General features: G+C 43.6%; 2 protein-coding genes, 1 non-coding gene and 1 pseudogene across 5 annotated transcripts; 2 read left to right on the forward strand and 2 right to left on the reverse strand.

The window, feature by feature from the left end:
* The first annotated feature begins 22,807 nt into the window (after positions 1 to 22,807).
* On the forward strand, positions 22,808 to 26,246 carry LOC136490084 (uncharacterized). Of its 2 annotated transcripts, none has more exons than XM_066486573.1 (9): positions 22,808 to 23,136; positions 23,270 to 23,329; positions 23,436 to 23,504; positions 23,603 to 23,695; positions 24,028 to 24,132; positions 24,234 to 24,311; positions 24,915 to 25,040; positions 25,639 to 25,732; positions 25,802 to 26,246. In XM_066486573.1, the coding sequence occupies exons 1-9, from the start codon at positions 22,957 to 22,959 to the stop codon at positions 26,005 to 26,007; spliced, it is 1,011 nt and encodes a 336-aa protein (XP_066342670.1). In that variant the 5' UTR covers positions 22,808 to 22,956; the 3' UTR covers positions 26,008 to 26,246. The 2 variants fall into 2 exon arrangements, with proteins under 2 accessions (XP_066342670.1, XP_066342671.1); XM_066486574.1 differs by having other exon boundaries at positions 25,817 to 26,246.
* A 513-nt stretch (positions 26,247 to 26,759) lies between these two features.
* Positions 26,760 to 38,273, reverse strand: LOC136488476 (uncharacterized; annotated as a pseudogene).
* Positions 38,274 to 38,418: 145 nt separating this feature from the next.
* On the forward strand, positions 38,419 to 43,542 carry LOC136486535 (uncharacterized). Of its 2 annotated transcripts, none has more exons than XM_066483449.1 (5): positions 38,419 to 38,804; positions 38,921 to 39,321; positions 39,632 to 39,736; positions 39,839 to 39,916; positions 43,473 to 43,542. In XM_066483449.1, exons 2-5 carry the CDS (start codon positions 39,292 to 39,294, stop codon positions 43,518 to 43,520), a joined length of 261 nt encoding a protein of 86 aa, XP_066339546.1. In that variant the 5' UTR covers positions 38,419 to 38,804; positions 38,921 to 39,291; the 3' UTR covers positions 43,521 to 43,542. The 2 variants fall into 2 exon arrangements, with proteins under 2 accessions (XP_066339546.1, XP_066339545.1); XM_066483448.1 differs by lacking the exon at positions 43,473 to 43,542 and adding an exon at positions 42,432 to 42,904.
* A 2,116-nt stretch (positions 43,543 to 45,658) lies between these two features.
* LOC136490323 (small nucleolar RNA R71) lies at positions 45,659 to 45,765 on the reverse strand. The gene has a single exon (XR_010767612.1). It is a non-coding gene; the product is annotated as a small nucleolar RNA R71 (small nucleolar RNA).
* Between the last annotated feature and the right edge of the window lie 26,324 nt (positions 45,766 to 72,089).

Genomic DNA, 72,089 nt, shown 5'->3' on the forward strand with positions numbered 1-72,089 from the left:
CACCATGGTTAGCTCGATACCACTTGGAAATGAAATCACTAGATAACCTATGCATGCTAGTTTTTCATTTCATCATTCAAACCTACAACTAGCATACACCACACAAGCATGGATATTAAAATTTAAAACATGTGTCATGCAAGCAAACATATGAGATGCACATTCAAATGCACAAACAAGTTCATGGGCTTGCTCCCCCTACTTGTGTGCTCAAAATTTGATTGATCCCTTTCCTTTGTCATATCTCTCTCCCTATGTCAAATTCTCCCCCTTGTTGTCGTTTCACTATCTTAGTACACTATTTCTTTGTTTTTCTCCCCATAGTACTAATATCTTTGTTTTTCTTCCCTTTTGTCATCAATGACCACAAAGGTTCAAAATGTAGATAGGTTGAGATTATCAATGTCAATCAATGGGGTGAGGACCATTTTCCTAAATTTGGTTCAATCTAGAATACATTCCAAAGACATTTAACTCGGTTTGATCCAAGGACAAGCTTCTTCACACCTCCAAATAAGGGTTATCTTGTACCATATTGAGTTAAACACTTGGAGCTTATTTTCTAGATCAAACATTAGGTTTACAAGCCCACAAACATGTCATATGCTACCACTAGACCAAATTAAGCATACAAGTAATAGTGGTACCATACAATCATCAAATTCATTTGATTTCCATGAATGAGCCTATTTAATGTGAAAGATGTCTAGATGCACTAAACATGTCCTTAGCAAGGATGTATGCCATGCCAATCAACTTTTACCTTGGATTGCTCGAAGGAGAGGCATGTCATATGAGTGGGGGGGGGGGTGCATAAACACATGTTTGAGAAATCCAATATGTTCAACTCATTCCTTAGCATGCAAAATCTTTTCTCATCCAATGGCTTGGTGAATATATCAGCAAGTTGATATTCGGTGCCCACACTCTCAATGCAAATGTCCCCTTTTTGTTCATGATCTCTTATGAAATGGTGGCGGACATCAATGTGCTTTGTTCTTGCATGTTGAACCGGATTGTTGGTCAACTTGATTGCACTCTCATTGTCACATAGCAATGGCACTTTCTTAAACTTGATTCCAAAGTCATTCAAGGTGGCCTTCATCCAAAGAATTTGTGCACAACAACTACCGGTGGATATGTATTCAGCTTCGGCAGTTGATAATGCAACACTATTTTGCTTCTTTGATGACCATGAAACAAGTGATCTTCCCAACAATTGACATGTGCCCGAGGTGCTCTTCCTTTCAACCTTGCATCCCGCATAATCCGAGTCAGAGTAACCAACTAGCTCAAACTTTGCTCCTTTGGGATACCACAAACCAACATTTTGTGTATGCTTCAAGTACCTCAATATTCTCTTTGTAGCCTTCAAATGACATTCTCTTAGTAAGGCTTGAAATCTTGCACACATGCATACACTAAACATAACATCCGGCCTTAATGTGGTCACATAGAGTAGGCTTCCAATCATAGACTAATATAATTTTTGATCCACCATATTTCCACTTGCATCACTATCCAAGTTACCATTTGTTCCCATTGGTGTACTAATGGCTTTGCTATCACTCATGCCAAACTTCTTGATCACATCCTTGATATACTTTCCTTGACTCACAATTGTACCATTCTTCAATTGCTTGATTTTAAGACCAAGGAAGTAACTTAACTCTCCAATCATGGACATCTCAAACTCATTAGCCATCATCTTTCCAAATTCTTCATAAAAATCTTGATTGGTTGAGCCAAATATGATGTCATCAACATAGATTTGCAACACAAATAAATCTTTTCCAATCTTCTTGATGAAAAGAGTGGTGTCAACCTTGCCCATCATGAACCCTTTAGAGAGTAGGAAGTCCCTTAATCTCTCATACCATGCTCTAGTTGCTTGTTTCAAGCCATACAATGCCTTCTTTAACTTGTACACATGGTCGGGCTACTCATCATCTTCAAAACCAGGAGGTTGCTCAACATATACTTCTTCATTGATGTAACCATTGAGAAATGCACTCTTTACGTCCATTTGATAGAGTTTGATGTTGTGGGCACAAGCATAAGCTAGCAAGATTCAAATTGCTTCCAATCTAGCAACTGGGGCATATGTTTCTCCAAAGTTAAGACCTTCAACTTGTGTATAGCCTTGTGCTACCAATCTTGCTTTGTTCCTTACTACTATCCCATCTTGATCTTGCTTGTTTCTAAAGACCCATTTGGTTCCAATTACATCATGTCACTTTGGTCTCTCTACTAATTCCCATACTTGATTTCTTGTGAAACTATTCAATTCTTCAAGCATAGCATTCACCCAATCAACATCCTTCAATGCTTTATCTATCTTCTTTGGTTCAATGGATGACACAAATAAGAAGTGCTCACAAAATGAAGCCAATCTTCATCTAGTTTACACACCTCTTGAAATATCACCAATAATAGTGTCCAATGGATGATCCCTTGCAACATTGGTTGGTTGCAGGATTAAAACTTGATTGCTTGCACTTGCTTGATCATTAGGTTGAGATGATGTACTAGCCACTTGATCTTGTTCATTATTATGAGAGCCACTTGTACTAACTTGATTTGTATCATCTTGCACATTTGAGTTAGAGAGCACTTGTACTTGATCATCTTCATCATCATTCACTTGCCTAGGCCTCAATTCATCAACATCCATGTTCTTCATGGCATTTGAAAGTTGAATGCCTCTAACATCTTCCAAGTTCTCATTATCTACTTGTGAACCCTTGGTTTCATCAAATTCAACATCATGAACTTCCTCAAGAGTACCACTATCCAAATTCCAAACTCTATATGCTTTGCTTGTAAGGGAATAACCAAGTAGGAATCCTTCATCACATTTCTTGTCAAACTTGCCCAATCTAGTGCCTTTCTTCAAGATATAGCATTTGCAGCCAAAGACCCAAAAATATGCAATGTTGGGCTTTCTACCATTCAAGAGCTCATATGGTGTCTTCTCTTTCAATGGGTGACAATAGAGGCGGTTGCTACAATAGCAAGCCGTGTTGATAGCTTCGGCCCAAAAAGATTGACTCACATTGTACTCACTAAGCATAGACCTTGCCATATCAATGAGTGTTCTATTCTTCCTCTCAATAAGACCATTTGATTATGGAGTGTACTTGGCCAAGAATTGATGTCTAATTCCAAATTCATCACACAACTCATCAATTCTAGTGTTTTTGAACTCACTACCATTGTCACTTCTAACTCTATTGATGGTTGTTTCAAACTCATTGTGAATGCCCTTGACAAATGATTTGAATATTGCAAACACATCACTTTTGTCCACTAGAAAGAATACCTATGTGTATCTAGTGTAATCATCTACTATCACAAAGCCATATTTGTTACCACCAATGCTAGTGTATTGAGTTGGCCCAAACAAATCCATGTGCAATAACTCAAAAGCTTTACTAGTGCTCATCGTCCTTTTCTTAGGATGGGTGTTTCCAACTTATTTTCTGGCTTGACAAGAGCTACAAAGCTTATCCTTCTCAAACACAACATCTTTCAAGCCTCTAACCAAGTCATGCTTAACCAATCTATTCAATTGTTTCATTCCAACATGACCAAGCCTTCTATGCCAAAACCAACCCATGCTAGACTTTGTGAACAAACATGTAGATAATTTAGCTTCACTAGCATTGAAATCAACCAAGTATAGATTCTCATATCTAAAGCCTTTGAAGATCAAGTTAGAGCCATCTACACTTATGATCTCTACATCATCTACCCCAAATATGCATTTGAATCCAAGATCACACAATTGAGCCATGGATAACAAATTGAAGTTCAAGTTCTCTACTAGCAACACATTGGATATGCTCATGTCATTGGATATTGCAATCTTACCAAGCCCTTTGACCTTGCCTTTGCCATTGTCACCAAATGTGATACTATCATAACCATCATTGACATTCATGTTGATTGAGTTGAACATTCTTGCATCACTGGTCATGTGTTGAGTGCACCCACTATCAAGAACCCAATGCCTTCCTCCGGCTTTGTAATTAACCTACAAAAGAAGATCAATTCTTTTTAGGTACCCAAACTTGCTTGGGTCCTTGAAGGTTAGTTACTAAGCTCTTTGGAACCCAAATGGCTTTCTTCTTTGAGCCCATCCATGGTTTACCAATGAACTTAGCCTTCACACCATTTGTACCCTTAGTAAGCATATAGCATGAATCAAGCTTAATGGAGGATACATTAGCATTTTTGCTCTTGTTTTTGCATTCTTGCTCTTTGTGACCCACTTGCTTGCAACTAGTGCAAAACCGACCATTGTTCTTCACAAAACTAGTCTTGTGAGGAGCAAAGGCCGCCTTGCTTTTCTTGGGGGTATAGCCCAATCCCTCTTTGTAGAGAGAAGCTCTTTGGCTACCCAAGCACATAAGCAAGCGGTCCTCACCACCATAAGCCTTAGCTAAGGTGTGAGTGAGCTTAGTGACCTCCTTCTTGAGGTTCTCATTCTCAACCACTAGTGAGGCATCACAAGTGAGACCATCACTACTAGGTAAGGTAGAAGTGGAAGTGCTACAAGAAGGGTTAGTAGGAGCAACAATGATAGGCATAGATAGTGATTCATCAATTATTTCACAAGTTAAACCTACATTGCAAGTTTCAACATGCTTATTTTTATTTTGCTCATCAAGCAAAGAGGAATGAGCCTTTTCAACCTTTTTGTGAGCTTTGCCAAGCTTCTCATTGGCTTCCTCTAGCCTCTCATGAGATGCATTGAGCTCATCAAAGGCTTGCTTAAGGTCTTTTAGTTCCTTACGCAAGCTTTTGCATTCCCTTCTCTTGATGTCAAAGTGTTCTCTAGCATCTTCTAGCATGTCAAATAATTCATCTTTAGTGGGTTCATCATTATCACTGTCACTATCATTTTCATTTTCATGTTCATTTTCATCATCATGTTCTTCATCACTTTCATCATCACAAGATTGTACCTTAGTTGTAACACCTCGGTGTTACATTGTAATGTTTTGCTTAAACATTTCATAAGCATCTGAATTATGTGCATAGGTGTATGACATAATGTATAACTCAATGTTCGGCACTTGAAACATTCATACGAAACATGAGTCCATGGTTACGTTTCATATAATACTATGTAATCGAATTGTTCGGGAAACGAAAAGGCTAAAGAACGTTTGGCTAACAGCAATAAAATAGGTGTGGTCAGACAAGGATAGCTGGTTAGTACCTCGCGTAGGCTGGGTTTGGATTCCGGCGCGGAATCGTTTGTTTCAACGTCGTTCGCGTAAGTTTCGGAAGTGGCCGACGATGCCACTTTTGGCAAGCTCTGTGGAACGATCGGCTTAAGCAGTAGGACGATATCTTGGCTCCGTTAGACAGCTTAATGTACCCTATTGTGCATCAAATAGTTAGTTCGGCTTTTGGAGTGTCGTGTACAAGTTTTCTGCTTGCTTTAAAAAGCGTGCGTGTCACTGGAAATGACACTAGGCGCGGTCACCGTTGGCCCAGCACGCTGCTGGCATTGCCAGCACTCTGCCGTGTCGGCCGTGTTCGTGCGCGCACCACATCCACCATCCCACTAGCCACGCACGCGGCTTTGGCATCGCACGCCAAGGCTGCCTGCCACCACGCTGTCCGTGACCCCAGTCACTGCTGGTCACGGCCACACTGCTGCCCTCCGACCAAACTGCCGCGCCATGCCTCGCTCTGCAATGTCTTGGCTGGGAGCGCACCAGGTCATTCACTACACGTCGCCAGCGGCTAGGCCAGCTCTGCTCTATTGACTCCTTGGCTGTGCGCTCGAAGGACGTCCGCCTGCCCCGCCATACCCTCCGCGTCGCATCGCTCTGCGTCGGTTGTCTGGCGCTGCCCGTAGCAATGGTGCCATACCGCGCCCGTCGCTTTGCTGCTGTGGCCGTGTAGGCAGCCATCTAGGGGTATGTCCCTCCTGTCCTGTTGTCCATAGTGGTGATGTTGGCCTAAGCATTAACGCCGCAGACGAGCCAAGCCATGACCTCCCCTGTCTCCGCTGTCTCCTTGGCCGCCAAGGCGATTCTCCTCAATTCGCCTTAACCATAGCAGTAGACTCCAATTCGTCTTAGGCTTGGCTTCGTTAGGCATCTGGCTACGTCCTATCCCCACTTGCGGTGTATGCCATTGCATAGGGCTGTAATTTCATAATCCCGCGCCATCGGGTCCATAAGACCGCGCTGGCACTCCTTGACGGCAAGCCAGCCACGTAGTGCCTCTTGTAATGATTTAGTACACCCACAGCCTCGCCGTACCCTCCTGAGCACCGCACGCACCGTAGCCATAGCTTCACAGCAGGCCAGCCACCACCGCGGTGGTCATGCCACCGTCGGGCACCACCGCACCGCCATGAGCGCACGTGGCCAGCTCTGCTCAGACCACCTCCGACCGAACCGTCAATGGGAAGGTATCCGTGGGCACTCCCTGGTGCTCGCTGACTCATGTGCTGGCTTTGCCTTTGTTGTTGCTTATGGGAACGCGCCCGCCTTTGCAGGTCAAGGGCCACAGCTAGGGAGGGAGTTCGTGACTGCGCCTCTGCTCGCCGTGTCGCCTCTAGTAGCTTCTACTTGTCGTCAAGGTACCTATCGACCCCTTAGGTACGCAGTAGAGGTTCGGGTGAGGCCGACGTGGTCGCTCAGTGCCCGCGCCGTCATGCCGGTGCACGCCCTCTTGGCCAGGGACTTAGTCACGGTGAAGACATAGAAATGGGAGGGTGCAACTGTAAAACGGTAGACTGAGGAAATAGTGCTCTGGTGCTCATGGGGATTATCTAGGACTTCAGGGGTGCCCGTGCATATTTGCTGATGCGCGCAGGCCTTCCCCTATTGCGGGCCGTTGGCCGTCTGGGTCGTGCCTCCACGTGGGCCGTGCGGTGGCCTGCTGTCGCACACGGGCGAAATGGCGCACTAGGCCGAGCCACGCGTTGTGGGCCGACGAAGGAGAATTCGGTTTTCCTTATTTCCTGGGAATAGAAATGCTTATTTATTTTCTGTTATGAATCCAACTTCGATAAATCATAGTAAATTGCATGGTTGTCCAAAAATAGTGAAACTAAGTTTGTTAGGTTCACAAAAATGCCATCTACCTGTTAGTATAGTTAGTTCACAGTTAACTGTTATGATTATAGGCTCATAAATTCTAATTAGAAGACTTTGTATTATGTAGATTAATGTTTGTAGGAATTCTTGTGGCAAATCGGTAATAGTTTTAGTTTTAGAAATTTTACAGTATGTTCACTAGGGTATTATGTACTTGCTGTAAAATTGGTAGCCGTAGAGCGAGTTGCTTAATAGCGTAGTTATTATTCTTGCTTTACTGTATGTATCGTAAATTGGCATTAGGAGTAGGAATATCCGTAGTCGCCGTAAGAATGTATGTCACGTTCATACTTGTTAGTGGTGCTGGTACATAGCTTAGACTTTAGTGGGTAGATCTCACTTAGTAGTTTAATAGATGTACTTTTGCATTTAGAGAGGTTTTTGCCATAGTGTTAATCATTGCATCATCATTTCATGTAGATCACGAACAGGTAGACTTCGTACCCGTCTGTGAGCCGGAGTACGATGAGGTGATCGAGGAGTACGAGGAGGAGCTCTTCGCACAGGAGGGAGCCTAGGAGCCTATTGGTACTGACCTTGCTGACCCGGCACCTGCCTAAGGCAAGCCCCGATGCATAACCACTATTTTTAAAATGATCACGGAATATATTCATATGATATGCATTTACGTTATAGGCATTTTATGGAAACTACATGCATAAATATATCTACCATGAGTCCTACTAGTACATGTCGAGTAGCTGCTATGCTCAGGATGTCGGTAGCATGAGTAACCTGCTGTTACTCGCAAATAGGTGACTAAACTATGATATCATGATGAAATAATGGAAAGGAAAATGGTGACCGGGCAGGGATGTGGATTTGGTACTGGTGGGTGTGAGGGGTTGTGTCCTACGGCCAACAGGGCATAGCCTGGTTACACTTCTTCCCTGTCTGTGTCGATTAAGGACCGGTCGTTGCATATGACTCTAGGCAAGTCACAGATTATTGTCCTGAGCACATACTTGGGTATGGGCGCAGGGAAGGCTTGCTGCTCTCTTGTCACGGATCCGGCTCTTTCTGGACTAACTGATGGGAAGAGGAGGTGGTGGAGGTCCTTCCGCACTAAGTCCAGGACTCAGAGGCGGGGGCTTGGAGTCCAAGTTTGGATGGGGACCTAGACACCCAGGACAGGAGAGTGGTGGGTTAGTCCTGCTTGTGCCTGGGGTACAAGCGGGGCATGTGTCTTCGGGGCACCCAGCTAGGCACATTGATTTGCGAATCACCGGGTTATCCGGTATAGCTTGTCTATGGTTTAGCACCGTAGTAAGAACTGGAAGTGGAAAAGGAGAAGGAACAATATCGATTGCTCAACTCTTGCTTGAAAGTAGCACATGTGCTTATATAGATTGACTAGATGAAAACTTAATATGGCTCAACTCAGACAGAATCCTCGTTATCTTATCGCTAGATGTTATCTTTTAATATTCCGTTGTTTATCATTCCGCACTCTGTATTTGGTATTGTAATAATGTACCTTTTTAAGAAACTCTAATGTATGAGATGGACTTGTGTTGTAACTCGTTCTCATTATTGGATCCTTGGGAAAAATGTGGATCTTTTGGGTTCTCCCTCGGGGTGTGCCCGACGGACACTGCTCGCTGTAGTTGCTTTTGGGGTGCTTAGTGTCTGGTGGAAGACAAGCGCCTCCGTAAGTACGCTATTTCGGGTGGTTCTGCCACAGTTGGTACCAGAGCCAATAATGGTCACGAGTTCCTCACTCTTTTACAAAACTAAAAGTTTGACCAACAAAAGTTTTGCGAAAAGTAGGATGCGATTAAGTTGAGTTATATAAGTATAAGCCCTAGCTATATGGTATATCTAGGATAGCGGCACTAGTTTTATCTAATCAGTTTTCTACAGGTACACTGGCTTACGTTGCGTAACAAATCGCTTAGTATACGGAAAGTGAGTGTGCGATGTGCCAAAAATTTTACGAATGCCGCTATATTCTGGCTTGAGTGAACGTATAGGTCGAAGCATGCATCATATAATAGCATCTTACTTGAACTAGGAATCCCCCTTCATGTATAATGAAAGTAGTAAATTGGTAGGACTAACTAAATGAATGCTTTAATAAATGTGCTGTCATCTCTTTAATCCCTGGATTCTGATCGGGAAGGTGTCCTAATGGATGGTTCATCTCTCTTACAGATGAATCTGAGGCCCGAACACAGGAGCACCAGTTCAGGAACGGCCAACGAGGGCCATGGTGACAGTGCTCAGGAGGTTCCACCTTTGGTTCCTCATCCTTTCTCGCCGCCGCCACCGCCGCCGCCGATGTCCCCCGCGGAGATCATGGTGGAGTTGTTGGCTACTCGTCGGGAGTCAGCCGCTGCTCGTCAGGAGATAGCTCGTGCCATGGAGATTATGGCACAGGCCGTGCGGGCCTTGCCCGTGGAGGCCCCGAGGGCAATGGTGGGAATGGGGGTGGTGCTCGCCGTCCCGAGGGATAGTCCTCTTACCAGGACTTCCTCAAGACCCACCCACCCACGTTCACACCGTTGGACAATCCTTTGGAGGTAGAGCACTGGCTTCGCATGTTGGAGCAGAAGTTTCGGCTGCTCGGAGTGGCCAATGAGCAGAAGGTGCACTTTGCGTCCTAGCAGCTTTTGGGGTCTGTAGGTGCCTGGTGGGAGACTTTCTAGGCCACGGAGCTGCCGGATCATCCAGCAACGTGGCAGGAGTTCTCCACTGCCTTCTGCGAGTTCTTCATACCTGCTGGTGTTATCCACCAGAAGGTGACTGAGTTCATGGAGCTGCGCCAGGGGAGCAGGACGGTAATGGAGTATGTGACCTAGTTTAACCACTTGGCTTAGTATGCTGATAGTCAGGTGGACACAGATGACAAGAAGAGGGACCGCTTCTTTCGTGGTCTCACTCCCACCCTTCAGGAGAAAATGTACCTGGGGAACTATCAGACCTTTGGGGCTCTGATGAACGCCGCCATTGCTCTTGAGGGTTTTTAGCAGGCATCTTAGGCAGATTGGAAGCGGAAGCGGGTGGCAGCTGGATCCTCCAGCCACCATCATAGTCAGAAGGTGCAAGTTGTTAGGCAGGGGCCCTATCAACCATCCGGCAGGCCTCCGTTTCGGTCACCCTAGCAGACATCACAGACTTCCGCTACTTAGTACAAGGCACCTCCACAGCAGGTGCAACCCCAGCAGACTCAGGGACAGCAGGTCCCACCTCGTTAGGGATTCGGGAACAAGCCTGGTGCTTGTTTCAAGTGTGGCAAGGATGGCCACTATGCTAGGGAGTGTCCTCAGCAGCAGGCAACTCAGTCGTCCCAGCTGTCTGCAAATTCTAGGCTTATTAAGAGGACTATCATCAAGAGGAAGGTGCCCAGCAGATCTGGTCAGGTGCACTTCATGGATGCTCAGCAGGTTGTGCAGTAGGAGACAGTTATGGCTGGTATGTTTACCATCGAATCCCATCCAGCTTTGGTGTTGTTTGATTCTAGTGCATCGCATTCCTTTATGAGCATGGGGTTTGTAGAGAGGCATAACTTATCACTATTGGCTATACCATATGCCTATAAGATCCGTACTGTGGGTTCTCAGATGTTCATCAATACCCACATGGATACAGTAAGTTTGGTATTAGCCACCCACACTTACCATCTATAGTTCATGATAATGCCTAGGCAAGGCATTGATGCTATTCTTGGAATGAACTGGTTGTGGGTGTATGGGGTAGTATTGGATATGAAGAGAAGAAGTGTAGAGTTACGGCTTCCTTCTTCTGAGGATAGGATGTCTCTCATCATACCCTCAGAACTAGCCTTACCTATTGCTGCCCATGCTGAAGCCGTTCCTGATCTTACCTCCATTCCAGTAGTATGTGAGTTCCCAAATATTTTCCCTGAAGATCTTCCTGGATTGCCACCAGACCATGAGGTAGAATTCTCCATTGAGCTTGAGCCTGGTACTGCTCCTATTTCTAGACATCCGTACTGCATGGCTCCGAGAGAACTAGCAGAAATGAAGAAGCAACTAGAAGAGTTAATGGACAAAGGTTTTATCTGCCCAAGTTCTTCACCATGGGGTTGCCCGGCTATTTTCATGAAGAAGAAGGATGGTACTCTATGGATGTGTGTGGATTACCGTCCCCTCAATGCGGTTCAGTTAAGAACAAGTATCCTTTGCCCCGCATAGATACTTTGTTTGATCAGTTAGCTGGTGCCATGGTGTTCTCGAAGATAGATCTCCGATCGGGCTACCATCAGATCAAGATCAGGCCACAGGATATACCAAGGATAGCTTTCTCTACTAGGTATGGGCTGTATGAGTACCTAGTGATGTCTTTCGGTCTCACCAATGCCCTGGCCTTCTTCATGTACCTAATGAACTCAGTTTTCATGCCAGAGTTGGATAAGTTTGTGGTAGTTTTCATTGATGACATCTTGATCTATTCCAAGAATGATGAAGAGCATGCCCGTCACCTCCGGATAGTACTGACTCGACTAAGGGAGCACCAGCTGTATGCTAAATTTAGTAAGTGCGAGTTCTGGTTAGATCGGGTGCAGTTTTTGGGACATGTGTTGACACCTGAGGGCGTTTCTGTAGACCCCAGCAAGGTGCAAGATGTATTAGATTGGAAGTCTCCTAGGTCTGTGCACCAGATCCATTAGTTCCTTGGGCTAGCTGGATACTATCCGCGTTTCATCCCTGATTTCTCCAAGATAGCCCAGCCCATGACTAAGCTGCTCCAGAAAGAAGCTAAGTTTGATTGGAGTCTAGCTTGTGAAGAAGCTTTTCAGTCCCTAAAGACTTTTCTGACCACTGCTCCTATGTTGGCCCAACCAGATATTGAGAGGCCCTTTGATGTTTAATGTGATGCCTCGAAGACAGGATTGGGATGTGTGCTTATGCAAGAGGGGCGTATGATAGCTTATGCTTCGCGCCAACTGAAGAAGCACGAGGTGAACTACCCCACCCATGATTTAGAGCTAGCTGCTATAGTTCACTCTCTGAAGATTTGGAGGCATTATTTGTTGGGCAACAAAGTGCATATCTTCACTGACCACAAGAGCCTTAAGTATATTTTCACTCAGTCTGAGTTGAACATGAGGCAAAGGAGATGGTTAGAGTTGATCAAGGATTATGATTTGGAAGTCCACTATCATCCAGGAAAAGCCAATGTGGTGGCCGATGCTTTGAGTCATAAGTCGCATCAGGTTGAGAAAATACCCTTGTCACTCCACCACACAGAGGTGCTAGCTCAGATTGCATTGACCTCAGAGTTGCTGGAGCAAATTATTCAGGAACAAAAGGAAGACCCCAAAGAGATTCTGCACATCAGGAAGTTGCTGGCTAAAGGGCGTGGACCTCATTTTAGCATTGATGAGCAGGGGGTCGTGAGATACAAGGATAGACTGGTGGTTCCATCCAATGAAGAGTTGAAAAGAAAGATTTTGCAAGAAGCCTATCATTCCAAGCTATCTATCCACCCTGATAGCAACAAGATGTACCATGATCTGCGCCAACAGTACTGGTGGTCCTACATGAAGCAAGATATCACCCAGTTCGTTGCGGAGTGTGACACTTGCGGTAGAGTCAAGGCAGATCATATGCATGCTCCTGGATATCTACAGCCTTTGCCCATTCCTATTTGGAAATGGGAGGATATTTCCCTGTATTTCATTGTGGGTTTACCCCGCACCTCCATGGGTTTTGATTCTATTTGGGTCATTATGGACCGTCTCACCAAGTCTGCCCACTTCCTTCTGGTGGATACTAGATACACTGCCAAGAAGTATGCGGAGTTATACTTTGATCGGATTGTGACCCTACATGGAGTTTCTCTCACCATCATCTCTGATAGAGGGTTAATTTTTGTCTCTTGTTTCTGGGAGAAACTCCAGGAATGTTTGGGTACTCGTCTTCTCAGAAGCTCGGCATACCACCCACAAACTGATGGTCGAACTGAAAGGGTGAACCAGGTGCTCGAGGATATGCTGCGGGCTTGCACCATCTCTTTTCCTGAGAAGTGGGATCATTGTTTGAAGCTGGCTGAATTTTCATATAATAACAGCTACCAAGAGAGTATTCATATGGCACCATTTGAAGCTTTATATGGGCAGAAGTGTAGGATGCCACTAAACTGGGTTGAAGTAGGAGACCATGGGTACTTCAGGCCTGATTTCATAAAGGAGGCTCGAGAAAAAGTAAATATAATTCGTGAGCACTTGAAGGCAGCTCAGAGTCGGCAGAAGGCTTACGCAGACAAGCGGAGAAGACCTTTGGAATTTGTAGCTAGGGATTATGTGTATCTCAAGGTATCTCCTATGAGAGGGGTACATCAGTTTGGTGTCCATGGCAAGTTAGCCCCTCGATATGTGGGTCCATACAAGGTGTTGCAGCAGTGTGGCCCCGTTGCTTATCGTCTCCAACTCCCTAAAATTCTCTCAGTAGTTCACAATGTATTTCACGTCTCGCAATTGAAGAGATGCCTATGAGTTCCTGAAGAATCTGTGGAAATAGAAGGACTTCTGCTCCAACCAGATCTGTCTTATGTGGAGCATCCTATAAAAATCTTGGATGAGAAGGAGAGAGTGACCAGGAACAGGGTGATAAAGTTTTACAAGGTGCAATGGCAAAATCATTTAGAAGACAAAGCCACCTGGGAGCAAGAGAGCTACATATTAAAGAATTACCCCCATCTTCTCTATGGGTCAGATAGTTAGTTATTGCGCCAAATGTACTCCCTACCTCTTTCTCACACTAGGCACATGAAATCTCGGGTCGAGATTTTGTTTTAGGGGAGTAGATTTGTAACACCCCGGTGTTACATTGTAATGTTTTGCTTAAACATTTCATAAGCATCTGAATTATGTGCATAGGTGTATGACATAATGTATAACTCAATGTTCGGCACTTGAAACATTCATATGAAACATGAGTCCATGCTTACGGGAACGCGCCCGCCTTTGCAGGTCAAGGGCCACCGCCGGGGAGGGAGTTCATGACTATGCCTCTGCTCGCCGTGTTGCCTCTAGTAGCTTCTACTTGTCGTCAAGGTACCTATCGACCCCTTAGGTAGGCAGTAGAGGTTCGGGTGAGGCCGGCGTGGTCACTCAGTGCCCGCGCCGTTGCGCCGGTGCACGCCCTAGGGGCTAGGGACTTAGTCGCGGTGAAGATGTAGAAATGGGAGGGTGCAGCTGTAAAACGGTAGACTGAGGAAATAGTGCTCTGGTGCTCGCGGGGATTATCTAGGACTTCGGGGGTGCCCGTGCATATTTGCCGACACGCGCAGGCCTTCCTCCGTCGTGGGCCGTTGGCCATCTAGGCCGTGCCTCCATGTGGGCTGCGCGGTGGCCTGCTGTCGCGTGTGGGCGGAATGGCGCACTGGGCCGAGCCGCGTGTTGTGGGCTGACGAAGGAGAATTCGGTTTTCCTTATTTCCTGGGAATAGAAATGCTTATTTATTTTCTATTATGAATCCAACTTCGATAAATCATAGTAAATTGCATGGTTGTCCAAAAATAGTGAAACTAAGTTTGTTAGGTTCGCAAAAATGCCATCTACCTGTTAGTATAGTTAGTTCACAGTTAACTGTTATGATTATAGGCTCATAAATTCTAATTAGAAGACTTAGTATTATGTAGATTAATGTTTGTAGGAATTCTTGTGGTAAATCGGCAATAGTTTTAGTTTTAGAAATTTTATAGTATGTTCACTAGGGTATTATGTACTTGCTGTAAAATTGGTAGCCGTAGAGCGAGTTGCTTAATAGCGTAGTTATTATCCTTGCTTTACTGTATGTATCGTAAATTGGCATTAGGAGTAGGAATATCCGTAGTCGCCGTAAGAATGTATGTCACGTTCATACTTGTTAGTGATGCTAGTACGTAGCTTAGACTTTAGTGGGTAGATCTCACTTAGTAGTTTAATAGATGTACTTTTGCATTTAGAGAGGCTGTTGCCGTAGTGTTAATCATTGCATCATCATTTCATGTAGATCACGAACAGGTAGACTTCGTACCCGTCTGCGAGCCGGAGTACGACGAGGTGATCAAGGAGTATGAGGAGGAGCTCTTCACATAGGAGGGAGCCCAGGAGCCTGTTGGTACTGACCTTGCTGACCCGGCACCTGCCCAAGGCAAGCCCCGGTGCATAACCCCTATTTTTAAAATGATCACTGAATATATTAATATGATATGCATTTACGTTACAAGCATTTTATGGAAACTACATGCATAAATATATCTACCATGAGTCCTACTAGTACATGTCAAGTAGCTGCTATGCTTAGGATGTTGGTAGCATGAGTAACCTGCTGTTACTCGCAAATAGGTGATTAAACTATGATATCATGATGAAATAATGGAAAGGAAAATGGTGATCGGGCAGGGATGTGGATTTGGTACTGGTGGGTGTGAGGGGTTGTGTCCTGCGGCCAATAGGGCATAGCCCGGTTACACTTCTTCCCTATCTGTGTCGATTAAGGACCGGTCGTTGCATATGACTCTAGGCAAGTCACAGATTATTGTCCCGAGCACATACTTGGGTATGGGCGTAGGGAAGGCTTGCTGCTCTCTTGTCATGGATCCGGCTCTTTTCGGACCGACTGATGGGAAGAGGAGGTGGTGGAGGTCCTTGCACCGCACTGAGTCCGGGACTCAGAGGCGGGGGCTTGGAGTCCAAGTTTTGATGGGGACCTAGACACCCAGGACAGGAGAGTGGTGGGTTAGTCCTGCTTGTGCCTGGGGTACAAGCGGGGCGTGTGTCTTCAGGGCACCCAGCTGGGCACATTGATTCGCGAATCGTTGGGTTATCCGGTACGGCTTGTCTGTGGTTTAGCGCCATAGTAAGAACTAGAAGTGGAAAAGGAGAAGGAACAGTATCGATTGCTCAACTCTTGCTTGAAAGTAGCACAGGTGCTTATATAGATTGACTAGATGAAAACTTAATATGGCTGATGATAATAATGTATCAATAAGGACTCACTATTAGTATTGCTTTTGCTAAAAGAGAACCAGCAACCATAAAGCCTAGCATATTCCTTGGAGTCGAGAAAGTATTCCCACTGATCAGATAAGTCTTACGAGTACATTGTGTACTCAGGGTTTATTTACCCCTGTTGTAGGTGATGCTTGAGGAGCTCCTTGTGTGGAGGATCCATCTGGTGGGCTCAGACAGAATCCTCGTTATCTTATCGCTAGATGTTATCTTTTAATATTCCATGGTTTATCATTCAGCACTCTGTATTTGGTATTGTAATAATGTACCTTTTTAAGAAACTCTAATGTATGAGATGGACTTGTGTTGTAACTCGTTATCATTATTGGATCCTTGGGAAAAATGTGGATCTTTCGAGTTCTCCCTCAGGGTGTGCCTGACGGACACCGCTCGCTGTAGTTGCTTTCGGGGTGCTTAGTGTCTGGTGGAAGACAAGCGCCTCCGTAAGTACGCTATTTCGGGCAGTTCTGCCACATTAGTGGGCTTAGCCATGAAGTATGATGAAGATTCAAAGAGAGAAGGCTTCTCATTGATGGCAATGCTTGCAAGAACCTTCTTCTTGGTGGTCTTGTGATCATCACTATCATCATCACTTGAGGAAGCATCACTATCCTAAGTGACTACATATGAACCACCCTTCTTCTTCTTGAAGGCCATCTTGTCCTTCTTCTCTTTCTTTTCCTTCTTGTCCTTTTTTTTGTTCTTCTTGTTGTCATCATCATTGTCGCTATTGTATAGGCATTGAGCAACAAGATGATCTTTGCTTCCACACTTGAAGCACCTTCTTGACTCTTCTTTGTTCTTGGATGAAGACTTCTTTCTTCTAGCACGGTAGCCCTTCTTTACCATGAACTTGCCAAATCTCTTGACAAATAGAGCTATCTTCTCATCATCATCATCATCCCATGATTCATCTTCTTCACTTGATGTTTCTTGCTTTGCTTTGCCCTTGGATGATGTGGCTTTGAATGTCACACTCTTCTTCTTCTCATCTTTCTTCTCATCTTTCTTCTCCTTCTTTTCTTCCTTGTCATCATCATCTCTATAAGTATCATCGGTCATTATATCTCCCAACACTTGGTTTGGTGTCATGGTGTCCAAACCACTCCTCACTAGAATAGTGACCAATGTACCAAATCTTAAGGGTAAGCATCTCAAGAACTTGTGGGAGAAGTCCTTATCCTTCACTTCTTCTCCAAGTGCTTTGAGATCATTGACAAGCACTTGAAGCCTATAAAACATCTCCGGCACACTCTCATCCTCCTTCATCTTGAAGCTTGCAAACTTCTCCTTGAGAATGTAAGCCTTTGCACCCTTCACGGCTTGAGTGCCCTCAAATGATTCTTTCAACTTCTTCCAAGCCTCATGAGCCATCTCAATATTCTTGATTTGCTCAAATGTTCTCTCATCAATTGCATCATGAATTGCATTTAGAGCAATGTCATTGTTTTGGAGAAGTACTTCTTCGGCCGCGGTGGGATTCTCCGGATCACCAATCTCAATTTTGGTTTCTACCACCTTCCACACCTTTCTATTGATTGACTTGATGTGTGTGGTCATCTTTGACTTCCAATAAGGATAATTTGTGCCATCAAATTAGGATGGCTTCTTGGTGTTGTTGATTTGAGCCATTTTTACACCAAATGTTGTTAAGCCTCAAATCACGGTGACCTCGGCTCTGATACCACTTGAAAGGTCCTAATGGCTAGAGGGGGGGGGGGGGTGAATAGCCTAATAAAAATTTCTACAACAACACTTAATAAAATGGTTAGACAATTATGAGGCGAAGCAAGTGTTGCGCTAGCCTACTCAAAATGCAAGCCACCTACCACAATTCTAGTTTAGATAGTATCTATTCACACAATAGCTATAACACTACCCTATGTTAATGTGCTCTCAAAAGCTAACTAAAGAGCCACACCAACCAAGCAAGCAAGCTCTCACAACTAGCTACACTAAAGAGCTTGACAACTAGTTTGCGGTAATATAAAGAGAGTGATCAAGAAGATTATACCACCATGTAGATGAAGGAACCAATCAATCACAAGGATGAATAACAATAAAGATCAATCACCTCGGAATCAATGATGAACACAATGATTTTTTACCAAGGTTCACTTGCTTACCGGCAAGCTACTCCTCATTGTGGCGATTCACTCACTTGGAGGTTCACGCGTTAATTGGCATCACACGCCAAACCCTCAATAGGGTGCTGCACAACCAACACAAGATGAGGATCACACAAGCCACGAGCAATCCACTAGAGTACCTTTTGGCGCTCCACCAGGGAAAGGTCAAGAACCCCTCACAATCACCATGATCAGAGCCGGAGACAATCACCAACCTCTGCTCAACGATCCTTGCTGCTCCAAGCCATCTAGGTGCACGGCAACCACCAAGAGTAACAAGCGAAACCCGCAGTGAAACACGAACACCAAGTGTCTCTAGATGCAAACACTCAAGCAATGCACTTGGATTCACTCCCAATCTCACTATGATGATGAATCAATGATGGAGATGAGTGGGAGGGCTTTGGCTAAGCTCACAAGGTTGCTATGTCAATGAAAATGGCCAAAGGTATGAGCTTCAACCGGCCATGGGGCTTAAATAGAAGCCCCCACGAAATAGAGCCGTTATACCCCTTCACTGGGCATAATGCGGGGTGACCGGACGCTCCGGCCCAATTGACCGGACGCTGCTCCGCGTCCGGTCGCCCGATGGCGGCCACGTGTCTCCTGCGTTCAACGGTGATCGTTTGATTTCAATGGTCGAAATGTTGACCGAACGCTCCGACAGAGCTGACCGGACGCTGGACCCTCAGCGTCCGGTCGTTTATAGTAAGGTTCCAAAATATGTTTTTGCCGACCGGACGCGTCCGGTCATGCTTGACCGGACCCTGCCAGCGTCTTGTCACACTGTGACTTCTTACTGTGCTGACCGACAACACGACCGGACGTAGCTCCTCAGCGTCCGGTCGCAGAGCGACTTAGCGTCCGGTCATTTGACCGACGCCAGCATCTTTCGCTGCTACACCTGACCGGACGCGCCGGTCCAACCGAGGCCAGCGTCCGGTCACTTCCAGTGACCTCTGTCTTTTCTGTCTAGAGCGCCGGTGGCACCGTCGGACTGTTCGCACTCTACGGGCGGACACTCCGCCTGTGGAGTTACTTACCCTTGCACCTAAACTTCACCACCCTTGATCAAATGTGCCAACCACCAAGTGTATCACCTTGTGCACATGTGTTAGCGTATTTTCACAAACATTTTCAAGAGTGTTAGCACTCCACTAGATCCTAAATGCATATGCAATGAGTTGGAGCATCTAGTGGCACTTTGATAACCGCATTCCGATACAAGTTTCACCCCTCTTAATAGTACGGCTATCAAACCTAAATGTGATCACACTCTCTAAGTGTCTTGATCACCAAAACAAAATAGCTCCTATGGTTTATACCTTTGCCTTGAGCTTTTTGTTTTTCTCTTTCTTCTTTCCAAGTCCAAGCACTTGATCATCATCATGGCATCATCATCATGTTATGATCTTCATTTGCTTCACCACTTGGAATGTGCTACCTATCTCATGATTATTTGATAAACTAGGTTAGCACTTAGGGTTTCATCAATTCACCAAAACCAAACTAGAGCTTTCATATAGCAATGAACACCAATCACTCCTATATGCAAGCTATTATGACAAAATCAGTTTGCATGACCCAAAACTGAAAGCCTGGTCTGCAGGAACATGCATTCAGTCCTAACCTGAAAGCCAAATAATAAGAAAGAAAATTTAATACTGGTATACCAAACTAAAAAATGCAGCCTAAAACCAAACTGAGTTCGAAACTATGAATGGTCTGAGTGCACGGCTGAATTACCTGATCACCGGGATTGGTCTGAGTGAATCAAAAATCACCATGAATTAAAGTCACCTAAGACCAAATGTGGCACAGGAGATGCAGCATGAGACAAAGAAGAGGTGAACCTACACAGAACACAGACATTGAGATAAGAATAATGCTATGGTATGCTATTGAACATTCATAAGAGAATATATATAGCATATTAAAAAAAGAACACTGAAACAACATCTGCTATTGAGCACAACACAACATCTGTAGCTTGAAGGATTCTAGATCTCTTGATTTTCTTGAGAAATAGAGACAGTCATCGAAGTAAAGAGATTTCTTTTTCTTTTGAGAAATAGAGTCATTGAAGTACATATTTTTTTTAGAAACATAGAGGCAGTCATTGTGAAGTACACAAATATATACATTTTTAAAATAGGCGCTTGTCAAGCTGCTATTGTTCAGTCAAAACTTGCTCAGTTTAAACAAAAATGAAAGGTAAGCCTTTGCCGAATAGGAGTAACTGAGTAATTCCAATATCTCTCGAAGCAAAGTTTAAGAACATGGATCAAACATATACTTGGGCCTTACTGTCCTCATCAACCCAAAAAATATATTCTCTCATGATCCTCACCACAACAAGTGCAACTCCTATGACTTTGTTTGCGCAGCCAAAAGGGAATTTGGCAAAAGGGTGGGCGCCCTGATGAAACCAACTCCTGCACAGTTATTCACCTGAATGAGTCATTAGAATTAGTCTTATACCATACAGCAAACATGAAGAAAGAGAGGTCAAGGCAGTTATTGAACTACCTTAGATTTGCATTGCTTCCTTCACAACATATTTTCTGAAATCAAATGTGAATGAATTCTTTCTAGCTAAGTGGAAAATAGAACCTACCTTGAATCCATCTTCATGTGATGGGCATTGAAGAAGAAAATGGTTGCTACATACAGACATGCAGAGGCATATACTTAATCTGTGGAAATGATGGGAACAAAAAGGCCCCTTAACAGCATGTATAGGTACTGTACTACTGAACAAAATGTGACTGAAGGTGTTGGGTGTCAGACTATCACTACTAATGATGTGTGCTACCCATGTTTTTTTTGGTATTTACAGATTTAACAGATGCTAATTTATAATATAGGAACTAAGGAACTCAATGGCGCTTCCTATGGAAAATAATATATTTACAGGGTTTTCATAAAGATATCACAAACTGGTATTCTCTTTCCTCCTAGATCATGTCTAGTACAGCAAGTTCATTCCTCTTTCCTCCTAGGTCATGTCTATATTCTCCAATTATATCCATCTCTACTTGATATGTATTCAGTATTCTTAAACGTAGAGAAATATCCAACTTAGAAAAGTAGAACTTGTTTGTTCTAAACGCCCGCGCTTGTCCCGTCGTGCTGTTCGCCCTGACTGTTGCGCCTCACCTCCTCCTGCGTGCCTGCCCCAGCACCGAGCACCCACCTACGCGCCCTGCTCCCTTAGTCTCGCATGCGCCAGCAGCGCCCTCTCTCTATTGCATGCAACTACGCATCAATTTTTTCTCTGCATGCACGGTTCCCATGCGAAATTTATCTGCTCCACTCATGAACAAATGGAATGACGCCTGCCCTGCATGCAACTGTTGTGCCCGCACGCTCGCCCTCGCATGCCACATGGAACTGCTGCGCCTACACATGTCGTGCATGTATGCATCAGCTGCGCACCACATGCCTGTTGATGCGCATGCAGGTGGGGACCACCCACGCTCGCTTCGCTCCCCGCGCACGTGGGGACAGCCTCTACATGCGCTCGCTTCCTACGCCTGCTAATGTTGCAACATGAACCACTTCTGCAACATACGCCTAAAACAAGTGAAACATTTACAAACATACATTTGCAACATATGTGTATAGTAACTAAAACATCCAGATAAACACACTTGCAACATACGTCTGAAACAGATGAAATATTTTGAATGTACGCTTGCAACATGTCGGAAACATATGCAACATACAGATGAAACACTTGCAACATAGGTCTGAAACAGGTGAAACATTTAGAACATTCACTTGCAATATACATGTATAGCCACTGCAACACAAGCAACATCCAGATAAAACATTTGCAATATACGTTTCAAACTGCTGAAACATACACTTAAAACATACGTGTATAGCCATTGCAACATTTGCAACACTAGATCTACTTTCGCAACAGCCAGGTGAAACAATGCAACATACATCTGAAACATACGGTTGCAACATGTGCTCTTGTACTTGCTACTGCCCAATGGAGGATGGTTGACGCAACGTTGGGAGCGCAGCGCGAGGTGTGGACGGCGCATAGCGTGAGGCACGGGCAAGGTGCGCAGCACGAGGCACGAGGCGAGCACAATGCGAAGCGGGTCGGATGCGACCGGGCGAGGCGCGAGGCACAGGGGTGCACGACACGAGGTGGGGCCATCCCGTCCGGACCGCCCTGATAGAACATTACCGATGCAACATGTGGCAGCGAATTGGGTTATCATTTCACCCGCATTTTATTTTATCTCAAATTTGTACTTCAGCCTTGTGACCATTGTTTTTTTAAGAATGCATATAAAAACTTGTGAAAATATTTTTAAATGAATCTAGTTGCATAATTTTTTAATACTAAAATACTTATAATTCAAATAATTTCTGGTCAAAATTAAACAATTATGAACCTTTCAGAAATGTAATTCTGAATGGAGCGATAAAAATAAGATCAACAATTCAGCATATAATATAATATAATAAATAAAAAACAAAAACAAAAACAAAAATGCTTATCTACCTGGGCCGTTTGTTGCGGGGCGTCCAATGCAGACCGTCGACCCTCTCACCAACGGCCCAGATTCAGCACCACCTTCCCCATCTCCATCCCCCGTTCTGAACCCCCGCCGCCGCGCCGACGGCGGCCGTCTCCCTCCTTGCTCCGGGGACCGCCGCGCCCCCGTCCCCTGGTATAAATTCTCGCCTCTTAGCAACCAGCGCGCGCGCCTAAATGAATGTGGCGGCGGAGGAGGAGAGGGCGGCGGAGCTGGCCGGCCCGCTCCGCGACCTCCTCCCGCCGGTGGACTTCTGCTGCGCGTACGGCTCCACGCTCCTCCACGCGCACCCCGACGGGACGTCCATGGTCGATTACATCCTCGGCGTCGCTGACCCCCTCCAGTGGCACTCCGAGGTGCTAGGAACCTAACCATCTCTCTCGCCTCGCCTCACCTCCCTCTCAGTTTGGTCAACCAATCCCTGTCAAATTGGGGTTCATATTCTTAAATTGATGTTATCCTGACGGAATTGTTTCTTGGTCGGTGCAGAACCTGGAAAGGAACCCCGCGCACTACTCCCGCTGGATGGCAGGCTTCGGTGCAGGCGCCGTAAGCTTCATCATAGGCTCAGAGCAACATCACCACAATCTTTCTGGTTGGCTGTTGGCTAACTGTGTGAATGGTCGGCTGTTTCTTGGTTTTTGTTGGAGCTCAGATCACTCGGCTGGCGGATCGTGTTGGGGTCGGGGTGTACTTCAACCCGTTTGTGGAATGGAGAGACAAGGTACCATGAATGGCTGAGCCTTGTGTTCGATGGCATTGTGTTCCACTGGCTGTGTGAATTGAGTACTTGCTGAAGAAATTTGTCTTTTGGTGGTGCAGAGGATAAAGTATGGGGTGGTGAGGATGAGGGACCTGGCGATGGATGTGTTGACCTGGGACAGGTTCTACCTCAGTGGCCGGCTGCAGAAACCGGTATGAATGCGAAATGCCCTGTTCTTCAAAATGTACAACCACATAATGCTGATTTTGCTAGATTGGGATTGTGTGCTTTATATTTTCTTGTCTCATTTTTAGACCATGGCTCCAATTATCTTTTGTGGCTGTGGTGATACATTTTGCCTGATATGGACCGTATTCGTGTGACTACTTTATTTATTTGTTTTACTGGTTGAGGTTATATTCATTGTCTGTCTAGTATTTTGGGTCGCTCAGTGCACAATTGTAGTGCCTTTTATGCGTATATGGATATCTTGCATTGCGAAGCTGACATTATCTTAGTTGATTTGCTCTCTGTATTTTGGTAGGTTCATGTTCTTGTTGACAACTGGGATATAAGGAAGGTCAACTCAATTAACCTAGAAATGGCAACTTCAGCTTCTCTACTCCTTTTGCCAGAAGAGTTCACCGAGGTTATTGCTAACTTGATGCTTCCTGCCATGAAATTATTTTTTTTTGTTTTGGTTGGGTTGATTCTAAATTTCTGATCTTCCTTTTATCCCTCTTTGTGCAGTACGACCTATACGCTCAAATTTGTAGTCTATCATATATGGGTGATTTGAGAATGCTGTTTGCAGAAGACAAAGATAAGGTATCAACAAAATAAATCATGTTCGTCTTTGCTCTATACTTGTGATCATTTCAATTCAATTTAATATTACATCATTCTTCACAAAGGTGTCCTGTCTGTTTGGCACATCCAAAAGCAACTCATTTATGTACTTCTCTAAATTGAAAATGGCATGTTCTTATTGGCAAACTCAACCACGAACAAATGGATTGTAGCATGGTACACAGTATTTAACTTCAATATTCTTCTGTTCAAATTAGGCCCATTTGACCATATCGCCATATATATTTGTGGTGCCCTAAACTGTGGCAAAATGGAACATACATTTAGGTACTGCATACCAGTTTATTACTGGTTTCACTGTGATGAGCAAAATACACTGGTTGGTAGTTATTTATTTCATGGGAGGGACTGATAAGACAATTGACAATTTAGTCCTTTGAGATCTTAGCCTCTAAATTCTGTTGCTTTTATTGGATCTGCATACTGGGTTCGAAGATTGTATAAATTATTATTGTTTTGTGGTTACTTTTTGTTGTTGTCTGCAAGTTTAGGATAAGATAGTGTGTTAATGGGATTTCTATTTGGTTTATAATTTCATACCCAATTCCTACTATAAATCAGGTGAAGAAGATTGTTGAGGGTAGTTTTCAGTCGTTTCAATTGATGTACAGACCCCTCTTGCAAGAGTATATTGCTGAAGGGCTATTGAAGACATCATCCCATGGACAGTATAAGACTTTCCGGCAGGTTTGTTACCTTCTGCTCATACTCATAGTTTGTTCAAAGAGATAAAACTATAGAAGTGCTTTGCCTCTGGCTTTCACCATTCTTTGTGGACCACACAACATGCAAATGTTCTCTTGCACTTGCCTTGCTGCTTTATTTTTCTTACCTTTGCTATCCCGACTTTTTTTACCACTCTGGAAAATTCGTATGGATTCCCATCCTAGTAGCAATTGTAACTACACCTGATCCCAAATATAAGTCCATTCAACTTTTTCCTAAGTCAAACTATTTTAACTTTGATTAGCAGTAACTAAACAGTTATATAAATTAATAACATGAGATTAATGTTACTAGATTTATCATGAAACATACTTTCATAATATATCACTCTTTCGATTTAATAAAATGATAATATATCACTCTTTTGATTTAATAAAATGATATATTCTTAAAGATATAACTAGTCGGTGCAACACTAGAGATCATGTCAATGTCCTTATGGATTTATATGGAATCGAAGCTGAGTATGAATTTGGAGCCTGTATAAATTGCATCACTTCAGTAAGTGTACTTGTATGCTTGGTTTGAATTTCTAACTATTAGAGTCGCGTGTCTACAGGATTGTGGTCCATCAACAACAAATGAACTGTTCTATGTTCTTCCGTGGACGATCCAAAGGCAAATGCAAGGAAGACACACATTGCATGGAAAAGGTTGGAATGCACGTGATGGTCTCATCAATCTTGTAGCCTTGATCATTCTATAACACATTCTCAGTGCAGACAATTTTTCTGTAGAAATACCACCACGCACCATAGTTTCTTCAAAGGACATGGCAGCAAACTGTGTATGGAGGGCCCTGAGGCGCCGAGTAATGGTTTCAAGCATGCGGCAAGCAATGTCTGGTCTGCTCGCCTCTGGTGGTGCAGTTGCTGCTCAATACCTCGGGAAGAAGATGGCTAAGGCTTGGCAATCTAGAGTAGCTTAAGCCAATGCCTTCTTTTTTCCACATTGGTGTATGCTAGGCTTTTGCTAGTTCGAGTTCAGGGTTTCATGCAGTTTATGACAATCAGTATCGTATATGTTTTTCGCTGCTGAAAGCCTGAGACCGGCTGAAATTTTGTAGGACCAGAAACGTCAATGCTCCAGATTCAACACCACGCATATATATTAACTATTATCTGCTGTGCAGTTTCCAGGCAAATCTGTCTTCACTCAGCGTTCCATTCCACTTTCTTTAGCGTAAGTTTGGTTCCTGGGGCAACAATTTTTTTACCGCCTAACACTTTGAGAATGAACTGTACATGGTCCAACCCAAAAAATAAAAAGTGCCACCTGGACTCGGCCTGTTTGCTTGGAAGAATTTGAATAGTTTGGAGGAATGTTGGAGAAATTTGTGAGAGAAAAAACACGGTTTCGGATGAAAAAAGAAGCGGATCAAGTCGGGTTTAAGGGCAAACGAACGAGGCCAACTCCAACGTACAATTTACAAATTACAACAGAGCAATCACAGTTATGATTTGACTCCTTGACACAACACAACCTCCAATTTACAAGTTGCAAATTGCAACAGAACAATCACAGTTATGATACGTACTTCCAACTTCCCCCACCTTTCTTGTACCCTTAATTCACCACGTCCCTGACTTCTGGGCATCACATATGGAGATGAAATCCTTGACTGATCTCCTGTAACATCTGTCTGAGTTTGTTGACGACCTTCCACTTGGCACCATTTCATTAGGGCAGTGATGGTTTTACTCACCAATAATTACTCTCAGGCGGAGATAGCTGACATTTGTTTTGACATTCAAGAACATAAGGCTGATTGCACCTGAATAGAATTGAACATCTCCAAGACATTAAGAGGCTGTAAGCTAGGATAGGAAGATGTATTTCCAGTTGACTTGAGACATACCAGACTCCATTTTGGGCTGTTTCTCAAGGCCATGTATAGCACATTTTGCATAAGTGAGAAGCCGAACATGGCGTGGTGCCCCAAGGTTGCCTAAAATGGACCTCAATAGTCCGCTGGAATTGAGATCGAATATTTTATAAAAGTCCGGTGGTGCCCCAAGAGTGAAGTTAACAACAATAACGTGATGTGCTCTGACAACAATTTCCTTACTCTGTTCGCAGTATGACATAAAAGTTCGGTGGCAAGGATTCCATAAATGAAGATATACCATCCATTCTTAGAGAGTGTAATTCCTCTTTTAAACGCCTCTGCTCTTCGCCAGGCATTTGTGTGCCAAGAGCTGACTTGCTGATAATTATGACAGAATGAGTTATACAAACATAGTTTACTCAGGAATCAGGAAATAGATTGTGACATCAGCTACAAGCACATGAGGTACACCAAGGATGCATTAGTTTCGCATCAAAATAATCACACGGAAGCCATCCATGGTTAGGCAATTTTTTTGGATCAAACTAGGAAACATAGAAAGTTCTATGAAAGTTAATTCTAGTTCAAAACTTTAGTGGAACAAACAGACAATGCAGGCTCCATCCAATTCACATACAGTAAATACTAAATATATTAATAAAAAAATAACCGATACTGATTCATCTTTTTCCTTTATGCAGTCCTATTTGAAACTAAATTTGAACATTGTTCACAACTGATTAAAGTAATTCCTACCCATTTGGATATGTGTGCATTGGCTTCACTTGCGAGAAGAATTAAACTGTGTAGCATGAGCTTATCATTTTTTATTCTTGTCTCAAGAACGATGCCCTATGAACGCTGTTGAGACAAGCTTTATATTGCTCAATGATAATGATTACTGTGTCATGGTATATATAAGAGAAATAAACATTTACCTTTCTATAGTTCTCCCTGTGAATATTACAGGGAAGTACTTTGCGTATTTGCCAACACCAAACTGTTCACCTAATTCCAGAATTTTGTTCGCATCCAACAATATCAGTGCTTTCCATAGCTGACAATAGTCCAATCTGAACTTTTGGTCCAATTCTCTATAAATTCCATGATCCAACAGAACTGCAAAAGCCATACACAATTTTAGATGTACAGATTCTACAAAATAGAAGAGGTGAACTCATATTCCACACAATGGTGAGTGCTCCCATTAGCTCCCTCCAAGCCCTACAACCCCATAATAAAGATAGCATCCAGTGGAGAACAAGATGCTCCCGCAAGAACAAATGCCTGGTACTGCTTTTTGGGAGCTTTAGTCCTTTAGCCTCCTATCAACCCCCTTATAAGGATTCAAAAGGTTTTATCAAGAACTAAATATGTGCCTTTTCAAAAGCAGGAAGAGAGCTCTGCTCCAAAAAGAGCAATGCCTCATTGCACAAGTTGTCATTTGCAATCGCTGGGGATTCCAGAAGAATCAAATTTGAAATATTTAGTTGTCAATGCAAATTAGTTCATTTTAGTGTATGGCTCCACCAGGTCCTTATGAGTACTATATCAATGAAGTACGAGAAACAAAAGAAACAAGTGGAATTCATATTTGACGATACCAGATACACTTATCAGTTTTCCTACTTTTGTATCTTGTGTTGTTAATTAATATGGCACAAATTACATTTGAGGTTTCTGAAATCAGTTATAAGTGAACCAGCACGATGGTTATGACAACAAGTGCAGCAAAACTAGGTGATGCCAGTTTTTATTTCAGCCCACATAAACCAGTGAAAACCCAACTCACAGCACTTTAAGTAACATTCAAGTCTAAGTGATAATAAAGATTTGTCCTTCAGAGTCAATCCATCCAAGAAAACATATATTTTGATATCTCCTATTTATGAATTGACCAGTTTGTCTCAGGACTGATTGATTTAGCCGCTTACTGGCAGGAGATGCGACGTGGAAAAGAAACCTAACTGGGGCCTGGGGTGAAATTTACCCATAGGTATTTAAGGAAAGTAATTTTTATGCAAACATTTCCACATGACTGCACCGGATAAGTAGCACTACCGACTACCCTCTACTGGCTAAAGAGAGTCCTGTGACAATCAAAAGTTTGAAGGGAGTTTCATGTGTTAATTCCTGAAGAGCAGAAATATAATGAGGGGTAACCACCTTCTTCAATGCAAGTAGTATTTCTTCACTACTGTTTATAGCATGTACAGTTTTTTTTTTTTTTTTTTTTTTAAAGTAAGCATGTACAGTGTTATTGCTTGTAATATTTAAGTGTCTAATGATTATAGGTAAGTATAACAATACCATGTTCAGGAGCAAAATGAGTACCTAGTGAAAATTTCCCATGGCCTTGAGGAGAAACTAATATATTTCCAGGATGTGGATCACCATGAACAAAACCATGTACAAATATCATTTCACCAAAGAGTTCAATCAAAGCCTTAGCTACCTGGAAGATACAAAGGCAGGTGAATTTTTTTTGTAACAAGTACAAAGAGACATAGGTAACATTAAGTTACAGAAATAAATGACAAAATATAAGAAAAAAATGCCTGTGCATAGTTTAGAACTTTAGGTGGTGTCATACTTTCAGGTAATACAGTCCTGATTAATGACTATGCATTTTATTGATATGTGTTAAGTATTCTTATGTAAAAGAATACAAAAAAAATAACACCCCCCTTTCCCATGGCCTTGAGGAGAAACTAATATATTTCCAGGATGTGGATCACCATGAACAAAACCATGTACAAATATCATTTCACCAAAGAGTTCAATCAAAGCCTTAGCTACCTGGAAGATACAAAGGCAGGTGAATTTTTTTTTGTAACAAGTACAAAGAGACATAGGTAACATTAAGTTACAGAAATAAATGACAAAATATAAGAAAAAAATGCCTGTGCATAGTTTAGAACTTTAGATGGTGTCATACTTTCAGGTAATACAGTCCTGATTAATGACTATGCATTTTATTGATATGTGTTAAGTATTCTTATGTAAAAGAATACAAAAAAATACCATGATAGGAGTGTGGACAACATAGAGAAGTACAAGGTGGCAAAGAAGACTGCAAAGCGAGCTATAAGTGTGGCAAAGGGTAGAGCGTACGAGGATCTTTACCAACATTTGAGTACGAAGGAAGGAGAGAAGGACATTTATAGGATGGCTAGGGTTCGGGAGAGAAAGACACGGGACTTCAACCAAGTTAAGTGCATTAAGGATGAAAGGGAGCATCTCTTGGTGAAGGAGGATGAGATCCGACATCGATGGCAAGAGTATTTTGACAAATTGTTCAATGGTGAGAATATGAACATAACCTTTCAGTTGGATGACTCTTTTGATGACACCAATAGGCGCTTTGTGCGGAGAATCCAAGAATCTGAGGTCAGAGAGGCGTTGAAAAGGATGAAAGGAGGTAAGGCGATGGGACAAAAGGGTACCACAGAAGCTAAAAGGCAAGTTTTATAGAACGGCGATTAGACCTGCTATGTTGTATGGTGCAGAATGTTGGCCTACGAAAAGACGACATGTTCAACAGCTAAGTGTCGCGGAAATGCGTATGTTGCGTTGGATTTGCGGTCATACAAGAAGGGATCGAGTTCGGAATGATGATATACATGAGAGATTAGGGGTAGCGCCAATTGAAGAAAAGCTTGTCCAACACCGGTTGAGATGGTTTGGACATGTGCAACGGAGACCTCCAGATACACCGGTGCGTAGTGGAATCCTAAGTCAGGATACTAACGTGAAGAGAGGCAGAGGAAGACCGAAGTTGACTTGGGTAGAGGCAATAAAAGGAGACTTGAAAGGATGGAATATACCCAAAGACTTAGCCTTAGATAGGAGTGCTTGGAAGACAGCTATTCACGTGCCTGAACCTTGATTGCTTCTGATGGGTTTCAACTCTAGCCTACCCCAACTTGTTTGGGACTTAAAGGCTTTGTTGTTGTTGTTTTTCGATGCTACAAAGGATGAAAATCCATATGCTGTTCCAAACATGCAACCAAATGTGTGGTTAAGCAACAAGCAGTACAAGTTACCATGACAAGGAGTATATGGTAGCAACATCAATGCTATACATGCTGAAGTTCATCAGAATGAAGAACTAGAGAATTAATAAACTAGTATTTCATTTCTTACATTTGTGCACCACCAGTCCACACCTTTCCTCAACAAAATTTAGGTTTTTGGTGGTTGGTTCATGAATCAACATGGTACTAGAGAAAAGACCCTGGTTTAGTACTTGGCTAACACAATTTTATAAAAGGAACAATTGCAGACCATTTCTATCCCAGTCTATGGCAAAGGCATGAGGGACCTTAGTGACAGAGAGTATTGAAATATATTGTGTGCCCTTCCTTTAGCAGGTCAAGCTTCTGTCTTCTGGTGAACCAGCTGGTGCTGGTGGGTGAACTTAACAATCTAATGAGGGCTGAGTAGAGAGCCTGAATCTAGTGAGTTCATGAATTTGGCTGAAGATTTTTTTTCCCCAAATTTGTAATGTGTATACACACAAGAAAGCCTTTGATGAAATCATTTAGATAGAAAAATACATTAACGTCAAGATTTTTTGCCATATAATATGTATATGTATATAAACACAAAAAAGCCTTCAACCAAATGATTCATGACATAAAAATACATTAATGTCAGAGTCAAGCTAAACCTTTGTAGGACTAATATCTGTTTTCTGCAGGAAGTCCAAGTCATTAACCTGTCACAACAGAAGAACAAAAGTGATTTCAGATTGCTTCTTCTTTTCCTTCTCTTCAGGCTGACCTCCCTTTATTTTTCCTCCATAATCTTTTAAGTAATGGAATATGTCTTGTTTTCAATATTTTGGCACATGGTTTAGGTGGTTAAGGCATGATGAAATTCTAGGAACTGCACACAAACCTACTGATAGATAAATAATGCGCAAACATAACTTTGTATACATAAGTTAGCACAAGGATTAATCATTTACCTTGTGTCCATAACAAAATTCCATCGTCAAAACCTCCCTGGTCGTCAGTTGCTGCAACAGGTTTAGCTATTGTCACAAAAATGCCAAGGCAGATAGTTCACATCATAGTCAAATTCATACATGTAAAAGCGTAAGTGACGCCACTGTGATGCCACAGAGAGAGAGAGAGAGAGAGAGAGATCTTTTTCTAGCTAGCAGTACTGTGTTCTAAAAAAGGCTGGATAAGAGACATCGACACATCATAAAGGTTTCAATAGTCTGGTCCAATTGGTCGCTTGGGAGCTGTGGAAACACCAGAACAATTGTGTTTTCAATGGTGTGTCCGCGAACTCAATAGAGCTTTTCAAGTGTGATCAATGAAGGATCTTTGTGGCGTACAGCTGGCACGAGGGATCTCCAGACGCTACTGCTGCTGGGGTAGGTTTAGGTAGCTGGGTCATCTCTCATTTTGTTACTAGTGCTACAGGGGTAGGTTTCGGCAGTTAGGATCTACTCCCTCAATTCCAAATTATAAGACATTTTGGCTTTTCTAGATACATTACTTTTACTATTTATCTAGACATAAAAAAAGGGCGTACCCAATGCAGAGAGCTCCCGCTCTGTGCGGGGTCTGGGGAAGGGTGTCAGTGGCAAGCCTTACCCTCGCCTGTGCAATGCGAGGAGACTGCGACTCGAGACATAGTGCATAGTAAAAACTATATACCTAGAAATACCAAAACGTCTTATAATTTGGAATTGAGGGAGTATATCCTAAGAACGTTACCTCTTCTTTTAAGTTTTAATGAACTGATATTCAGCTCTCCTGCATGTTTGAGAAAAATAAAAGTGACACAACTGAACAGTCATTAAGAACAAGTTTTATGTTCTTGTTGACCGTGTGTTGTGCGTGCATATGTGGTGGGTGTATGTGTTGCACAATACAGCACTGTAAAACAGATGAAATTAAAGACTTGACTTTAAAATACTTGATTTAACCACAATCTGTTTATTCTTCTAATGTTTAAGATACTGCTTCAACCTCAACTCCACAATTTTCATTAGGCTCATACCCAGAACACATAAGGCACTTTAACAACACTATTTTTCCTGAAGCAGCTGGCTGTTCTCTCAGAATTCTTAGCCTCCCGTGTAAAATCTGTAAATGAAAGGTACAGTTATTTCAATAATACAAAAACATATTAAGTGAATCATTAATGAGCATATCAACAAACCATCTAAATGAATGACACCCAACAAAAAAGTTTAATCCATGTGAAAAGCGTAAATAAGTGCACAAAAAAGAACCTAATATTTAAATTTTCTTTTTATAGGCGTGGACCTATTTATCTGCTCACAAGGCTATTGTTCTTTTATTTTCTGATTGGATTATGAGAAAACTAGTAGACAACAGAAGCTAGCATTGAATATGCAAAATTTGTTCAATGAAAAATTAAATGGCCTTTGGTTATGACTACAGAGTATAAAAAAGAAATAATCAAACAGATATACTAAATAGGAAATCTCTCAGAGATCATTTATTTAAATAAAAGTTACCTTGTTCAAGAAAAAAGAGTTATCTGCTGTTTATAATAAAAGAAACTGGATGCACTTACCAAGTTCCATTGTCATGGATTTCTCGAATTCAATTAGTATTCTGTCAAATTTATAATCAGGATAAACCTGCAGAGAAAAAGACAGCATTTTCATTGTGCCAGCCAAAAGAACATTATGAAACTATGCTAGAACAGAAGGTGATTCATGTACAGGTTTTGATTGGAAGAAAATTAATTAGCACAACAATCATGAAAGCATGCCCTACAAATTATAACAATAACACAGCAGACAAGATGATCATACAGTGGGTACTATTGCACTGAGTCCTGCTTGCTCAAAGCAATCGACTTATGGTGACTTCCATTCATGCTATATATACAGTAATCTAATAAAGTACTAGCACCAAGGGGGCGTACCCAGTGCAGAGAGCTCCCGCTCTGTGCGGGGTCTGGGGAAGGGGTGTCAGTGGCAAGCCTTACCCTCGCTTGTGCAATGTGAGGAGACCGCGACTCGAACCCGGGACCTTCCGGTCACAGGCGGTAAGACTCTACCGCTTGCACCAGGCCCGCCCTTCAAAGTACTAGCACCAAGGCACACATTAAAATTAACTTGTTTATAAATGCATTGTTCAGTGTGTACATGTCAGATTTTAAATCAGCAAAGTTCAGTTCACCATAAGGACCATTGAAACATGTTAATCTAAAAAAAGATAAGATCACCACAGTGGAGGGCAAAGGATGGGACCAGTTGCCACTAAATCCCAGCCATACAGTCATGGCAATCGGCATCTGTCTTCCTAGATTGTATAGCTTCCTTAGTTTAGTTTTTGTTTTGCTGTCCCTCCCCTGGGTTTTTCTTTTACTCTGTTGTTTCTCCTCCAGAAGGGCGGGCCTGGTGCAAGCGGTAGAGTCTTACCGCCTATGACCGGAAGGTCCCGGGTTCGAGTCGCGGTCTCCTCGCATTGCACAGGCGAGGGTAAGGCTTGCCACTGACACCCTTCCCCAGACCCCACACAGAGCGGTGCACTGGGTACACCCTTCTGTTGTTTCTCCTCCCTTTGAAGGTTTTTCTGTACAGCTCTGTTTCTTTTAATAAAATCATACAGTGGGGGCCTCCCCTGCTGTATTTCATGTTAAAAAAAAAGGATAAAGCACATGGCAACAGCATTATGGTGCATGTCAAAGTGTCAAGTGTCACAAAATTCATTCAATAAAGAAAAAGGACCACACAAATATGTTTTTTTTTTTCAAAAATATGAATTAAAACAATGACCACAATGGAGTACAAGATGGGAACAATGGTGGTCACTGAACCACAGCCTATCCAAAGCTACCCAATAATGGAAACTGCCATGTAAAAGGCCAGTGCACCCATTTTCAACGCTCAATGTTGGCATCATTTCATTCAGCACAAATAAAGTCTTTGTAGAATTGTATCAATTAGCAATCAATGTTGACACATGAAAGTATATACTTAGACTACAATTTCCTTTAGCTAAACCTAATGCAAAAAATATGATACCCAAACTACTAGTCTTAATGAAATGGGGTCATTTACTGATCTTCTTAAAGTATATTGAAGTAAAAGTGAATGAACTGTGTCCAATGATTTTAGCATACAAGATGAATTAGATGTACCAACTGGTAAATTATTAGCATTGCACAATAAAAAGGAAACAAAATTTTGCTGTTCATACCCAAGAGACCGTTTTTGACAAGAATGACAATGTCATGATGTCTATCTTCATTCGCTGCTCCAATCCAGGATATTGAACCTAGATGTAACAAAAATTGGTATGAAAGCTCGCTACGATTTTAATAGATTTAGCACAACTCAAGCAAATTTACATGTGTACATGGCAGGATATGTATAGATCTATTATTTATGCATATGTTAGAGAGGACATTTGCTGCAGGTGTTTTCTATATTCAGAATGAACTAAGTGATGATGTTGTGCTCACTGCACCACTAAAAATGACAATATGGAAAGAACAATATATGCAGCAGAGCCATGCTTCTACCTTGTTTACTAACAATTCTACACTTCATTCAACGTTAGGCTAAACATATATTATATATACAAGACAGAACTAAACAATAAGGGCCAAGTTAGGTATACCACTATACTTAAAATAACCTTAATAAAGTTTCAACTCAAGGCAATTCTGATGAAATATTCATGTTCAGCTCAGTTGCTTCAGTTTCAAACCAGTTCCCTCCATATAGCTTTTTATGCCAATGCTCCACTTAAATTATGCCTGAAGGTGACAATTAACACCTATTTAAAAGTGACCCAACTTCTAAATTTACTTCTGGTCTTTATGAAATGCAATGAGTCCAAACTGGTATAATGTGCACCATTAGATTGTTGGTTTTACTTAAGTATGAAATAAGATATTATACGTTACTCTTGAAGTGAAAAGCTATTCCATAAATACCTATACTCTTCTAAAAGGGTGAATTGTATACTAAAACAGCGGCCATATTGTATTCTAAAAATGGTAAGTCACATTTTATCCACACAGAAAAAACTGGTGTCGTGGTATAAACAAGAACATTGAATTCTTGGATAACTGGATATGCCATGTAACATTGTAATGAAAATTTCTTGTCGGCTCTTTAAGACTGTTAGCAACATCATGATGATATCTTCCTTGAAACAACAATATATCTTAGCGAAAATGGAACAGGAATTGAGGCAGTTGAACAAGAACCTCACCTTGACAGCTACATCTTGATTGTTATGCAAACGACCTCGATAAACCTGAGCAATTGATGCAGCAGCAATTGGTTGTTCGTCAAATTCCAGGAATCTGATACATATTACATTTATGATATTTTCACACTATAAGGTACTATAGAAAGAATTATATAGCACATAATCCACAGAAAAACAAACAAAAGTATGAGATGAAGTGCAACAGTTTGTACATTCACAAGTTTAAGACTTCAAATGATGTCAATGGCATGGACATGGGGATAAAGTTCTTTTTACTACCCCATAATTTCGAATTAATGTAAAAAATAGCCAAATGATTTATTAAGTATGCTAGTAGGGAATTGCGGTAGTACACAAGGAACAAGCTGGCAAGAACATTCAACACAAGCAGCTGAATGAAAGGTATGAGGTGGATTACAGAACTACCAGTATGTGAAGACACAATAGCCAAACTACAAAAATTCCATTCCAACCACAGGTACCAGTAATAAATAGCCAATCTAAAAAGGATAAACATTCACATACTTACATGTCATACAATTCCTTGCCAAAATTCCGTTCTATTACTGCTTTGATATCTTGAAACTTGGATGGAGTTGCCTGAGCTTTTAGAAAAAAAATATAGTAAATAACAAGTAATGTCATATGTTTATACAATATCATTCGGGTAGACACTAATAGTGAACCTGATCTTGCAGGCAGGAGAGAGTTGATGAGTACTCCTTTGGCACTTGTCTTAGTGATGAAACATATTGACCAGCTTTTACATAAAACCCTCCATTCGCTTCACATAGTTTAAGTAGCTTTTTTGCTGAACGCAGATGAACCTATACTCAAGCCAAAAAAAGGAGTATCATTTAAGCCTTTATCTGATCTAAAATAATCTGTGGACTATGTCTACTCCTAAATGCACGAGAAACATTAGATGTAATATCACAGGGTACAGCCATTCTAAAAGAGAAGAACACTATGGCATGCCAATCAAATGATTGGAGGACCTGCAGAATACAGTCTATTCAGTTGCACAAGTTGGTTTAGGGAATAATGAGTTCAGTCATAGAAAGGAGTAAAGCTCTAGGTATATCAACTGTCACATTCTAAAATGAAATACTAATTGTATATATTCAATACAGAGCGTATAAATAACTAAAATTGGGTCCAGGAGGCTTCTGACATCAAGGGCAATCAAGCATTCTATGATGTTTCCTCCTAAGCAACAATTTTGAACTTGTGATCCAAATAGTTAGTACACCAGAAATAATTGATTCCTCTCGTGTTTCAGCACAGACACATTAGACAACGCAGAAAGAATACATGGTCACATGGTGATCTTGTTGTATAAACATGAATTTCACATCATCTCAAAACAAATTCTGTTTCCAATAATTATGCATAGTGCCAGACAACTTGAACAAGGGGAGCCATGGAGTTAATGTTTCTAAACCTACCTAGCTATCGTTTTAAAACAGCTTATCAATGATACAATACAACAATCACAAGTTCATAACATGGTGGCAAAACAAATGCCTTCAACCAGCCTACAAACACCCATACATATAATTGGCACGGCACAGCATCACATCCTGGGCAGAACCCATACCTCGGAGAGCTTAACACGGTAGTCCGCCGATCTAGCATCCAGACCCCTCAGTGAATACTTGTAATCCGCCACCACAAAACCAATCTGTGACAGCCAACGGCTATAAAATTGAGCAAAAGCACCATCCGAAACACAGGAGCAGTAGCAATAGCAACAGATAGGGGAGGGTGAACCGTGTAGACGGCGCGGGAGGAGCGGGCGACGCCGTGGTGGAGCGCGGAGGCGACGCTTCGCCCGTTTTCGCCGGAGGGAGAGGCGGCTACCAGCGCGGCGCCCGCCGCGGCAGCAGCCAGGAGGAGCGGAGCACGGCGGCGGCGGAGCATCGCGGCGCGGATTGTGGGGGGTTTGGGTTCTGGGATGGAAGATTTGGAATCTGCTGAAGAAATAGTTGCGTTGGGGAAGAAACTCCATGTCCTTGAGAAAGAAATTAGAAATCGAAGAATGGCTCCCACGTCGTCTCCACATCGAAAGAAATTAGAAATTGAAGAATGGCTCCCACGTCGTCTCCACGTCGCTGACAGGTCCATGACCTCTACCCACCCCCAGGCCGCACCCTCCCTGGCTGACTACACGGCCCCATCCTAAGATCAGGTCCACCCGTCAGAGGAAAAAGGGGCGCGCCCACCACCAGCCAGCGAGAGAGGGGCGAGATCGTCCGCTGAGGCTAGGTATCGACCAGGCGATCCTGCAGTTGAGGAGAATGAAATCGTCATCGAGTTTTTTAGCCAGCTATGGGGCCATCGACTCCCCACGCCGCAGGGCGAACCTAGGGTTCTGTCCTCCACCAAATACACCTCAAAATCCAGCCAACTTTTTTGGATCAGGAAAGAGCTTGTTGAGCGGAAGTGTTTTACACCAGCTGATTGCTTCCCGGTGCGGAGATCTGACCGAATCGATAAGCAACCGGTGAGAATCAGTTTCGGGGAGATCTGGAGTCAAGGGGAAGCAAGGAAGGCCTACGCAGAGGTGCTTAAGCGATCCATGACGAAAGGCGGCCGTTGGGTGTGGCAACCGGAGCCACGGCGCCCACCTCCATTGCGACCACGGAGACCCATTCAGCAGAATCAGGCGAGGTATCCTCCTCAGCCAGGGGCGAAGCTACATGTAGATTAGGGGGTGCATAATTGTAAAAACAATGATTATGTCTGAAATTTCACATGCTAAGTGCACCCGCTCTATTTTGCTCTAGCTTCACCACTGTCCTAGACAACCCCAGCAGTACCGGGATGGCAGGATCAGGGACAGCGTCAGCAAGGTCAAGGTGCTCTATGTCCCCCCACCTTCACTTCCTCGGCAGCAATCGCCTCCGTGGCAACACTTCCTCGTGTTGGGGTCGGGGTGTACGTCAACCTGTTTGTGGAGTGGAGAGACAAGGTATCATGAACGGCTGCGCCTTGGCATTGTGTTCCACTGTCTGTGCGTGAATTGAGCACTTGCTGAAGAAATTTGTCTTTTGGTGGTGCAAAGGATCAAGTATGGGGTGGTGAGGATGAGGGACCTGGCGATGGATGTGTTGACCTGGGACAGGTTCTACCTCAGTGGCCGGCTGCAGAAACCGGCATGAATGTGAAATGCCCTGTTCTTCAAAATGTACAATCACATAATGCTGATTTTGCTAGATTGGGATTGCGTGCTTAATATGTTCTTGTCTGATTTTTAGACCGTGGCTCCAATTATCTTTTGTGGCTGTGGTGATACACATTTTGCCTGATATGGACCGTATTCGTGTGACTACTTTATTTATTTGTTTTACTGGTTGAGGTTATATTCATTGGCTGTCTAGTATTTTGGGTCGCTCACTGCACAATTGTAGTGCCTTTACCTTTTATGTGTGTATATGGATATCTTGCATTGCGAGGTTGACATTATCTTAGTTGATTTGCTCTCTGTATTTTGGTAGGTTCATGTTCTTGTTGACAACTGGGATATAAGGAAGGTCAACTCAATTAACCTAGAAATGGCAACTTCAGCTTCTCTACTCCTTTTGCCACAAGAGTTCACCGAGGTTATTGCTAACTTGATGTTTCCTGCCATGAAATTATTTTCTTTGTTCTGGTAGTTGATTCTGAATTTCGGATCTTCCTTCTTTTTATCCCTCTTTGTGCAGTACGACCTATACGCCCAAATTTGTAGTCTATCATATATGGGTGATTGGAGAATGCTGTTTGCAGAAGACAAAGATAAGGTATCAACAAAAGAACTGCATGTTCACCTTCCCTCTATACGTGTGATCATTTCAATCGATTTAATATTACACCATTCTTCGGAAAGACAAAGGTGTTCCTGTCTGTTTTGCACATCCAAAAACAACTCATTTATGTACTTCTCTAAATTGAAAATGGCATGTTCTTATCCTTTGCAAACTCAATCACGAACAATGGATTGTAGCATGGTACAAAGTATTTAACTTTAATACTCTTTTGTTCAAATGTGGTTGTTGGCGGTCCTTAACGACCATATCCAACCGCTAATTAGTATCTAAAACGGGAGAAATAAATAAACTTTTGACACATGCATTTACTATTGACATATTTCCACATGTATTGGAGACTTAGTGTTTTGCATGACTTATTCATGAAATACATGGGAATATGATGAAAATGCGCAATCCAGAAAACGTAATGCAGATCCTACACCAAAGGAACAAGAGAAGTGCCCACTCAACTACCAATTCTGGGCGAGCACCGACGTGGGAATGATCCAAGCCCTGCCAGCAGCCCACAGCACGAACGCGGCGCTGAGGTGGGCCGTCCCTGGTGCGGCCGTGGGTGCACTGTAACACCCTAAAATTTATTTACAATCTAGTAACTAAATTTGGACATTTAATTAATTTTTGTGCATTTTAACCTAGGACAAATAATAATTTTTGGTTAATTAAAATTAACTATAAGGTTTAGAAATATGTTTGTTGCATTCATGCTGAAGCATCTTGTTTTTGGTTGAGTGTAGGGCTAGGTTGTTTGAGGTTGAATTCAAATCTCATTTGAATTTGACCAAGTTTCAAAGCTCTGAAAAATAGAAAAGATTTATGTTTAAAAACCTTTCTTCCTTTCTCCTTTTTGGCCCAGCAACAGAGCAAGCCCAAGCCTCCTTTTCTTTTTCTACCGCAGCTAAATCCGGCCTTTGGCCGTTGGCGGCCATCCGGCCCGTTTCCCCCTTTCCTTCCCTTTGCGCTTGCGCAGGCCCAGATCGGCTCCGCCTTGGCCCAGCGGCGCTGGCCTGCTCAGCAGCCCGCGTCCACCCGCGCCCGCACTCTCTTCTCTCTCTCACTGCGCGGCGGGGCCCGCCCATCAGCAGCGTTGGCCCGCGCCCTCTCCCTCTCTTCTCTCTCTAGCGGCTGGGGCCCGCCTATCGGCGCCTCACCTTTCTCCTTCCTCGCGCCGGGAATCCAGAGCCGGCCTTTATCGCCATCTTCATTCGCTTTGAAAATCTGATTGATGGAGGCCATCAAGCGAGCGTCTTCAAGGCCACAGTGATGAAGGGAAGCAATGCGGCGCCCGTTTCCCCTTCTACCGCCCCTGTCCACGTATAAATCCCCTAGCCGAGACCCTCTTCCTGCTCTTTGGTCACCGTTGCACGCACGCACTCACCCCACTCACAGTCTCTCCGTTCCAGTGCTCGGTCGTTATCGTGATCGTGCCCAGGAGCTTCGCTAGGTAATGACGCGACCATAGGTGCTCTCCTTTCTCGTTTTCATCAAGGTTTTGCCCGCAATCGTGCTCACCGACGCCCTTCTCTTCTTCCAGTCCGTCGCCGCCCATCGCCAGATCTCTTGGAGCCTTCCCGGATGCCGTGAACGCCTTCGTTGGAACCACGGTATACCCCTCATCGATCCTATGCCTTTACCTTCTCGTTTTATGCACTGGAACGCCGTATCGGCAAGTTCTAGATCACGCCGGCCATGGCGCCTCCGCGGGGCTGTCACCTCGACGTGCTCCCCATCTTCGTTTCTGTGCCTTATCGAGTTCGCGATGTTCCATTCATCATCATTGTGTTCTCCGTTTCGAACGGCATGCTCAGAAACGTCATCCCGGCATCCGCCGCCGTGCTCGGCTCCCCGACGACAAGGGCGCCACCGCCGTTGGCACTGTGCACTGGTGGTGAAAAAATCCCCTTTCATCCTGTGCCGTCAGATCTTCCACGGGCGGATCGGTCCACCACGTGGACCGTGGACTCGGTCCGCAGTGCCACGTCAGCGCGTCCACGCGCGCGTGGTGCACCGCACCAACCAGCGGCCGCCATGTGGCCGCCAGTCAGCCGATGACGCGGTCAACCACGACCCGCTGCGTGCCTTTTGCGCTTTAGCCCCTCGGTTTTTCCAAAATCAACCCGCAGTCCAATACCAGTTCAATAGCATTTCTTTTTAGTCCTATTTTCTTCTGATTTAGCCCCTGTATTTATGGAAAATAGGATGCGTCGTCCAGAGTATGTTGGAATTCAGATTTAAATCGTTTAAATTCAAAATTGAGTTTAGTTTATTTACAAAACTGCCATTAAAATTTGTTTTATGCATAACTTTCATGTTTTAAATCCGATTAGAGTGATTCTTTCGCTCATGTGCTCATAGCAGTACGTAGATTAGTTTTATAAGCTTTTTAGTCATTGTTTTTACTGCTTGGTGTACTGTTCTAATAGAAATGTATTTGTATGCATGTGATGATTGGAATGGACTCGTGATTGGTGATTTGGATCACGTTTAGAGGGTGATCAGTTCGAGGTTGCCGAGGAGCAGGTTGCTGACTAGTACCAGGAAGGTTGCTTTGAGGAAGGCAAGTGTAACAAAGGCCCCTTGAACCTATGAACTCTATAATTTATACATATGCATGTGTCTAATTTTGAATCGCCTTTAAGGACTTTATCTAGATTACTCTTGTACCACATATCCTTGTTACCTATTGTTTGGGATGCATTTTGGATAGTTGCTGTGGCGCTTAACCCAAAATAAATAATTAACATGACTAATGATATATGCAATATGCTAAAATTGTACTTTTTAGCAACTATTTAGGGGGCTAGAGTACTGGGTTTTGAGTGCTTTAATGCCTCTCCATAAGGACTTTATCCTAAAGTGGCCACCTAGGAGGTTCCATACAACCCTAAGTGTCACATGGCTCTGACCTTAATCACATAACTAGTACGTCTCTAGCTTGTTAGTGGTTACTGAAAGGCATAAGAGGGGGGGTGCCAAGTCGGGTATGGCTCTTGTCCTGCCGTGGTGTGTGCTAGGCTACGCGTCATTAGTGTGCCACTATCGGAGGAGAGCATCTATATCTGCTTGGTCAATCCTAAAACCTTAGCGGCTACTAACTTGTTAGGTTGTCTAGTGAAAGGTTAAGTAGTGAAACCCTGCCACAGTTCCTTGGTAGAGGTGCTGTGGGCCTTGCAAACCCCAGCATTGGGAATCATGGCTCGGGGGTAAAGTTGTATAAATTCTATAGAATTATTTTAACTTGTTATAACAGCTGGGCTCACGGACACGAGCGGTCTGGATCCTTTATGATTAGTGGTTACTATGGTTGGTTTGGGAATGACTTAATCTTGATTAATTATTATTATAACTTGGGTTGGTTCATTCACTAAAGTAGTGATTCAGGTGTAATAAAACTTAAGCAACTAAAATTGCTTACCTGCAGTCAAACCATTTCAAGCCTTTGAGCCTCATAGATCCCTTTGTTATAGTTGCTAAGCATGGTGCGCTTACACTTGTTTTACATTCAATGAAAATCCTGGATGGGTAACAGATGTCATATATGAGGAGTTTCCTGAAGATGTCCAGGATTACTAGTTGAAGTCCACCTAGTTGGAGTCCCTAGTGGCAACATGGGTTTAGTTTTCTGCTTTATGTAATAATGATGATGATGAGCAAGACTATGTGATAACAATGTGATGAGATATGCGATGTAATAAAGTACTTTACTTTGATATTATTACAATTTGAGATTACATGTGTGTTTGAATATCCTGGGCGCACATATATGAGTACTTGATTTTGCTATGCAAAATTGGGTGCGAATGCACACCGCCCCCACCTCCTGGCCCCACCTTGCGCAGGCAGTTGCCATCAATGCACCTGGGGTCGGTTCAAGATAGTTTCCTATTTTATCTCCCCCAAACCGACCACCAAGTAGTATAAGTAGGGGGTAGTGCTCACCCTTCAACACACATCTTATTTGGAGCCTCTACACATCACACCACTCTTGTACTCTTTTTACTTTAGTAGTATTTTGGAGCTAGCAAGAGCTATCAAGGAGAGCTTGGCTTCCTTGGAAGAAAGGAATCTTGGTATGAATAATATGAAGAATTCTTCTATAGTCATGCTCTCATAGTATCAATATAGTTGTGCTTACGGACTAGAGTATAGTTTTCATGTTATAATCATGACATATGAACTAGCATATAGTTTCTATGTTATGAGCATAACATGTAAAACATTATGCCTAAACATTCATATAACTTATATGAGTAGAATTAGAACTAAGTTGAGGTAGCGGTTCATCGTGCCTAGCTTTGGGTGTGCCCATGTCCTATGCTTGTCGATCCGTAGGGTCGGAGCCCCTAGGGGGGATGTGGGTAGTTTCTGTGTAATCAGGGCGTGGTGCCCGTGGTACATAGGGACAGGTGAATACATTTCCTACTCTATGGTTGAGGGGTAGGCGGCAGGTGGTGATAGCCCTGTCCATCCCTTGTAATCCCCGATGTTCAGGTAGGGTGTAGGAGTCTAAATCATCACATGAGGTTGCTGGTAGACCAGTACTCAGTGGCCTCCCTGACCTATCTTACACTTAGATCTAGGTCTAACCATATAATTTGTATGATCAACTATTCTTTGCACGGCCTATATTAGAACAATCCTACTCCACTTAGGAACATTCTTTTATTCTTTGTTTCTCTTTTATCCTTAAGGTTGGCTCAGATGTGTGCCCACTATCCTAAATATACCATTTTTACTCCTATCATAAACTTTGGTTCACTATGCAAGTATGTAATCTCGTTCATATCCATGCTAGATTCTTTACACCATGCCTTCCTTTAGGAAAATATAAATACCGATACCCTAAATACTTTCAGGTGAAATGTTATAACGATAGATCTGTGCGCTTGCAGATATTGTTTCTATAATCATTAAGAACTATTGTAGTTGGTGTTTCTTGGCGGCGTCGCTAAGGTTTACTAAATCTTAGTGACGGTGCTAAGAAATACCAATAGGCATTTCTAGGGCCATTGCCGGGGATGGATTCTATCTCCAAACTTGGTAGTGATGCTAAGAAATGCCAATAAGCTTTTCTGGCGCCGTGCCGGGGAATACATAGGTTAAAAGAGATCTAGTAGGACATGATCAGGATCACATTCATGAATGGTAGACATAGTTTATGTAGGCTAACTCTGCTTGTTTTCTCCCTGTTGCGGATGAAAACAGGATAGTGTATGATCGGTTTTGTTCTACCGGAAAACTACACCAATAATCCAGAGGCACTCCTAAGAAAGAGCCGGTCTCATACTGCTTCTTCTTCTGTACTCCGCCAGCAGTTGAATCAGTCGACCCTGCACCATCCGCTACTATCGCTATGGGCAAGTCACTCCTCGACTACTCCACCCCTACTGTTGCCAACGTGCCCATTAGGCCCGTTGTCAACACAGGCACCGAAAACTTTGAGCTCCGGACTGGCCTAATCATGATGGTGCAGGCAAACCAGTTCTATGGTTTGCCTAGCGAGGACGCAAGTGCACACCTTCAGCACTTCCTTGAGCTGTGCGACACCATCGTCATAAAAGACGTCGCACCAGCAAGCATTAGACTCTGTCTGTTTCCCTTCTCCCTAGCGGGGAAGGCGAAGTAGTGGTTTTACAAGAAAAAAGAAGTAGACAACACGTGGGACAAATGTTCTGCGACGTTCCTCATGAAGTTTTCCCCATGGTCAAAACCAATGCCATGAAAGGGAAATTTTCAAGTTTCTAGCAGAATTCCATAGAATTTATCCCTGAAGCATGGGAGAGGCTACAGGATTACATCCAAGCCTGCCCAAACCATGGGATAGAGAACTGGCTCATGCTCTAGAACTTCTATGAGGGGCTGACGCCCATGTCAAAGGGGCACGTAGATGCCGCTGCTGGAGGCGCATTTCTTTCCCTCACCATCGATGGAGCCACGACTCTCATCAAAAAGATGGGGGCAAATCAAAGTTGGGGGGGAGAAAGAAAACAATAAAAATGCATGCATACCATGAAGGAGGCGGATAAAGGGGCAATGAAGGCCACCGTCTAGGCCATGGACTCACATATGACATGTGAAGTCTATGGAGAAGTTAGACATTCGAGGAACGACTGCCCCGAAACCCCTGAAGACGCCGCATAAATCAACAACGGGTTCCGATAGCAAAATAATAATGGGTGGAACAACCAGTCCCGCCCATAAGGAGGTAATTCGAACTTCAACTCAAATTTCAATTCGAATCAACCCTCCTTGAAGGACCTAGTTCTAGGTCAAGCTAAAATCAATGAAAATATCACCAAAAAGTTAATGTTTAACGATAAAATGATTGAAAATATAAATTCTAAAATTGAAAGCTTATCCTCCTCTGTTAAAAATCAGTCGAGTTTTAATAAAATGATAGAAACGAATATAGCCCAAATAGCTGCCGCTATTCTTGTCAACAACACGGGGAAAATCCCGGGGCAACCCGGGAATTCACCCGAGTTTGTTCATGCAGCTGCGGAGCAATAAAGGAGGAGATGTCTTACTGATGGACTATAACTATCGAGCCCTTGCCGAAGGTAAATCGGAAGTTATCTTTTAAAAATTCAAAAATTCAAAATTCAATATTCGAAATTTAAAATTTTACTTCAAAATAAAATTTTCAGAAAAATAAAATAAAAATCATTTTCTAATAGTTTAGATTTTTCTATTATCATTTCTCATTTCTTAAATAATTATGAAAATTGAAAATATAATAAAAGTTTTGTGGAAAATCATTTCTGAGAGGAAGGGAGTTCGAAATTTTGCAAAACCCCAACAGCTAGCTCCCACTTAGCCGTTGGAAGCAACTGGCCAAAGGGGGGACTGAGCAGGTGTAACACCCCTGGTGTTACGAGCTTATTTAGCACCTTGATTTAGGCATAAGTAAAAATTTACGAAACAAGTTTCTCGAATTTTTGATTTAAAACGTACTCGAGACGATAAGCGAATCCTATGACTTAGTTTCGTGGACTTAAGTAAATGCTCAAGATAAATTACGCAGCGCGTAGAAGTATTTAAAAATGTCCGATAACGATTCTAGCAAATAAATAGTGAACGGCGTGTTTAATTGATTAAACACGAAAAACAATTTTATAAATAAAATACGATAAGACTGGTATATAGTACTTAAGTAAACATTCAGAGTATGATTTTTGGTTGCATTTAAAATAATGATAAAAGTACCGCTGACCATTCAGGCCTTGTCTCACGCTGTCCATTCTCTCTTGCGTCCTTTTGTCGGTGAGTGTCTTAATGAGGGCTGGCCAGAATGCTGCAGCAGCTGCTTTTTACTCGGCTCTGCTCCTCGTGTTCACAAGCCAGCACACTTTACGGCACGAGCGGCCAGCACTTCTCGGCGCGCACGCTTACACACATATATATATATATATATATATATATATATATATGCACACATATATGTCTGCATCTGCCGAACTACTAGTACTGCTGCTGTCCGTGTTGCAAGCTTTCTATTGATTGACAGCGACTTGTCCAATTTTTTTTAATGAAAGCACAGCAGTCCTGCAGAGCAGCAGTGAGTTTTCAGCGCCAAGCAGCCGATTGACAGCGTCCCAGTCGCCTGACCTACTTCCCACGTCCTCCCTGCCACTGCTGTCTCCTGCCTGCCTTGTTGTTTCGGTCGGACTCGGCCGAACTTCAGCTGTTTCCTCCTTTCGTCTTCTTTCTCTGATGGCCGTGCCGTCGTTCTCCTCCCTCTTCCGAACCCACGCGCGGCTCCGCACCACCTCACCTCGCGCCTGGCAGGACGCAATCCGCCCGTTGCCCTGCAGCAACCGCCCAGGGCCGCGCCCACCGTGGAGTCCTCCTGCCAGCATGCGGCTCTGCCTTGTCTCCTCTTCTTCCTACCTTGCTCTTCCTTTGAGAGCAAACATGCATCTTGGATGAACAGAGTACCTCGTCAAAACATCCTACAGAACGGGATGTGGACGTCTAGTCTCGAGCAGTTGCTGTGCCTTGGACGATGCAGCATGCTCAATTTCTTGTCTGGTTGGTTCCATGAGAGAGCTTGTCTGATTCCATGAGAATGAGAGAAGATGGACTCATTCTGCGCTGCGGCTCTGCCGACGGCGCCTACCTACTACTCCAACTAGTAGGACATGAAAAGCTTCCATTCGGAATGTTGCTATAGGTAGCCATCACATCGTTGCAGTCGGCGCTTAAGGTTAAACAAACGTGTGGTGTGGTGGTGATTTCCTATGTCTCCATCGGTTTGTTCTGAACCTGTGCTGCGCAAGTTCTCTGCGCTGCCTTTTCGTTCCGCGCCGGAGCCACCGTAGCCCCACCTCCGCGCACGAGCCCCTGTGCTGCGCCGTTCCTGCTGCTCCACAGCACCCGCGCGTCTCCTTCTTCCTCCCCGCATCGAGCGCTTCCGCGCTGCTGTCCACGTAGGTGCCAGCGCCTCTCTGCTCCTCCCGCACCCCGCTGCTGGCCGCGCATGCGCGCCCGCCGTTCACCTGCCGTCACCGAGCCGCAGCACCTTGCTCCACCTATGCCGCCGCCTTCCATCCACTCGCGTATGCGCGCACCTCGGCCTCACGCTGGCCCGCGCCCTCGGTTCCATAGCTGTGCGCCACACCACCGCCACGCCCCTCTTCTTCCTCTTCTGCCGCGGCCGTGCATGGCCGCCGTGCTCGCCTGACTGCGCCCATGGACACGCCGTTTCGCCCGCGCCGCAGCAGCTGTTCTCTAGGCGCCATCGCCGCCCGCCGTCGTCCGCGCAGCCCCGCCTGCTGACCGTGCCGGTGATGCGTCCCATCGCCGCAACAGCCGCATCCGCGGCCGTGACGACCACTGCACCATGCCGCCCCTAGATCCGCTCAGCACCCCGCAGCGCCGTTCCATTCCCGTGTCCCGCCCGCCTGGTTTGCCGGTGCCTGGGAGTCCGGTCTCGCCAGCATCGCGCCCCGCAGCGCCCTCACCGGCGGGTTCCACCGCCGCCGTGCCAAGCTCCCTACCGCGGCGCCTACTCTACTTCGCCGGGACACGACCGCCTCCGTTCCGGTCCGCGTCCGCGCCGTTTGGGCCGGATGGATGTCGCCCGCTCCGGGCCGTCTTGTGCCTGCGCGCCTACTGGCCGCGCCGAATTGTCGGCCTGCTCCCGCGCGTGGGCCGTCTTACTAGGCTGGCGGGTGGGCTGTTCGCGCACCGCACCTAGGCTCACCGCGCCGCGAGCCATGGCCAAGGCCGTCGGCCGTGCGCCCAGTCCGATTTGGCCAGGTGATGCTGGGCCGCGAGCGCGCTATACTGCCGCCTGGGCCGCCGTTGCTCTCGCTCGATGGGCCGGCTGGTGCCGCCCCTCGCTGGGCCGGCCGGTTGACCTGGTGTTGGGCTGCTCACGCGGTTGTCATCGCTGTTGGGCCGCCCATGCTGTTCGCTGCTGCTGGGCCGAAAGGGGTGTCGCCGGCCTTTTTGAATTGTAGGGCATTTCCTAATTTAGCTTGGAAGGTAAACTTATAAACTTCATAGTAAATCGTCGAAAAATCATAAAAATGCCAAATCAGTTTTATCGAGTTTCAAAAATCATGGTCTACCGAATAGTGTATTTTGTTCACATAGGTGTGGTATGCTTTTTAGGTTGCTCTAATTATTTTAACATACTTAATAATGTAAAAAGATAACTTGTAGGAATTGTTCTAATAAATTGGCAATAGTGTTGAATATAAAATTTGTATAGTATGCTCCTAACAATATTAGTGCTCACCGTAAATTTTGTAGCTCCAGAATAACTAGTTGCTAATTAGATAATGATGGCTTAGTGCGAATAAGGATTAAATCGATAGAATGAAATAAATAAACACCTTGGTTTATATAACTAAAAACAGTGTTGGGAAATAACGTCTTATCCGACCACGTGTATATGTAGCCAAGTACGATCGTCATTAGAACTAGCCCGTTAACTCAAGAGGCGTACGTCGTATTTTACGAGTCACGATTGCTGTTGATTAATTACATCTTTGCATTGCATCGCATGCATATCATATAGGTACGATGATGGATCAACGGATCGATCAAAGGATGATTGGAAATCTGAAGATGGTGTAATGGTATTCTCTCCAGGAGATGGTGCAATGGGCTTTCTATCCAGATGATTGTGGATGATCTGAAGATGCAGAAACTAACTTTATATATATCTTACCCAGGCAAGCCCCGATGCATAACCCCTATGTTTCTGTAGTTTAAATTATATTTGTGCATTAAGTTTTTAAGGAGTTGAATGAAACCCACTTGCATATATATCTTTATCCTATGAGTCATACTAGTATGACAGGATCGTGTAGATTGCTATGCCACAGGACTCCGGTAAAAGTCGAGTGATTGCCTGTCACTCGCGAGAGATATGAAATATATTACTGTATTATGATCACTTGGATAGTATAAAAAGGGTGGAAAGGAAAATGGTGACCGGGCAGGGATATGGTTTGGATATTGGTGGGTGTAAGAAGTTGTGTCGCCACGGATGCGGGTCATAGCTTGGTTACACCGTTTTTCTCTGTCTGGTTGGTTAAGGACCGATCGTTGCATAAGATTCTAGGCAAGTCACAGACTTATTATCCCGAGCACATACTTGTGTATGGGCGCTTGGAAGACTTGTTGCTCTCTTGTCGTGGATCCGGCTCTTTCTGGACCGACTGTTAGGGTTTCTTTTTGGTGGAGGAGGTCCTTGCACCGCACTGAGTCTAGGACTCAGGGGCGGGGGCTTGGAGTCCTAGTTTGGATGGGGACCTGGACATCCGGGACAAGATAGTTATGGGTTAGTCCTGCTTGTGCCTGGGGTACAAGCGGGGCGTGTGTTTTCGGGGTACCCAGCTGGGGGCATTGATTCATGAATCGCTGGGCAATCCAGTACGGTTTGTCTACGGTTTAGCATCGTAGTAAGAACTAAAAGATGCAGGATGGAAGATGGATAAAGGAAATCTGATTGCTTACCACCTACTTGAAAGTAGCATAGATGCTTACATAGAATGGTTAGTTAATGAACCAATGCGGCTATTAATAAAAATCGAATATAAGGACGCATGCTTAGTAATGCTTCCTACAAATGCAATAAACCCACAAGCCAGATAGCCTTGCATATCCTTGGAGTCTTTTCTTTTCTCCTATCGGGTAAGTCTTGCTGAGTACAATTGAGTACTCAGGGTTTTATCCCCCTATTGCAGGTGACAGGTGGATGCTAGAGCTGGCCTTTGGGTGCGGATACCTCCTGGTGGGCTCAGCGAGGATTCCTTTACGCTGTGATTGTAGTTGTTATTTATAACTCTCACCAAATGCTTTTGTAAATGAAAGTTTCATAATCTGTTGTCATAGTTTATATACCAATACTTCATCCTGCCATGATTAGATAATTATTTCCGTTGTAATTCTGATCACATGTTTATATTTCGCTGTTAATTTAAATTGTCATAACTCTGATAATATGATTACATTCCGCTGTTATAATAATAAATATTATACTCTGATGTTGTACTACAAGTGATGTAAGAAATGGTTAAGAATGATGTAAGCTTTATTATCTCATTTATGATCCTGATGGCAAAAATGTGGACTTTCGGGTTCTCCCCTGGGGTGTGCCCGACGGAACCGAGTAATTTAGTGTTCTCCCTCGAGTGCTTAGTGTTTAATGGAAGATGAGAACTCATGTGAGGCATTAGATTAGGCGGTTCTGCCACAGCGGGCCCACCTCTGGTGCGGCCACACTAGGCCTGCCTGACGCCACCGCTACTACTGCTTCGTCAATGGCTCCTAGCCGTTGCACCCTCCCCCTCTCTGTCGGTGCTCTGCTCTATAAATGCAGAGAGCTCGGGTGTGAGCCCTCACTCACACTCCACTCTCATTTTTCACTCCCTCTCACTCTCTTTGCTTCACCACTTGCAAAAATATTTTCCACAAGCTTTGAGAGCAAGGAAACTCTGCAGAAAATTTCCTAGCTCAGCGCCACCAAGCCAAACTCATGGGTCACTCGATTTATTTTCGCTAACGTAACCCCATTTTCGAGCTTGTTGTGCTATCTTTACCATGGATAGGTTTGAAAAGAGGCTCACAGGCACGCTCAAGAATGTCACGGGGTCGAGCTCAAGATGCTCCCATGGAAGCTCAAGCACGGGCTACACCAAGCCAAGGAGAGCTCGAAGCATGAAGATGAAGAAACGGTGCCAACGAAAGAGCAAGAGCAAGAGCAACCGATGTAGGAAGGCAATGACAATCCCCACCTTGATTTGGAGGGAGAACGGGAGATGAAGGCATACAACCTCATCAAGAACCACGAGTTCGTCCACACGCTGGCATACCACCCCGATCTCCTCGAAAAGATAGGTATGGACACCGAATTCGCCATCGTCTGGAAAGCCGTTGGATGGGAGAACGTTGCTCCCGTTGGGGAGTAAGGTTCTCGCCTCCTGATGATCCAGCTTTTATGCTCTTTACAAGAAATTGAGAATGGGATTACTTTCCATCTTTTTGAGCAAGAATATTATCTTACATGGAGAAATCTCAGTTCTCACTTAGGCTTTAGTACAAAATGCTCAATTGACTTAGATCATGCTCTCAAAGGTTTTAATCGCCATGAATTTTGGAGAGTAATTTTGGGTTAAAATGTAGTTAGCAAGTTTCAACCTCGAAATATGAATATTCATCATCCTACTTTGAGGTTCATGCATCATCGGATTGCCATGGCTTTGTTTGCTAGACAAGACATAAGATTTGTTCATCATGCTGAAATCCAACTGCTCTATGCCATGCTTAAAAAGATTAAAGTTGCTCATATAAAAGAAATGTTTAAACATTGGTTAGAAACATTCAAGACTTCCACATCTATCTCTTGCACATTCCTTGTGACTCATATTGTCACTAGTATTGGTGCATTGGATGGACAAGATGTGACATACATCTCTACTCCACACATCATTATTAATGAGCACTACTTGATGCATGGGCACCATTTGAAATATGATGATGTAGGAAACCTTATGTTTTTCTTCCCAGGGTATACAAACGAGATTCCGTTACCTAACCCGGAACTCTCTTTGTATAAGTCCTCCTCAGAGCTAACCTTCGCTCTTGTCGAACAAGAGGAAGCACGCAAGAGTTTTGTTTCTCGCAGGGCAATAAGGAGCAGGACTAGGAATGAAGCCGGTAGCTCTCAGCAGCCACCGCCAATATCGACACCACTTGTGCCTTAGGCGTACCATGCTGAGTGGTTCCCAGCTATGCAGATGCCTGGGTTCACACCTGGGTACCAGCCGGGCTAGGATCACACCCCATAGCAACACGAGGCTAGAGGGTTAGGATGGCGAGAAGCCGACACCACAGCATGGACGCAACATTCGTCCAACTCCGAGGGGTTACCACCACCCATCCATCCACGACAATCTACTTCAGATCATTAGGAATTGGACAGCATCAACACTCGCCTTGGAGGATTGGAGATCCGCATAGGCGAGATCCAAACCACGCTTAACACTCACGTGCAGGATTCAGCTCAGTGGCAGCTTCAACAACAACAACAGTTCGTGCAAATTAATGCGCCGCTGAAGCAACAGCATGATACACAAGTGGTCTACTGGCAGTCTATCGGATACAATCCCGGACCATAGGCCATGAGCTAGCTTGGGTGAGGACCCCCGCAGATGTACCTTGTATCTTTTTCGCATTTTTAATTTTTGCATTTATTTTGTGTATTTATTTAATTATTAGCTTTTAAAAAAATTGAATAATAAAAAACAAAAAATGAAATATGATAAAAACAACAAAAATATGAATTATACTCTCATATGTATTTTAAGAATATTTAGTTTCTCCTATGTTGAAATGATGAATAGTTGTTCTATCTATAATTTATCTGTGCCTAGACTGTAACTTAGTATTCCCCAAGATTTAAGTTTGTTGGCTAAAAATGTCTCATCCTAAAAACTTGAAAACTTGTGGGTTGCAAATGCATGCTCCTTTTCTAAGTTGATGCGAGTTATGACACTACTAGAAATATCCACTTCTATGACGAATAGATTTTGTCACTGAAGGAGCTAAATTCGTCATAATTTTAGTTTTACGATGAATTTATGATGAAAAATGGTTGGTCATAGAAGTCGCATCACACTTGCACATCTTTGACGGATATGACAAAATCATCATTGAAGTTTCTTGAACTGTGATGAAGAACTGTTTTGGCATGCGTGGCAGGGGGCTGCCACGCTGGTGGGCACTTCCGTTGTAGATGCTTTCTATGTGTACATACTATAACCCACATTTATATGCTATAGCCGGTTGCATTGATGATGGTTCGGGTATGTGTCACCTTCTTATTGCACAATATAGCCATCTCTAGTTCTTGCACATATTTGGTTCTTACTGGACCACGCGTCAGGTCCCTGTTGTTCCACATATCAGTTTTCTATTGGCACACATGTCATGTTGTGGTTGGATCACGTGTCACTTATTCATTGGACCATGTGTCGTATTTTTTTTTCACGTGGCCATTTCTTATTCGACCATGAGTCACGGCGCTGTCCGTCCATGTTTTGTATTTTTATTCAGCCACGTGACTTCACAACTTCCTTCCACGTGTCAGATTTTAATAGCCCACATGTCGAGTCCTAGCTATTACACGTGTCATGCACTAGTTTGTCCATGTGTCGCATTTTTATTTGATCACGTGGCCTGTCCTAGTTCTACCGCGTGGAGTATAATCAATTCATCATAGAAGTAATTCGAGATCGTCACCACTGCATAGACTAACTACATAACTATTTAGCCTGATAATCAAATAACAACAATTAACATTTCACATGTCAGTAGTGAACCACTAACATAGTATCACCACATCAAACCGGCATATGAGTCCACACATCAAACCGGCACATGAGTCCACACATCAAACCACAAATGTTCACTGCATCAAGCCGTAGGAGTTCAAGACCGAGAGTTACCAGAAGAGCTAAAGTGCATGCATAGCTCACGGAGATTGTTGTACACCTCCTGTTGCCGTTTCTTGTATTCCTCAAGCTCCCTTTCAGTCTTTTCTGTCTTCCTATTCAGTCCATCCACTTGATCGACGAGGGCAGCGGAACTTTCCTACTTAACAGCAAGCTATTCCCAAAGCATTCTCACCTTTGATGTCTCTATTCTAGTGGAGCTTGTCTAGATACTAGCATTCTTCAAAAAAGGTTGTTGCCGCTTCTCTGGGAGGGGGCCTTGCCCTGGTAGACGCAGAGGACCTTGCAAATAACATCAACACTAGTCATTAGTTGCTGGCCATCAGCAACAGGTTCTGCTTGCATTGTTTCCATAGCTTCCTGCGAAATTCAATCAGCAAACATTAGGTTACAGATAGTGTAAGAGGACTTCAATTAAAAACCCAAGAGATTGATTCATAACAAGTAATGCATAGGTCTTCCTCAGCCTATTGCTAATAGAGATTACATAAGATTCAGTATATTTCCATAACACTAGGCTCCTGCTATGTTTCCTTCTTTTATGGCAATAGTTTTAGTAGATTTCAAGGGAAGCAAAAGAAGGTACTTACAACTGCTGCTCTTGCAGCATCGCTTAGGCCCTTTTTTCCTACTGGTATGGAAGTCCCTAAAGACTTCCATAGCATTAACATCTTCATTAGGTGGGCCATTTTCTTCTTCAAGTCCTTGATTGTGTTCTGCTGCCTTCCTCTTGTTCTCCTTCTGTTTACATTGCACATGAGTTTTGGTTTATATTTATACAAAGGCAAGATTAACAATAAAACACAACCATCACTTACAAATTTTTGTAGCTGGACAACATAGGAGCGAGATCCTATAGCCTGGTGGTACTTCACTTTTGCATGGTTTCGCTTGTTCTTCTCAGATGTGCCCTATAGCTTCATTTGTGTTAGACTGCAGCACAAGTAGATAATAGCAAGACTAGATAGGAAATCGATGGGTTCACACACCTTGTTCTTAGCACTAGACCAAATCTTGACAAGTTCACACCACTGTGCATCGTTCATGGATGAGATAGGAGAGGTCATACGGATCTAATCAGTAGGAACACCAATGAAGTATTTTTGCTTCAACCTATAGCGTGCCTGTTGTACCGCAGACTGCATTACATTTTAATAAGCTTCTTTTGTTGGTGAGTGAGCATCGTTAACGCGCAGCCTTTGCTGCACACAATAGTGTGAATGAAAAGTAAATCCATTAAAGTTGCTCAAAGCAGAGGTGAATGTCAAGATGGGATACCCATACATACATTTAGCCTATGCACAAATCTTGTGCAATAGACGACGCCGGGCCTCTTCCCCTTGTATTATTTCTAATGCATCAAAATTGGTACTTCACTCTTGACTACTACACCTGCCTCTGAGGGAAACTTGGCAGCCTGCACTGGATCATGTGACCTTCTGTTCCCCTCGGCAACAGAGATGCACATCCTCGCTCCTCCTAGTGATTTGCTCATTTTGTCAAGTATAATTCCATGAGTTCGAGGCCTCGACTTCCTCGCTCTTCCCGGCAATGGTGCTACATAGTTTTCATACATTCAGATTGTTAGAAAAGTTACATGGATATCAAATAGCTAGTGCAAGTTGATTGATAGACATCTGTAAGGTAATACCAACCTTGGCAACTTTTATTGTTCTACGGGTGGGGGGAGACGGGAGTTTGCTGAGAGGGCTTTTCTTCGGCTAGGCTATCATCATCTGGCCATGAAGAGTGTCTCTCAGGGATAGGTAGGGTGTCGTCCTAACTAATGTCTCTAGTCAATTGATGAACTTGGAATTGATCCCTGGGTCTAGGTGTCGGCCGTGATGGAGAATTATGTTCACCTACTGCTGCTACCTCCACCCTTTTGCCAATGGAAGACCTCCAAGTACAAAATCCATGAGCAGCCTCTTTTGGTGGTGTTGACCTCACTCACTTTGAGAGCCTTTGCCCAAGACTCATGGCAGTGCTGCCTTTTGTCCTGCTGGCAGAGCCTTCTCTATGGCTTCTTCGACCCAGACACTAAAATTGGAGATACAAACTTAAGCAGCAAGCATGTACAAATTCCATTGCTATCCAAACAGTAAAGCATTGCATGGCTACCTACACCCCCTCCCCCTTCAAACTAAATACAAGATAGAACAAGCACCTCAATTGATTGGGGCACTGGCTCATCTTCTAAATCTGAATCTGTTTCATCTGTATCATCAAATCCCTCAACTACCTCCCCTGGTTTAGGGATATATTCTAAATCTTCACCGTGTCTACCCTTTGTGATTGACTTTTTTGCCATTGGAGACATAGGTTTTGGGTCCACACATATTCCAAGTTCTTCCATCTTTCTATGATTCCTTGTGATTTGTGCATCCCGTGCTCGTTCATAAGCAGTTAGTGGCTGTTCATCTTGATTACAAAGACATTTATTAACTAAAGCTTCTACGGAATGTCAACACAATAGAGCAAGAGTATGCAAATAAGTTCCTAGCTAGTAACTATAGCTTATATGGAAGTCATTAATCCAATAAAGCACATGTCAGCTACACTCAACTACAGGAAATATGTAACCCCATCGCTATCTACATATCCTTGGTTCGGCCACTACAGTAGAGCACACATCATAAAAGGAATTTGGGTACCTATTCCTCTGTGTTCCCTGGCTTTGCTTTGTCATCGGTACCATCGTCCTGTCATCGCGGTCGCGGAGTTGGTGCGGCCGGCGTTGACGAAGGGGTACTAGATCTGGCTTCGGCTAGGGATCAGATCTAGTTGGTCGTGATAGGTGCCAAGCTAGGTAGGGGATCTAGATCTGGCTTGTACCATCATTGAGGCCGCCCTTCTGCCATCAGCTGATCGACCTGCTGTCGATGAATCAAAGGGGATCCAGCTCTGGCTAGGGTTCACAAATGTATGAGAGAGGGTGCGGCTAGAGAGTGGAGAGGGAGTTGAGTTGCTGTTCCGATGGCACCTGGGGTTCGGAGTGGGGTGGTAGAGGGGGCGACTGGAGAGTGGAGAGGGAGGCCATGGGACTAGGATTTGGAGCTGGAGGAGACACAGTGCGGCTAGAGAATGGAGATGGAGGTAGAGATGGCGACTCTTTGCGCTTTTATGTGACCATCACATTACCACAAATGCCCTTGTCTGAAATCAATGGCATGGTAAAACTATTTTCCGCACAGGGGGCAAAAGAGAGAAATCTAATTTTTTGTGCATGTTGGTGGGACTGCTTGGCGCGGTGCGAAATCAAATTTCGGGGTATGTTGGCAGGACTGCTTGGCGTGGTGCTCAGCAGAGACCGGAATTTATTCCATGTTTAAATAGGAAATGATTACGACAAAATGTTGTACTTACCTAATATCCGTCTTTTCATTTTTTTCTCTTGCGCACCTATTTATATATCCAATCAGTTATGGTTTTTTCATAATATGAATAAACATAAAACTAAAAGAGGATGATAACAAACAATTAAAATATCCATGAATTTGACACCTAAAAATTACAAAAAAAAGAAAAAAATAAACCTGCTCACTGCAGCTTATTGCGTTGCAACTGGCGATTTTTTGTGTGTGTGACTCCATCTGCGGCTATTTGAACTAAGGCCTATAATTGGGAAGCAAGGGGAAGGTACACCCAGGGATGGAAAACCCTTAAAAAACTAATTGGGTTATTCAAATGATATCCTCATGGATTTCCCACCATGGAAAAAGTAGTCATGGATTCTAAGGTGCTTTGAGTTTCTAGAGAATAGAAAAAAATTAAAGCATCCTCCTGGCTAGTGCTCTTGCGATTCGCCAACTCACCAGTACTCTGGATCGTCCTCCTCCTCGTTGGAGTCACAGTCGGTGCTGTACTTTCCATCGCTCGAGTATGTTTCCATTGTTTGTGAGCCTCGAGCCAGTCACCAACGCCGTATTAGCGAAGGTGAACTTGGACGACAACATCCTGCACGCCCGCCTCAATGCCTGATCTGTGGGATGTATTAGTAGTACAATTCATGACTAGGTTTGGTCTGTGGGATGACCGTATGTGAAGTCTTATTTGCATGCATGTCTATGTTTAACTTTTGTTGAACTTTGTATTAGGTCGGTTAAACTATTGAGCGTGGTGTAGCCCAGGTCTTTTTGTCATTTGTGTTGTAGAGTAGGCCCGATATGCCGAAAGGTATGATAGCATTGATTGGTGGAGACTCGACGTTCATGATCTAGGCTTCGAACCAAGACTGATTTGGACCGCCGCAACTGTTACACCAGTGCTCCATTGGTTATCAACCATGCGAACGCGATTGACCTCGCTGAGAAGGCTTTCCCGCAAGCGAATCGAGAACACAAGCAAGAAAAGGATGAACGCAATCTAAAATTGCAAATAAATATGAGGCTTATGATAATGAGAAGGAGTTTAAGTCTTTATTCGAAAGGATTAATCGCCACAGGCGAACAAGATCAAGAACTGGGGCCCTGGTTTACAGCAAGCAGCCTTGGCGGCACAGTTACAACAAAAAGATGTCTGTTTCATGAGGAAATCAAGAACTAAACAAAGCCCAAACCCTAAGGAGAGTGATAGCTACTAATTATAGAGTCTTGGGTGTCACCCCCTAGACGCGCCCCCTAATGGGCCCAAACACGATACATGGTCCAACGGACCAAAAGACGGTGTCGTAGCACCCTGATAGATTCTGGACCCTAACTTGTTTCAACGATTCCCGTTGATTCCAAAGAGTTTTTGATGTGAGACCATTTGCATTGGCTTTGTTATCTAATTTGCTTTCCATGTATATGTGGATCGTTGAAAATGGAGTCCGGACGCGCCCGTGTGACCAGTTTTATGACAGACTAGTCCTGGAACCCGAGATGGGCTCGAACTTGATTTGGGCCTCCACCTTGGTGACTTGAACCGGATGAGCTTCGGGCCTCCTTCTTGGTTAGGACAACCTCGCTGGTTTCCTTGGCCTCTATCTCCAAGCATGGTCGTATGTACGGAGCTCATGTCCTTATCATCCTCCCTTTCTTGATGAAAAGTCATCCTCGGCGTCGATTGTGCTTGAAACTGATCCTGCACAACACAAAGGAGAAAGGTGTTGCGAAGACAAAGGGAACTGAAATAATTGTGAGAAGGAATGTGACCATGTTTCTAAGTTTCTAGCGTGTCATCTCGCATAAAAATTTCAGCAAGCATGTAGACTCCATGATCCGAATGCACACGATGTATGTCAACACTATCCTACAAAAGATTAGAACTAACCAAAGACAATGCAGGAATAGATGGTCTAGCAGACATAGGTAGTAACCAACAATGGCCCCCTTCTTGGAAGTGAACTTGTTTCTTTGAGGAACATGAGAAAATGTTTGTAATATTATGGCTGCCCTCTAAACGATCATAATCTTGTACAACAAAAGGAGAATTCATTTTACTACGAACGTATACTCGATGTATCATATATTGTCCTTTGTTGTTATATTTGCCATTAACATGATATGTGTGTTTAGAAAACCACGGCAAATCAACATATTTAAAAAGGCTCTCCTCTAAACAATCTAGGTTACACAAAACATCAAATTCAATGTAACCCAAAGTATGTAAAGAAGACAACAATTTGAGCTCATCAGTTTTAGTAGCAATATGAATAACATGTTTATTTTCAGCACAAGTGATTAGTTCCAGAACATGTAAAACTAAAGCATCATCAACCAATTCATCTTTATCACAGGGAACATCAAGCAAATTATCATGGGACAAAGATAAATCAAGAGAGGGTTCCACTAACAATTGCTCTATGATAGCATGGTTTGTGGAAAAATTTAGTATATTAAAACAATTCTCACCTTCTGTGAGTGTAGCACCATGGGCATTATCTGTGTTCTCAGTAGGAGTAATAGGTGCATTGTGAAGTGATGGTTCTGAATTTACATATGAGGTTGTGAGCTCCTCATTTTTTCCATGTCATCCTCTCGCTTATGTATATTATCCTGGAGAAGGTTAGTCATAGCAAGAGGAATAACAACAGACTCTTCCTCTAAATGATGCACCTCAGCATATGAAGTCAAAACAGGAGGTGGATTAACAAAGGTTTCTCACATAAGGAGTTTCATATCATTCCAAGTTTGAGGTTTATCAGAAGGATCTAAAGACTCCCACCAAGATAAAGTAAAATGTCGCAAAACACTAGCTGCATTTTTACCTTCCTCCTTGGACACATAAAGCGAGTAGCAAATATGTTATCTATGGCAATTTCCCACTCCATGTACTCATCAGCACCTATACCATCATAAGTCGGTGGATACGAACTACCTGTCATTGTTAGAAGACAGCAAAAGACAACACAAAAATATTATCCCTATCAACTACTTAGGTTGTGGACAAGAAAAAACAAGGCACTCAACTCTCAAGCGTCTTACCACGGTCTTACAAGTGTTCTTACCAAAGCAACAGGCGGTGCAATCGGTCGGTGACTGGGATACCGTTGTAGCTTGAGTGTAACAGTTGCAAGGCGAACCTATACTTGGTTAGAAGAAAGTGGAGCTTGGACAGGCACAATATAGTAGCAAGGAATAGCAATATTCACAACTAAATAACAAAGCTGAATAAGTATCCCAAGTACTTATCTTAGTTGCTGGCCTACTCACGTTCTAAGTACCAGATATATCAAGTGATGTGAATAGCAGGAATATGATTAGGAACAAGACAGAAATCAGCACACGCAAACACAGCTCAAATGGTGCTCTCTATGTGCTCCTCTAGATATTGTTCCAATTTTGCCCCTCTTTTTTCTCTATTTTGGGCTGTCGTTGTTTTTTGGGATTCTTTGACTTTTTCTTTTTCTTTTTTGATATTTTTTCTTCACTTAGGAGCACAAAAGAAGTAACCATAGAAAATATGAGCTTAAACAAGTGAAAGACATGGCCTATGGAAAATTCAGAAGACGTGCTCAAAATCGACAAAAAGCTTGTGACCACGAAAAAAGATCTTGTGACCAGTTTTTGGCCAAAATAAAATTTTCCAAACCCAGCAAAGCAGGGGACGAATGGATCCAAATTTTTTTGATCAATTTTGATATATGGATCATCGAAATCCGAGTTCATATGCGAAAACTAGACCAGTTTTGAGAACTGACTCCGAATTAGAGGACAAAATGGGAAAATGCGTGCAAAAGTTGTTGCGACGGCTATGGATAGATGCAAATAGTGAAGATAATTGTAACAAATTAGATGGCGTGGACTAGGGTTTGATGGATACAAAAGAAACACAACAAGACGTGAAGGTGTTCACGGATTATGATGAAAAACAAAGGAAAAGACATAAACTAGACTAAAAAATGATCTATAACCAGCAACCAGAACTTGCCCTAGGACACAAACTCAACAACACAACACAGAGATGAAATTGCATGGCACAACGAGGCTATAGGACAGGGAATATGAGGCATTGTATATATTTTTTTGCTTTTTGTGGACTATAGGTAGGGATGAAAATGGTACGAATATTTTCTGACCGTATTCGAGACCAAATCCATTTAGAGGGGTTTAAATCCATTCGTATCTGAGTCCAGATATTCAATATCCGATACCGTATCCATATCTGAATACTCAAATCGCATATTTATGATGTCGATATCCAATAGTACCCTATCCGGCATGGTTGACACTATCCGTATTCGAATCCGAATCCGGGCAAAAATATGAAAACAAATGTAATATCAGTGATATCCATCCGTATCCGATCCGTTTTTATCCCTATAGGTAAAGCAAAAACAGTAACAATCTAAAAGGGAAAATAAAAGTATACCTAATGGGCAACAAGGTCTCTGATACCACTTGATGTAGAGTAGGCCCGATCTTCCAAAAGGTATGATAGCGTCGATTGGTGGAGATTCGATGTTCATGATCTAGGCTTTGAACCAAGACTGATTCGGACCCCCGCAACCATTACACCACTGCTTCGTTGGTTATCAACCATGCGAACGTGATTGACCTCGCCGAGAAGGCTTTCCTGCAAGCGAATCGAGAACATAAGCAAGAACGGGATGAACGCAATCTGAAATTACAAATAAATATCAGGCTTATGATAACAAGAAGGAGTTCAAGTCTTTATTCGAAAGGACTAATCGCCACAGGCGAACAAGATCAAGAACTAGGGCCCTAGTTTACAGCAAGCAGCCTTGGCGGCACAGTTGCAGCAAAATGATGTCTGTTTCACAAGGAAATCAAGAACTAAACAAAACCCAAACCCTAAGGAGAGTGACAACTGCTAATTATAGAGTCTTGGGCGTCACCCCCTAAACACGCCCCCTAATGGGCCCAAACACGATACACGGTCCAACGGACCAAAAGACGGTGTCGCAGCACCCTGGTAGATTCTGGATGCTGACTTGTTTCAATAATTCCCATTGATTGCGAAGAGTTTTTGATGTGAGACGACTTGCATTGGCTTCTTTATCTAATTAGCTTTCCATGCATATGTGGATCATCGAAAACGGAGTCCGGACGCGCCCGTGTGACAAGTTTTATGACAGACTGGTCCTGGAACCCCAGATGGTCTCGAACTTGATTTGGGCCTCCACCTTGGTGTCTTGAACTGGATGAGCTTCGGGCCTCCTTCTCGGTTAGGACAACCTCGCTGGTCTTCTTGGCCTCTATCTCCAAGCATGGCCGTATGTATGGAGCTCATGTCCTTATCAATTTGGTAATTGGTTATACTAACGGTGTTTGCCCTTTCTGATAGGAGGACGTGGGTGTATAGATGTTGAAATTTTCTAGACCCTAAGACAGTCCGACCCTACAAAATATAGATGATCTGGATCACTACGAAATATAGGGGCCATCCAACTAGTCCATAGAACCTGACTACAAGGGGCTAACAACTAAATCTATTCTATAGAACCCAACAATTAGTTTAGGATACCAACAGGTATGGACTAATAACACAACTAATTGGCTAATTTTTAGCCATGGCTAACTAGTCGTAGTCCATCCAAACAGGGCATAAGACAGTCCGATACTAAAGAAATCTAGATAGGCCGGATCATAGTTTTGATGAAACAACAAAATACAGATCGTGTCAACTCTTGCGCTGTATATGTGGGGTCGTGGGCGCGCAGACGAGCGCGCGCGGGTCATGGGGTGGCCATGACCTACGAACTATATAACAATAGAGACAAGGGGTGAGAGGAAGACTTTCCAGAGCTCCTGCTTCAGTTCCATCCAAAGCTTTTGCTCTCCACCCTACTAGTGGGCATCTTTGTTCTTTGTTTTTTTCTACATATTGTTTTCTTTTTTACACAGAACATGGATAACTATGATCATTCTTGGGACATGTTTGTGTATCGCTATGTCTTCCATGAGCTTCGTGCTCGCCATGGCCTACAAACAAGGATTGTAGTGCTTGCAGTGCATTCTAACTTTTACAGTAGGTGGTATATTGCTTCTATAGTTGTTCATCAAGTTCTTGGCCATCGAAACTACTATCTTGCTGAAGATCTTCTAGGACCCTATGTGTTTGTTGCGGTTCCTTCAAATGCAGATCTCCAAACTTTGCTTTCATACCGCTATGTGTTCCATGGTGCAAAAGTATTTTCTCATCGTATTCGTTATCTTACAATCCGTCCGAATGATCTAGAGATTGGTGGAGTTCATGCAGTTCCTTTCAACTAAGCAGTAGCAACATGGTCAGATGATGTTAACATTTAGTATATATGGCATTAGAGAAATGCCCTTGTTCTCTATTTCTGAAATAGGTGTGATGTTCAAGTATCTCATAACACCGATGTTCTAATTTGTGTTTTCAATGTTCACTGGAGACAATTGTGATGTTCTTTAGATTATCTTGTTGTAATAATATCCATGTAAATGAACTTTTGTTGAACTTTGTATTAGGTGGGTTAAACTCTATTGACAAAATATATATAGACAAATATAGTATTGACGAAATGATGTTTACCTATTTCTTGTAAATCGTATGCATGCCTCATAGTCCGAGTCATGTAAATTTGACAAGCCTGGACATTTTCCTCTGCTACTGAGCTGTGACTAGAACTTTTGCCAGATTGGCTATGCTACAAAGAACAGCTGCATCGGCTTTGGTTGCATGCATGAAGTACTAGTAAGGTAGTTGGATTTGAAGCGGCATCTTCAGCCACAGCCGAGTGAGTGCAGATGATCAGGACCTATGAAGTAGTCATCTCTAGCTAGCTGCTGCTCTACAAAATCAAGCAAGAGAAATTGCTTACAAAAGCAAGAGCAACTCATCTTCACTATCCAGTTTGTCCCTCGACTGCTGTGAATGCTTGGAGTGAAATAACTACAGAGGCTTTCCTCAAGCATTCAATTCACTCATCGCAACCGCATAAGGGTTGCTTTTGCCTCGGTATGTTGAACCAAACATGTATCAGTAGTACTAGTAGTCATGAATGGCTTTGATCTTGCAAGAACCAAACACGTATCAGTAGTCTTTGATAAAATTTGTTGAACATGCAAGAACCATATAGCGGGGAGTTCATCTCAACAAGTATCACCTAGATCTAATGCATAACGTATGAGACATAGCTATTGAATTTTACTACGAACACAAGAAAGTCCGGTAGCTATATATTTGATTTCGTAGGGCACAATATAAAGGGTCATTAGTTTTGAATGCCGTAGCAACTAGTCTGTCCCTCGACTATTGTGACTGCTTGGATTGGAGTAAAAAAAGTACAGAAAAGACCCATCACAACCGCACCAGGCATTCAAGTCTCATGCGTGTCATGGTGGTCAAAAGCTCCTTTTCTCGATTCCTTCTTGTGTCCAGCTTTCCTAGTGCATTCACTTCACCGTCGTCATCGTGCAAGGTCTATATGAAAGGAACATCCCCCTTCCCTCATCCGATAGCATTGCATCAATCTACTTGCTCCCCCTTCCCTCACCCATTTGCATTTTCCCAATCGTGTTCCCTGGTGGTTTTAGGATCTAGATAAAGGTAATGTGCTTCATATCAAACCATACTATTTGTATGAACTTATTATTGTGTCTGCTAACCTCATTGCTTCCGCCTTTTCCTCGATTGTCATTTGTTCTAACCAAAATCATGTTTATAGATGGCACCTGCTTACCATACCATGGATGTGTACTCTACAACAAACGATGTGTTTTGGTGGCTAGGTGTGGAGCCAGGAGAACAGAATAGGTTGCTTGTGACTTGGGGGCATCGTGTACATGACCGAGCTACGTGATGCCTAATCGTTGAAGTTGTTGTTCATGCGGTTGTTGGGCAACAACGCATTACCAGAGTTGTTGAAGACCATGATTCTGGAGAAATCTTTGTGCTTTGCAGCACTATTATGGATGCCCATCGGCTCTCTGACTATAGTGTCGATGTTAGTGGAGACTGTGTCATTTTTAAGATGGTTCACCATCTCAACTTGATCGGAAGTCCTTATGACCTCAACTATCTTGACAAGACCAAACCGATCCGATGACATTGAGATTTTGTATGCTTTGGGTACTGTTCGTTGTCCTGTATCAGTGGTACTAGTATTAGTATTAGTAGCCATGACTGACTTTGATCTGTAGGATAGCACGAAGTCATGTAGTGTATGTGTTGAGGTCATGTAGTACGAACCCTTGCTAATATATGTTGTGTTATTTGCATGTCTGCATCAAACTTTGTTAAACATGGTAGAACCTTGAACCAAGGAGCAAGTCTGGCCTTAATCTAATGCAGAAAAAAGAGCCATTGGTGTTGAAATGTTACTGAACAAGCAAGAAAGTCTGCCTACCATTTTTTGAATGCCTCAGACAGCGAAGATGCTGTAGTGGATGAAGTTTCCTCAGTTGGTTTCTGTTTGTTTTTTTGTTGCCTTGGGTGTCTGGCCTGATGGCATGAAGTCATGTATTTTATGTGTTGAGCACATGTACAAGAAGGCAACCACATGTTCCTCACGGTTTAGATCTATAGAGGGAATGGGAGAGCTTGGGGAAGGTAGGAAATAAAACAAGCGGAGTTGCGGATGAGATCACGGCGGTTAGAGCGATGGAGCAAAGAAAGCGACGGAGCGGAGATTTACTCAAAGATTCTAAATTTTGACCAAATATATATAGAGGAGTCTGATGCATAATAAGTATTTTATACAACATAAAACAATGAGCTTAATCAATAATCCTCTTCAGTGAAGTGCAAGAGGAATCTCTGCACTGCCGGGTCAAGATACATAGACAAATCTCGTCGACACATCGGGTAGGTGGATCTCTGGTCGAACCACTTGGTGGTGCACTTGTGGTGGAATGCGTGGCTGCAGCTAGGCATTTCCACAACATGGACAGCCACATGATTAGATGTTTCATCCTCTAGGCTGCCTCCGCGTAGAGCGTCAAGAGCGCCTCAGACGCGATGAACTTCAACTATTCGTTGACCCAAAGCTCAAGCATGGCATGGGCGATGCAGCCATCTCGGCAAGCCTCGTGTGCTAGGGCCATGAGTTTAGGAACCTCGGGCTTGGGAAGGATGTTCTCCCACTACTCATCGGTGAGGTTTAGTTGCTGTAGCCGCATGAATGTCCTTATCAAGCCATGGAGGACATCACGGACACCTTTCTGGTCATCGTGGATGCCCACGGCTTGATTCGCCTTCAAGATCCTAGTGGCGCTACCTCCTTTATACAGGAGGTACATCAGCTGCCAGAGACTACCAGCTTTGAGGGTCTTGGTCACCGTGCATTCTAGGGTCATAGAGAATGATGCTTCAAGGACGCTCCCACCAGATGTATCCTTGATGGTGAAGATGTTCTTCAACGTCGTTCTACACTTAATGCGGTGTTTGAAAGTGGAAAACTAGGCAGCAGGATCTCTGGCGGAGCTCATGGCGATGGCTACTCTATAGGTCTAGTGACTTAGTTTGTAGCTATGATTTGAATTGGTTTGGAGTTGGAGCAAGGACGATTTAAAGGGAACCCGGTGTTAAATAGCTGCGGGATGAACATGGGACAGTTACGAGATGGAATTTGAAGTGAATCGCTTCGAATGTAGAGGACCTTAGACGACTTATAGTAAATGCCGTGAATTCCTAGGGTTGGTTAAATAGTTTCCAATACTAGACGTTTTGGGAATATTCTAGTAGAATGTGAGATGTGTCTGGCCCAATTTGATTTACAATGCTCGGACTTTCTTGCATGTGCTATAAAATTTGAATAGCCATGGCTCCTCTGTTAGCCATTACATCGATGCGAGACTTGATCGGATGAATTCTGTTATGCATGTTTACCATACTATAGATCAGAAAGAGAGCAGACACAAACCTACAGGCAAAACCAACCAATAGGGTTGTTTTGTTGTTGAATTTTACTGCAAACGAGAAAGTCTGGCCGCTATATATTTGATCTCATAGGACACAGTATAAAGGGTTGTCAATTTTGAATGTTGTAGCAACTAGTCTGCCCCTCGACTATTGTGACTACTTGGATTGGAGTCAAATAAAAGTACAGAAAAGACCCATCACAACCACACCAAGTATTCAAGTCTCCTTTTCTCAGGTATGAAGTCATGTTAATCATCTGTAGTTAGAACTAGTATGTATTGGTAGTAGTTAGATGACATTGAGTAGTGGGATTGCACTGCTCTCCTCTTATTTGCATGTATTAGATAAATTTGTTGAACTTGCAAGAACCATGCAGCGACGAGTTCATACGAGCAAGTCTCATTTTTCCTCATTTTCCTATGATGCTTGTTACTGTGTCGTTTACAATTTTAAGTTTGGGCCCTATTTTAAATCTAGGTCGGCACGTAGGATTGTCCGGGTGCTGTAGCGTCAAGGTTTCTAGGAGCGCCACTACTACTATGACGACTATCACGCCCTGCCCACCACTAGGCTAGCTAGCTTGGGCAACCTAGAGGCCTGCTTCCTCACCGGCTTGTGTCCCATCTTTGTGGAAGCCCGCAGGTCATTGACACTGCTGATTGAATGGCTTGAGCACTCCGCCAAGGCAGGCCATAAACTTGGTATGTATGTCTTTGCCCTCATGCTGTACAGGTCCAATACCGCCAGCGTCAATGATGACGTTGCTCGAGGCCAATTGAGGAAGCTCGAAGATGCTGACAAAGTAGGGCCGGCTGCACTAGCGTGGAAAAACTAGACCTATACGCGGTGCCTGCACTGGCGTGGAAGAACCAGACCTATACTTGGTATGTATGTCTTCGCCCTCGTGCTCTACAGTTCCAATACCGGCGGTGTCAATGATGACATTGCCCAAGGCCTATTGAGGAAGCTCGAAGATGCTGACGAAGCAGGGCTAGCTACACTGGCGTGGAAGAACCAAACCTATACACGGTGCCACCAAGACATGCACTAGCTGTTGCAGGACGTGGTGCCACAGCATTTAGTGCCCATTTTTCACCACGTTCTTCCTCGGAACGGGCAACATTGTAGAAGCGGTGGCTGCGGCGAGCCCGCCGGATTTGAAGAATGGGACATGTGGGCTAGGTTCTGCAGCAAGAAGTGTAGGATCTCACAGGAGTGCTATAAGTTATTCACATCAGTGTGGTAGATTAATTCTAAATTAGTGCATGTTAAGTTGTGTTAAACATCTATGTATATATATCTGGTTGGTGACTTTATTTTAATTTGGCAATAACATCAACTATATATGTATCTCGTTGTTCAAAGTCTGTTGGTGCTGATCGTATTTTTTTCTATATGAGCATGCACCCCTGCACGCGTAAGAAAGTCGGGCCTCTGTACATTAGAACGCGTCAGACAGTATCCTCCGTAGTTTTTCCTCTTTTTCCTGTTATGCTTGTTATTGTGTCATTTACAATTTTAAGTTTGACTAACTTTATAGGAAATAGTAACAACATCTATGACATAAAAGATCACACCAATTTGAACATAATCTTATCTAATTTGCGCGAATGCAATCGCACGAGTACAATCCAAAACATCACAAAAGATCTCGCCGAATCATGCAAATAGAACAACATTTTATATCGAACGTGACAATGAGCTTAATTAAGAATCTTGATCCATAAAGTGTCTCCCAATGTATACATAAAGCCTATATACTGCACAACATACAGAAGGTCCGCCCTGTGTATACATAAAGCCTGGCCTCGCTCCCATTATTTGATTCCACCTTGCATTGCACAAAAACCCTCGCCTCGCCTCGCAAAGTCCCGAACTCCGCCTCCTCGTAGCTTGCCACTAAGCCCATGACCATGAAGTGCTACTCGACGAAGGGTCGCCCAGCTCTGGTCCCCACTTCCTCCAGTGTATTGGCTCTCCCCGCTTAGGAGGAGGTAGGGCCGATGGTGCGCCCTGCTTCGGTGTCAACGGAGGTGGCGTTGACGTCTAGTTGCAGCAGACCAGTGTTCTCGTCGTGCTCCTGCCCACCGTCTTCTAGACTACCATTGCTCTCCCCATCGCCCTCGATGACGACGCTAGCGCCAGCGGCACCGATGGTTCCCTCGCCACCAACACTCCCAGTGCGCTCCACTTCGTCATCGTCATAGGCTGCGTGGACTCCACTGTTCTTGCTGGCCCACGTCATGAGTGGGTCTCATGTATCCTCGTGCTCTCGCTCGACATCCACCAAGGACATGTCCAAGCGCTCTTCGGGTTGCATTACGATGGACTCAGAGGACGATCATCGGCATGGGTATGCAACTCCTATCCCCGAGCGCCAGAAGCTGATGATACACGCCAGCCACTATGGGTTGCTAGTCTACCCCATTTGCCCAGAGAGTGCGCCCCGTAGTTGGACATAGTCCATCGTCTAGGAGCATGTCCTCGCTTGGGCCAACTGCCGCCCACATGGGACATACGCCATCGACAAGAAGATTGCCCGGCATTGCACACTGGCGACGAACCAAGGCTAGATCACTGATGGGGTAGCCACCGGTGATTCCATGCCATGCAGCGCCTGTTAGATTGGTTAATCGTCTGTCTTCTAAATCTGATCGTTCTCCCCCTTATCATCTGGGCTTGAACTTGTCTTGCATTGTGCAGCGATAACTACATGGCGACGCCACCCCATCATGGGGCTTCCCACCGGTGGTGCCAGAGAGGCGTCCCATCGCCGTTTGCCACCGCTGAGCCCATCTGTCCCTGCACAGCCCTCTAGTTCTGAAGTGGGTGAATCTTCAGGCGACGAAAAATATTGTAAGTTATTGAATCATTACCACAAGGTCCGAGCGTTGTGTGCATCCAGGCTACACACCAGCATGTTGTACGATGACTTGGTGTCCACGCACACCGCACTTGTCATGGCCTAGCAGGAAGCCACCTAGGCATGAGAAGACATGGCAGCTATGGTGTCTGAAGCTGTTCGTCAAGTGACTGCCATGGTGCTGGCCGCTTCCCAGCCTTAGTTTGGCAAAGCGGTGAACGTTCAGGTGGTGGTGCAGGGTTTTCCACTGTGATTGGACGACAATGAGATCGATGATCTCATTAAGAGCCTCCGGCCAGCCGCCAATGGTATCTTAGCAAAGCTGAATGTGTAGCAGATCCTGCATGCTTGCCTCGACCCTTGATCTATGGGATGTATTGTGGTAGAACCGCCCAAGTTATATGGCCCATATATGCCTATCATTGTCCTTTAGACTTCTGACTATTGCACATGAGAGCCAGACAACTCCGGTAGTCTATCGGGTGTCCTTGGGAAACCCGAATCATCCACATTTATTCTCTCGAGCAGGATCCATTACAGAAAGCATTGCAATATTACAACAGTTGTACAAATATACAAATATATTACATCAGAGTAAGTGGCAGAAGTCTTACAATACCATAAGTTTATAAACCAGTTATTAAGTTATTACAAACCATAAGTTTTAGCCATTCAGGCAGTGGGGTAGCAAAACAGGTATCACTTTATAATACAATCAAAAGAAGTTCACCCCGCCCAAGGGTGCACGACAACAACAGATCTACTGCTGGGACTCCTTCTCTAGAACTACCATGCAGCAGGGGCAAAAGCCTAACTGCTCATGAGGCTCACCTACAACAAGGGTTTAACAAACCCTGAGTACAAAGGTACTCAACAAGGCTTAACTGACAAAAATGAAAGACTCCAAGGATATGCAGGCTTATGGGCAATCAAGGTAAGTCTGAAGCAAGAATCAAGATTAACTTTTTGCAAAAAAGCTTACTAATGATTGATCCTTACTTTCAAGGTTTTAGATCAAGTTAAGTAATTATGAGTTTCT

The sequence above is a fragment of the Miscanthus floridulus genome, chromosome 10 (assembly GCF_019320115.1).
Source record: "Miscanthus floridulus cultivar M001 chromosome 10, ASM1932011v1, whole genome shotgun sequence".
Lineage (NCBI taxonomy): Eukaryota > Viridiplantae > Streptophyta > Magnoliopsida > Poales > Poaceae > Miscanthus > Miscanthus floridulus.

Excerpts from the sequence above, each read along its gene's own strand:
- LOC136486535 (XM_066483448.1), top strand. The coding sequence starts at position 39,292 with ATGAATGTGAAATGCCCTGTTCTTCAAAAT. Across the intron at positions 39,322-39,631 it reads AATGCCCTGTTCTTCAAAAT|GTTCATGTTCTTGTTGACAA; the intron begins GTACAATCACAT and ends GTATTTTGGTAG. Across the intron at positions 39,737-39,838 it reads TGCCACAAGAGTTCACCGAG|TACGACCTATACGCCCAAAT; the intron begins GTTATTGCTAAC and ends CTCTTTGTGCAG.
- LOC136490084 (XM_066486573.1), top strand. The coding sequence starts at position 22,957 with ATGAATGTGGCGGCGGAGGAGGAGAGGGCGGCGGAGCTGGCCGGCCCG. Across the intron at positions 23,330-23,435 it reads CAGGCTTCGGTGCAGGCGCC|ATCACTCGGCTGGCGGATCG; the intron begins GTAAGCTTCATC and ends GTTGGAGCTCAG. Across the intron at positions 24,133-24,233 it reads TGCCAGAAGAGTTCACCGAG|TACGACCTATACGCTCAAAT; the intron begins GTTATTGCTAAC and ends CTCTTTGTGCAG.